At 39.5% G+C, this 72,089-nt stretch overlaps 1 protein-coding gene across 1 annotated transcript; it reads left to right on the top strand.

Annotated features, from left to right (window-relative positions):
- Positions 1–39,714: 39,714 nt before the first annotated feature.
- LOC311615846 (claudin-34-like) lies at positions 39,715–48,792 on the top strand (the record flags this gene model as incomplete). The annotated part of the gene is made up of 4 exons (XM_084871283.1): positions 39,715–39,795; positions 42,391–42,410; positions 43,584–43,808; positions 48,126–48,792. The coding sequence occupies 4 exons, from the start codon at positions 39,715–39,717 to the stop codon at positions 48,790–48,792; spliced, it is 993 nt and encodes a 330-aa protein (XP_084727409.1).
- Between the last annotated feature and the right edge of the window lie 23,297 nt (positions 48,793–72,089).

The following is a 72,089-nucleotide window of genomic DNA, read 5'->3' as shown; positions in this document are numbered from 1 at the left end:
TTTCCTTCTGGCCTGATGGGTTTCTGTTGAGAAATCAGTTGCTAGTCTGATGCGTGTTCCTTTATATGTAACTTTCTGTCTCTCTCTGGTTGCTTTTAAGATTCTTATTTTGTCGTTGGTGTTTGTCAATTTAATTATAATGTGCCTTGGCATCGGTCTTTTGGGATTCATTTTGCTTGGGACTCTGTGAGCATTTTGGATTTGTGTGGTTTTTTTCTTCTCTATCTCAAGAAAGTTTTCTGTCATTATTTCTTGGAATATGTTTTCCATGTCTTCCTCAGTTTCCTTGCCTTCTGGAACACCTATTATTCAAATATTGTTTTGTTTTGTATTGTCCCAAAGCTTCGGTAGGCTCTCCTCCTGCTTTTTCTTTTCCTTTTCTTTTTTTCTATAAGCTGCTCTAATTTGGTATTTTTCTCCATCCTGTCTTCTATAATAGCTCACTGATGTGGTCTGCTTTTTCTAGTCTGCTTTTGATGTTTTCTATTGAGTTCTTCATAGTAACAATGCCATTTTTCATTTCTTCTTGGTTCATCTTCATTTCCTCTGGGTTCTTCTTCATTTCCTCTTGGTTCTTACTCATAATGTCAAATTTGTCTTCCATTCATTTTAGCCATCTTATGATGATTACTCTGGAATCTTGCTCTAGTAGGTTGCTTGCCTCTAACTCATTTACTTCCTTTTCTGGTCCCTACTTTTCTTTCATATGTGGGCTGTTTCTTTGTCTCCCCATGGTCTCTTTTCAGGATGTCTGGTTATGTAGATATCTCTTCTGTGTTGATTTAAAGGCACAAAACACAACCAGGTACAGCACACAAAACACTGAACAGAAATGTATTTGCGATATTAATAATCTCCTATAGAGGTGACTACTAAGGAAAGGCAAATTAGGGGATATGAGAGAAAGAAGAAGAGTAAAAAGAGAAGAGGGAGGGAGCAAATGAAAAAGATAGGATATATATATGTGTGTGTGTGTGTGTGTGTGTGTGTGTGTGTGTGAAAAATGAAATTGGGAAATAGGGAGAAGGAAAAAAGGGGAGAGATACAAGAAAAAAACTAAGAGAGAAAAGGGAAACAAACTATATATGGGGAGAGGATTTCAATAGAACAAACACTAACCCCAGCAAATGCTGGCAACAGTACCTGGAGAATAATACAATCTACAACACCCATTAATATCCAGCAAAAGAAGGGAAAACAGAAGTAAAAACAAACAAAAACAAAGCAAATAAAAAAATACCAAGCAATAGCAACAACAAGAGAATAAGCAAAATACTCTCACTAAAAACATAAAAATACAATATAATCAACATACACACAAATAGCATCAAAAGGACAGAGAGAAAAACAATTTTTTTTGCTAGTTAATACATCTCAGAGAGGGGTGTGTATGCACTTGGCACAGGGGATTGGAAATTAGATATATAAGTAGGGTAGAAATTTTAGCAGAGGCGAGACAGAAATAGTAGAGAAAATCTAAAGCAGGAAAGGGTTAAGTTAAACAGGATAGCAAAAAGGGGAAGGTTAGGAAGAGAGTGATGGTGTAAAGGTCATGTTGAGATAGGGTTAAACAATGCTAAAGTAGAAATGAAAATAGAATGAACAACCCTAATTCCAATGAAAAATAAAGAGAAAATAAAATGGCACTTAAAAAAAAGTTAAAATAATAGTAGTAATAATGCTGACTGAACCTAAAAATGTAATAATTAAAAAGTTAAAATCGAGAGAGGAAAAAAGGAAAAAAAAATTGTTTCTTAAGTAAAAGATGCAAAAAATGAAAAAAAAAATGAAAAAATAAAAAAAATTAGCAAAAAAAGTGTGCAGTTGTGAAGGCCATTCACTTCTGTTATTCTGTTTGGCATGCCTGTTTCTCAGTCCAGACAGTATTGCAGTTCCCTGCATTCCACTGCACCTCAGTGTTGTAACTAGTCCTTAACTTTAACATGGCGATTTCTTAATTTCTTCGTTTTTGATTAAATAAGATTAGTAATAAACACAGTCAGTTTGTACTCCAGCCCCTAGATGGCAGTGTTACTGAATTGATGTCCCTGTCTTTTTGGGTGCTCTAGCCTTCTTTTTCTATGGCACTCAATACTGTTTTTGCCGAGGAGCTGAATCCTGGATGATTACTCTCTGCTCTGCTTCTCAGCTTCCAGAAAAGCAGTTTCCCCCTCTGTCTCTTAAGGCCAGCCAATCTGGGTGGTCTCCCCTTTGTAATCAGAAGCAAAGCATTGCAGGGGAATCAGCCTTGGTGTGCGATGGGCCAGTCTGAGGGCACTTACAAACAGACTGCAAGAACTTACAAGCAGACTGCATACCTTTCCAACTCCTATGTTCTCCCTCCGTGTCTGATCAGAATGGGTTGCCCCCTAGAGAACCCCACTATTAGCAAACTTGGGGACTCCCATCCACTCTCTTGAATCACGCCACACCCAACAGCAGGGGGCTTTTGTGGGCTCAGATTTCCGCAGTCCCAGTGCACTTTTGTCTCTGCCACCACAGTGGCAGCATCTTCTGCAGCTGCTGCCTCCACTACTGGTACACAGACACCCCATGTTATCCCCAGCAAAATCCAACCTTTCTGTGGAACCTGAGTGTCCGCACCAGTCGGGGCCCCACACATGCTCAGTGGTCTCCACAGTTGTGGTTTTTTCAGGTCTCGGATAAGATCCCCAGCTGTAGCTCTGATGTGGTTGTTAGAGGCAGTGCATACAAGTGTTTATTTTGCTGCCATCTTCCCCAGAATCTGGCCCACCATCATCTGTGTTTAAATAACATTATCCTCTTTGAGTATGATCAACATTTATTAAATGGTCCAGCTGGTTATTGTATATAAAATCTCATGGTCATGGCAACTGGTTAGACCATAATGATAAAATTGGGTCTTTACATTTCTTCAGTATAGTGTACAGAGTTATTGGAAAATCAGTTTGAAGAACCCACAGAGAACTCAAGCAGCATTTCATATATGTGCCAAAGAAAATAATTTGAGTGCAGAAAGTTGAATGCAAAAAATAGTTTTTAAAGCTATAAGAAAAATAGTGTCAACCCATCTCCACATAAGTGTCAATAAAAGTTTTTAAACATGTAAAGTCAAAATTAACAATTCAAATGTAAAAACATTCAAAACATAAGACATCAGAAAAAAGTATTATCCAAACCAAAGTTACCATAGAATTCTTAGAGTTCACTTATAAAATGATCCATTGATCAAGATACTATGCTCTATTTTAAGACTATTTAAGGAACACTTGTTGAATAATGAATAATTAAAAATCACTGTGTCCATTTCTAAATGGAAATGTTCCAATTTCTTATGTTCCAATTTGGTAGATTTTCCTGGGAAAGAAGAATATGAACATCTTCATATATGGCAAAATATAAAGTAGCAAATGCTTCTCAGTATCACCTTAATGGGAAAAATGGGGACACTCACCTTCATCTTGGACAAATCCTGCAATAACACTTTAGGACATTTCTCCTGAAATGTCACACCTAATTATCACAAATGGACACTAAATCTTTGAATTTTGGATAACTGCTTAACATGAAACAATGGTTTTCTGCTCCGTAGATACTGATTTGAATATACTTTCCATTCATAGTCAGTAACATGAATTACAATAAAAGGCAAACTCCCTTTTAAGAACAGCTCATAAACATCATTAATGATGGTTCATTTTCCTCCTACACAACAAGAAAGAGAAATACAACTGGTGAAGTGGTCGTTCTTAGCCTTTTCCTGAGTCAGAGACACCTGTGTGAATCTATGTAATATTCTAGACATTTCTCTTATTTCAGTTCCAAATAGAATGTTCTCTACAGCAAACATAGGTATAAGATAATCATTCTACCTAATAAAATAATATGCAAACTAACCATCACTATGCTACACCTCCAGCCATGCCAACCAGCCAATCAGAGCAAGTATGCAAATCAACCCACAGAGAGCAGGAGGGAAGCTTGGATTTCCCAGGCAACTGAGGAAGATAAGCTTTCTCCCTGCCCTAGCCAGCCTAGGCCTCCACTCAAGGCTACAAAGTTTCAGTTATAGAAGGTAAACAAATCCAAACAGAAATGGCTTCCAACCACTGAGCAGCATGAGGCTTGGCTCCACTACTGGTTACAGTTTCAATTGCAGAAGGTAAATAAATTTCAGATACCAGGGCCTCTGCTTGGGTCACCAGGGAGCATGGCTGGCCACCCCACAACCCAAGGGAGCCCTGTCCCTGATCTGGGACACCCTTCAGGGCAACCCAGTTGCCCCCACCTGAGCACCAGACCTCTATCCTATCTAATAAAAGAGTAATATTCAGATTGACCATCACTCCAACACACAATAGCTGCCCCCAGGTGGTCAAAGATCCTGCTCCCATGTGAACACAAGATGGCCAGCATGGGAAGGAAGTTTTCGGGGGGGGGGGGGATAAAGGGGGGGAACCTAAGCCTGCAAGGGAAGGCAGTTGAAAGGAACAAGTCTGCAAGGGAGGTTAGTTGGAGGTAATCAATCCTTCAGGGGAGGGAAGTTAGGGGTGAACAGGTCTGCAGAGGTGGGAAGTTGGGGCCAAACAGGCTCCATCAAAGTGGTTAGGGAGTGATCAGGCTGTCAGGCAGAGTGGTTAGCGACAATCAGAAAGGCAGGCAAGTCAGCAGTTGGGAGCCAGCAGTCCTGGATTGTGAGAGGGATGTCCCAGATTGGAGAGGGTGCAGGCTGGGCTGAGGGACACCACCACCCCTTCCCCTCCCATGCACAAATTTCATGCACTACACTTCTATTATTAAAATAATAATACATATTATTATTTTACACAGCACAGGGCGGCACATTCCTATAGTAAAAACAAGTATATCAAGTCCAATTATATATAATGAAGTATTTGTTCTTAAGGTTTATGTAGTTAGACTGACTTTTATTTTGTTGGATAATTTCAAGCTGTCCTGGTATCCTTTTACTAAGACTAAAGAAGTGTACTTTGAGAATAAATTCTTATTAGTTCAATGTGTATTCAAACCTACATAAACCTCTTGTTCCCAAAGTGTAACATTCTAACATAGAGCAATAAAATTGAGGTCTTCAGAGAATTATTGAAGTGAATAGAGGCAAACAGTAAGAATGCTAAAATAAGCTGAATTTAGCTACAGGTTTAAGTTTTAGACCTTAAAGGTCATTTTCACATTCATTTTATAAGTGCTATAATTCTTTAGCAATTACAAATCATATTGATCATCAGCATCCATACTCAATGTAATGAATGCTAGCATTTATTTTGCCTTGAAAAGATATGAATAAAATTTGAGGTGTATTTCTTTATTCAATGTTACTATTTTCACACAAATAATGATTTCATAATTATATTTTAAAAAGAATTTTGAATTACTGACAGTTTCTCTATTTTTTCTTTTTTATAGAATTTACTAGAGGCCTGGTGCACACCTGGCCTACTGCATCGGGCTGAAACTGGCTCTCTGATATCCACCAAAGGTTCCCAGAACAGTAGGGGCATAGACCAACCCACCAGTGCAAGATCAGGTCTGCTGTGGGAAGCAGGATGTTGGCCAGCCAGGGAGGGACTGCAGGAGGACTCCAGGACATGCCCTGCCCATCTTTCTCAGTCCCAAATAGTCAGATCCCAGAATCAAGCTAAACTACCAGATTGAGCATCTGCCTCCTGGTGGTCAATGCATATCATAGAGACTGGTCTATGGGTCCACTGTTTCCTGGTGGGTCAGTGCATATCATAAAGAGCAATTAAGCAGACTTAGTATATGATTAGCGTATAACACTTTGATAGTTTAAATGGCTAACTGGACAACCAGACACAAGCTATATAGGATGGGAGCTACATTGCTTAAAACAATTATAGGCTTCAGGTATATAACTCTATCATACTTCATCTGCATATTGCATTATGTGTTCACCTGACCTAGTCAAGTCTCCTTCCATTCCTATATTATGAAACATTATCTATGTGTTCTCCTCCTGTGGAACTTCCTTTTGTCTCTCTACTTCCTCTGCTTCCAGCTCTCAGACTTCTTACATCACTTTTTTAATTGATAAAAGTCCACTCCAACTTTGAAAAGATGGTTTCTTGGCATAGTCTACTTTAATTGTTTTTCCATGCACAGAATAAAATGTGTACACAAATATTATCAATACTACATAATATTTAAACTGACCAAATGAACAATTGCTTGAAACCTGCCACTAAATTACTGCCACTAAAATCAAGATCTACCTCAAATTCTTCTCCCAAACAAAGCATTTTCTTAAAAATTTTAAGAATTCCTTTTTGGGATAAGTTTATGAAGACTTTCTTTACTAACAACCTATTAAGGCATCTAACACTGATTTTATTAACCATTTATGTTGGTTAACAAAAGTCCTCCAAAAGCCTCTCATAATAACGATGAAAATATCTCATATTCCAGGAGAAAACATATAAACTTCTTTCTAGTTTTATAATAGACCTCTTTATTGGTTTTCTGGAGAGAGAGGAAAGGGGAGGGATAGAGAGAAGAAAACATCAATGATACAGAAACCGTCTGATCCAGTGGATCCTGAAATGTTCCATACTGGTGATCCAGCCAGCTCCCCTGGCGTGTGTCCTCACTGGCAATGGAAGAGGAGACATCTTGGTCCATGGCTCACTGCTCAACCATTGTGAAACACTGACTGGGCAACATGGATGACTTTTTAGAATGTGTATGTTACTTCATTTATATATTGCCAACTCTTATTTTATTTTTTGGTGCACCCAGCTCACCTAAACTTTTATTTTTAAAACAAATAATTCAACCATTAATTCAAAATGATTAGGCATTTTATTCCAGTCTTTCTTACTTTTACTATATTTTTAGTTAAAAATTTAGTTAAATAAAAATTCCCAGCATGAATATAATTTGTATTTACATAGTTCTGATCTGTTTGTCCATTCTATTTTTCAATAGGATGCTTGCACTATTTTTGGTATTTTTATCTTACTACTGTGTTTTAGGTCAAATGTGTTTCTAAGAAAGAAAGCCATCTTTAAGGTGAGAGCAGCTGTGATTAGACCAGTCTCACCACCACCAATATTGGCCTCAGGCTTCACCCAGGTACTTAGAGCCACTGTGGCCAAATACCTGCTATATGGCTACAGACTCTTCAACAGTGGGATTCCAGGCACCTACTGGCTGCTGCCTCCTGTGAAGCTTGGTGTGCATGATGGTCCCACAATCCCATTGACACATATCCATGGCTACAAGCCACAAAATTCTGGACCTGGCTCAGTGACAGCAAAAATGGGAATACAGCTGAAACCTGTTTGGCTCAGTGGATAGAGCATCGGCCTGAGGACTGAAACTTTCTAAGTTAAATTTCAGTCAAGGTCATGTACCGTGCTTCCTGGCACATCCCCAGTAGGGGGTGTGCAGGAGGTGACTGGTCAATGTTTCTCTCTCATTGATGTTTCTAGCTTTATATCCCTCACCCTTCCTCTCTTTAAAAAAATCAATATATGTGCATGTGTGTGTGTGTGTGTGTATGTGTGTGTGTGTGTATATATATATATATATATATATATATATATATATATATATATATATTTTTTTTTTAAGGAATAAAAAGAAACAGCCCACAATGTAAATAAAAGAGGATTTGCCAGAGAGGAAATAAATGAAACTGAGACGTGCAGTATGCCATAAAAATAATTCAGAATAAGTGTCATTTGGGATGATTTAGAAATCCACAACTTATGTAAGAATCAAGGGGAGGTAAAAAATTATAAATGCTACAATGAAAGAAAAGCATGATGGAAGGTTTCAACCTTCCTAGAAGAACAAAGGACCAAATTGGTGAGTTAGAAGACAGGACAGACAAACACATCCTGAACAACACAATCTAAATGGCAATTTGAGAAAAAATTCAAAATCAAGAGATGATCCTAAGGAAGATTTGAGACATCATGAAAGGAAGTAATTTAACTTACATATAATAGGGGTATCAGATGGACTAGAAGAGTCACACAGACTAGGAAACCTGTTAGAAGAAACAACCATTAACCTTAACACTTGTTTGGCTCAGTGGATAGCGCATGATCCTGCAGACTGAAGGGTCCCAAGTTTGAATATGGTCCAGGGAATCTACCTTGGTTGCATACACATTCTGCAGCAGGCAGCTGATCACTGTTTCTCTCTCATCAAAATTTATCCCTCTCCCTCTCTCTGTAAAAAAACAATATTATGCCGAGACCAAGTTGGCTCGGTGGATAGAGCATCAGCCTGCAGATTGAAAGGTCCCAGTTTTGATTCCAGTCAAGAGCATGTAACTTGGTTGCAGACACATCTCCAGTAGGGGGTGTGCAAGAGGCAGCTGATCAGTGACTCTCTCTCATCAATGTTACTTACTCTCTATCCCTCTCTCTTCCTCTCTGTAAAGAATCAATAAAATATATATATATTTTAAATCAATATTATATTTTTTAAAAAGAAAAAGAAATAATGACACAAAAATTCTGTAATCTGGAAAAGAAAACATTCATACAAGCAAAGAGGGTCCCAAATAAGATAAATCCACAAACACCTATATCAAGAAATGCTGTCTTTATAATGGCAAAGGTTTACTACATAGAGAGAATCTTAATGCTGAAGAGAATTAACTATAAAGTATCACTCAGGAGATTATCAAATGTTTTCTCAACAGAAACATCTCAGGCTAGAAAGGAATGGGAGGAAGTATATAAAGTGGTGCAAAATAAGGGACTGAATCCAAGATTACTGTGTGTAGCAAGTTTATCATTTAAAATAGAAGTCGATTTCAGGAATTTCACAGACAAAATGAATGAAAAAAAGTGGAAAAGGCTAAGAGAATTTATCACTAAGAAGACAATAATGGAAGGGATGCTAAGGGACCTGTCATAAAAGCAGATGGCAAAGAAGGCACAGAGAACAAAAATGGCTACAATCAAGTACCTTCCAATAATAATATTAAGCATAAATGGACTAAATGCTCCATTAAGAAGACATAAAGTTACCTAACTTTACACAGTGGCTGAAATGATAAAAAAAAAAAAAAAAAAAAAAAAAAATGACCCATATATATGTTGTCTAGAAGAAACCCAAAACAATACTAGGAACTCAAACATATTTTTAATAAAATAAAAATGAAAAAAAAAATAAAATAGGGTAGCAATACTTATATCATACAAAATAAACCTTAAAGTTAAGGCCATGAAAATGATAAGAAAAGCCACTTCATATTACTAAAAGCATCAAGAATACAAGGTAATATAACTCTGGTAAACATGTATGCATCCAGTGCTGGAGCGCCAAATATAATACATTTTAAAAAATAAGAAAAACAAAAAATCACTTCTGGAAGATATCAAGGGAGAGATCAACAGCAACAAAATCATAATAGGGAATTTTAATGTCCCATTGATATCACAGGATAAATCCTCTAGACAAAAAAAATCAGCAATCCTCAACAACTCACTAGCTCAGATAGACTTAATAGACACCTTCATAACATTTCACTCTAAAGCTACAGAATATACATTCTACTTTAGTGGACATGGGACATTTTCAAAGATAGACAACTTGAGACACCAATAAAGACTCTTATATTCAACAAAATGGAATTCATATCAAGAATTTTTTTTCAGATCACAGTGGCATATTCGATATAAGCTACAATAAATATTACAAAAATTCAAATACTTGCAGGCTAAACATTATTAAACAACATTATTAAACAAAGAGATCAAAGAAGAGATTGAAAACACCCTAGAATCAAATAACAATCAAAACACAACAATCCAAAACCAATGCAATGCACTGAAAGCAGTTTTGAGAGGGAAGGTCATAGCTTACCTCAAAAAACAAGAATAACTGGTACTAAGTTACCTAACTTTACAACTTAAAGGATTAGAAAGAGAACAACAAGAAATAACAGAGTGAGCAGAAGGAAGGAAATAGAAAATATCACATCATAATAAATCACATGGCAACAAAACAAACAAACAAACAAACAAACAGTAAAGAAAAGAAAAGGCATCACTGCTAATTATGAGTACAACCAAGAGATGGTTCTTTGAAAAAATAAACAAGATTGATGAACTGTTATTGTGGCTCACCAAGAAGCAAAGAGAGAGGATCTAAATAAACAAAATAAGAAATGAAAGAAGCAAAATAACAAAAGACCCTACAGAATTAAAAAAGGGTTATAAAAACAGTATGAACAACTCTATTCCAACAAGCTGGTCAACCTAGAACAAATGGATATATTCCTAGAAAAATACAACCTTCCAAAACTCAATCTGGAAGAATAAAAGAAATCTGAATAGGCCACTAAATATGGAAGATATTAAAACAGTCATTGAAAACCTTCCAGAAAAAAAAGCAAGCAAGCAAGCAAGCCCAAGGGAGTTTTACCAAACATACAAAGAAAAACTGAAACCTATCCTCCTCAGACTATTTTTAAAAATTCAAGAGGAAGGAACACTTGAAAGCTCTTTCTATGAAGCCAGCATTACCACAATCCCAAAAGCAGATAAAGACACTGAAAGAAAGAGAATTACAAGCCAATATCTCTCTGGTGAACATAGATGCTAAAATCCTCAACAAAATTCTAGCAAATTTAAACCAGCTTTACATTAGATAATATACCAAAACCAATTGGATTTATTCCAGGAATGCAAGGATGGTACAAGATCCCCAAGTCAATAAAAGTGATGCATCACATAAACAATTTAAGATATAAAAAATCACAGAATCACATTAATTGATGCAGAAAAATCATCTGACAAAACCCAACACGCATTTTTTTGGTAAAAATTCTGAGAAAACTGGAATAGAGGTATCACATCTCAACATAATAAAAGCCTTATGTGACAAACCTACAGCCAATACCATACTCAATGGGCAAAAATAGAAACCATCTCCCCTAAGAACAGGAACAAAGCATGAATGTCCATACTCACCACTTTTGCTTGAAATAGTTACTTTAAGTATTAGCCACAGCAACCAGAAAAAAAGAAGTAACTAGTGGTATTCCAACTGGAAAAGAAGTAAAACTGTTATTATTCAAGAATGTCATGATATTGTACACGTGTAGAAATTCCTAAAGACTCCATAAAAAAACTAATAGCCTTAATAAATGAATTTGGCAAAATTGCAAAATGCAAAATTAACACCCAGAATTCTATGAATTTTGATATACCAACAATGAACTCACAGAAAGAGAAACTAAACAAACAAACAACAAACATACAACAATCTCATTTACCATTGCAACAAAGAAATTAAGATACCTAGAAATAAATGTAACTCAGGAGGTAAAAGACTTGGATAACTATAGGATATTGAAAAAAGAGAGAGGAAGACCACCAAATGGAAGATTATATGATGTTCATGTGTTGGTAGGATCAACATCACTAAAATTGCCATGCTATCCACAGTAATCTAAGATTGACAGCAATGCCCATTAAAACACTAATGGCATATTTTAGAATCATAGAACAAAGTCTCCAAAAATTCATCCTAATATATAAATAACCAAGGACTGCCACAACCAAAAAAAAATGGACAGACCACTGAACGGCAGACTATATGGACAACCAGGCCAGCAGAAGTGTTAATGAGGGACGACCAAATGACTGAACAGCAGGCTGTGTGGGGCAACGAGAGCAATTGTGGGGGATGGGGAAGGGCAGTTGGGGGTAACTATCCAGCAGATGGGGCAGTGAGGGGTGACTAGATTAGTAGACAAGGGCACTTGGGGGATAACCAGATGGCTGGGGAGTCAGAAAGAGGTGGCCAGGCCAGTGGGGGTGGAAAGGGGTCAGTTAGGGGCAACAAGTCCAGTAGGGTACACAATTAGGGGCAATCAGCTTGGCAGGCAGAGGCTGTTAGGAGTGATCAGGCTTGGAGGAGGGGCAGTTAAGGACAAATCAGGCAGGCAGGCAGATGATGAGTGAGGAATCTGTGGTCCCAGATTATGAGAGGGTTATCTGATTGCCTGGTTTAGGCTCAATCCCCCGTGGATCCCAGGATTGGAGAGGGTGCAGCCTGGGCTGAGGAGATACTCCCCTCTGTGCATGCCTTTCATGCACCAGATCTCTAGTATGAATTTTAAAAAGTCCCAGAATACCCACATAATGAGAAAGAAGAACAAAGCTGGCAGATCAAAATACCAGCTATCAAGATATATTACAAGCCATTGTTCTGAAGCTGGCTGGTACTTGGGCAGTAACAGATGTATACACCAATGGAACAGAACTGAGAACCCAGAAATATACCCAGGCCATCAATTAATATTTGACAAAAAGACAAGAACATAAAGTTGAGTCAAGACAATCTCTTCAATAAACGGTGTTGGAGAAATTGGATACATGCAAAATAATGAAACTAAACCACCATCTTAAACCATACAGGAAGATAAATTTTAAAAAAAGGACTTAAACATAGATGGAAACCATAAAAATCTAAAAGCAGCAAAATATCAGACAACTCACAAAAGTTCTTTACTGATGCAACTGCTAGGGCAATGGAAACTTAGGAGGAAATAAACACATGGACTACATCAACATAAACAAAAAACAAATAATAAATGTTCTCTGCAGAGAAAAAGAAGCCATCAACAACACCAACAAAACACAAACAAAAAACAGGAAAGCTCAAGCTTTTTCCAATGTTATATCCCATATGGGCCTAATCTCCAAAATTTATAGGGAACTCACCCTTCTAAATAAAAGGATGCTAAACAATCCAATAAAAAATGGGCATAGCCAAAACTGGTTTGTCTCAGTGGATGGAGCGTTAGCCTATGGACTGAAAGATCCCAGGTTCGATTCTGGTCAAGGGCATGTTCCTCAGTTGCAGGCACATCCCCATTGGAGGGTGTGCAAGATGCAGCTGATCGATTATTCTCTCTAACTCTCTATCCCTCTCTCTTCCTTTCTGTAAAAAATCAACAAAATGTATTTTTTAAATGGGCATAGAACTTGAATAGACCCTTTTCAAAAGTAGACATTTAGAAGTTCAAGAGACATATTAGAACATGCTCAAAGTCACTAATCTCCAAAGACATGCAAATCAAAATTTCAATGAGATACCATCCCACAGCTGTCAGAATGGTTATCATCAACAAATCATCAAACAAGTGCTGGAGAAAATTTAACCCTCTTACATTGTTGGTGAGAATGCAGACTGGTGCAACCACTGTGGAAAACAGTATGGAGTTTCCTCAGAAAATTATGAAGGGAACTCCCATCTCACCAAGTATTCACCCTATTAAAGATAAATACCAAGCAATGAGAAACACTAGTGAGAAAGGACTTATGCACCCCTAGTTTATTGCACCACTAGTTTATAGCAGAAATTTATAATAACAAAGATTTGGAAAGAGCTTAAGTATCCATCAGCAGATAAATGGATTAAAAACTGTGAGGGTACACTTACGTAATAGAATACTACACTGCTATAAATAGGAAAGAACTCTTGCCTTTCCTAAAAGCATATGAGGTCATTGAGGAAATTATGCTAATTAGAATAAGCTAGACACAGAGAGAAAAATATCACCTTACCTCACTCATTTTTGGAATATAATGAATAACATAAAATGATCAATAAAAATAGATCCAGAGACACCAAAGTGTGATACTGACTGTCATACCACAAAGGGAAGGCTGGGGGTTTGGCATAGGTAAGAGATCAACCAAAAGAATTGTATTAATGCAAATGAGCATAACCAATGGACACAGACACTAGGGAAGTGAGGGCATATGATGGGGGGTCTGGGTAGCCAGGGAGTACACAATTGGGTGGGGTGTGAGACACATAATAGGTGTAATACTTGAAACAATAAATAATTAAAAAAATAGTTTCTAGATATATACCTTTTAAATATAGTACTTTAATTACCATACACTAGAGGCACAGTGCACGAATTTGTGCATGAGTGGGGTTTGGCCAGCCTAGCCCCAGTTGAGGCAGGTTGGGGCCAAGCCTGTAGGAAAGAGGAGACTCTGGGAGGTTGGCCAGCTGGTCCTGATATGAACCTGATCAGGATTGGGCAGGCCAAAGGGAGGGTCTGCAGAAAGTTGTTTGGCTAGCCCTGTCCCCTTTTGGGTAGGGGTTTGATCAGGGATGTGGCCAGCCAGGGTGAAGGGCCATGGGGGAGTTGGCCATCAACTCTGCTCCCTGATTGGGCCAGTTCACTGGCCACAGTGGGCATCATAGCAATTGGTCGTTCTGGTCATCACAATTCCCCAATCTTCCAATAACTTCATGATAGTTGATTTTTTTTAGCCAAATAAACATAACTTGTGTAAACATAACTCAGCCATAGTAATTGCTCCACATAAACCTCTTTGGATGTTTGGCACTGTTTTTGTAAACAAATCTGAAGTCATGTATTTCACCAAGATGTCTGGCGATGATGAGCCCTGACAGAAACTAAACAGCCACAAGACATCACTTGAGGTTTCTGAGTCCAAAACATTTCCACATATGTATGCACCACTTCCTCCTTAGTATTGTTTGAGATTCAGCAAACATCCCTTTTATTTGATCGCATTAATTTTATATTAAAAAAACACTACCTCTTGATCATACTCCTTCTAAAAATAATTATCTCCCATATTTTCCTCTTATCTTTTTTTGTGCAAGATTTTACTTATTTACTTTTCCTTATATATTTCTTATTTGTACTATAGAAAATAAGTGCACAATAAATGAGGATTTTTGTCTTATTCAGAATCATTATGCAGCACAGTGTGTAGGCTGCAAATATCACTATAAAGAAGACATCCTATATAGTAAAAGCCTAATATGGTAAGTGTCTGATCATCTGGTTATATGTTCAACCAATCGAAGAATAATATGCTAATGGTATGCTAAAGATACTCAACAACTCATTATGATGTGCACTACCACCAGGGGGCAGACCTCTGTCAGGTGGGTTAGCTTGCTGCAGAGGTTCATCTGGACCAGGACTGAGCAAGATGGGCTAGAAACCCTCTGATCCCACTCTAACTGGCCAACCTCTTAAATCCCTCCCCGGCCTAAACCAGCAGTTGGACTACCATGAGGGGTCCCAGATTTGATAGTGTGCAGGCTGGGATGAGAGAAACCTCCCCCCAATGCATGAATTTCATGCATGGGGCCACTAGTCTATCTAATAATAATAATAAAAAATATGCAAATTGGCAGGGTGCCATCATGTAACAACAGATCAGCAGGCTATCTGTGCAGCAGTGGCTAGAATGAAGGAAGAGATTTGTAGCGTCTTGGACAGGGCAGGGGAGGAAGAGTCTGGAGAAGGGTGGCCTGTACACTTCATATGGCATGGGTTGTGAGCACACTCAGAAGGACAAGTGGCAAAGGAAACCTCTGCACCAGGAGAAAAGTCAAGTGAGGGAAAGCCAAGCAGCAAAGGGAGTTGAGTGAGGGAAAGCCCAGCAGACAAGGCAGGTGAGGGAAAGTCTGAGCTTCATGCTAAAGAGCTCTTGGCCCGGCCACACCCCACCATGTACCACAGGTAAGGGGTTCTGAGAAGGGAAACTCCTTCCTGCAGCTCCTCAATATACCAGGTTTCCTCCAACACCCCTTTGGTCAGAGCCAGGAATTGGTGGAAGCCTCTGGGTGTCCAGGCAACCAATAGGGCATTTTCTCTAGAATTTGGACCAAGTTATCCAGGGCTAGAAGGAGACCTTCACCCTCCTCTGCAGCTAGAGCCCTGGAAGATGCAGTCTGCCCATCACCGGATGAGTGCACCATATGTACGGGGAAGCTCATGGCTGATAGCCACTGCCACTTGCACAGGGCCAACCCAGGCCACCAAAGGCCACTGCTGCTTGCCCCAGACCAGCCTGGGACTCTGGCAAGTTGTTGATGGCTGCTGCCATTGTAAGGGCTCTAGGCTCAGGTGATGAGGACCAGGTGAGCCTCAGGCAAGCCACAGTAGCTGAGATGGTTGAGCATCAGGCAGCCTTGTGGTCTGCTATGAGAACAGCAGAAGCATGGTAAGGGTGTTGCCTTCATTGATAAATGGTAATCTCTTCCAGAGGGAGGTCAGAGACAGCAGCAGTGAGGAGGTGATGGAGGCAATGCTGACCCCTGATCAGCTGGTCACCTCCCACAGAGGGAGGCCAGACTGTGGCATAGGCCCACTGCCATCAGTAGGGCATCTCTTGAGGACTTTAGGACTGTGAGAAAGGGCTGGCAAGGATGAAGGATCCAACTACTGTGCTCAAATTCCATGTACCAGACCTCTAATATATATATATAAGTGAATGTCCAATTGTCCAACTGGTCGCTAGTATATGCAAGGGGAAAGACTCTCAATGCAGGAGCTGCTGAGTTGTGGTGACTTGGGAGCTGAAGTTTTCTGGTGATGCACCCTGAAACTAGAGAGGAGGAAGCCTGATTCTGGGGTGCATTACCTGAGAACCACCCTCTCGCAATATAGGACCTCTATGGGAATGTAGGAGCCAAATAGGCCTAATCCCCACAGGCCAGGCTTAGGGACCCCATGTGCTGTAGGAAACCCCACTCACTCTGCACATGACCTTTGAGCCATGGTGCCACCTCAGGTTGGCTCCAAGCAAGTCTGGCCCATTTTGCCCAGGCCAATCCCATGGCCACCTTCTAATTAATTCCCTTTCAATGGGCAGGAATCCATGCACCTGAACACTAGTTTAGGAATTATATCTACACAAAGTACATTTTTTTTGTGTGCTTAGGACCTAGGAAAAATATCAACTATTCTTCATAAATCAAATAAATGAACTTCTGAACTCAACAAAAATCATGAGCCAAATCCAACTATTGGCTGCCAACCTCCTTCAAAGTACTATAAACCAAGCTCTCCAAATAAAGGACAGGGACATAAGTGAGTTATGGAGTAAGAGTCACTAAATGATCAATAACAATATATGGTATAATGAGTATATACAGAAATTAACTTAAATATAAGATTTAAAAATTGTAGCAAAAGCACAAACTCCGCACTTACAGAGTCTGTGCATTTGCTACAATTTTTAAATCTTTGCATTAATTGCATCTACTTTGTGTAGATATCAGGTGTATGGATAACCAAGGGGGATGTAGAAATCTGCATATGTTTCCTTGTTCTGGGGAAGACTGACTTAATAAATCAAAAAAAAAAGGCTAAAATAATTGTAGGTTGTATTGGAAATATCTGTAAATATAACAGAACCAAAGAAAATATGTACCTAAAAAAAGTCATAATGGAGTGACTTTAAGAGATACTTGTGCAACAAGTATGAAGAACTTCGAAAGCAATAGGACACACTTACATTGGCTAGACTTTAAGATCAAAGAAGAATATTATTTCCTTCACTAGTACATTAAAGACTCAATAAAAGAAACTCTCATTCCCTACTTAAAATAAATGTAAATGTTCCTTTGTACAAAATCTTAAATATCGCAGAGTTCTTCACCTATTTTGAAATTTTGACACAATGTTGCATTCAAATTCATGCATGTTTTTATATACCTTATACCTACTATTCTATAGATGTCTCACCTGAGAAAGGTTAAACATGATTTTCTGGAAAAACATCGCCATCTGTTGGATGTAAAAGTTACACACATTATACTAAATATTTTAGGATTCCATTTCAATATTTCAGATTTAGGATTCATTTATGATTTCCAAATTTCCAATTTTATGATTCCATTTCAAAGTTGATAATGATTGAAGATTTGTGCTTAGAAATCATGAACAAAGTTCTCAATAAATTGGGAATGCCATCATCAAATAGATCTGCTGCTACATTCGATGAAGAATTGCATTGTGAACAAAATTAAAAAACACGTGTGATCGATCTTTCGTATTATGTACAATCAAATATTTCTAAACAAAAATATTCCTTGAGCAAAATGGCATTTACGATCAAATAATAAAAACTGTCAATAAGGGGGTTGAAGAAATCTTCTTAGATGCACCAGGAGGAACTGGTAAAACCTTCCTAAATTGATTCTGGCAGCAATTTGATCCCAATATGACATAGCCGTAGGTCTTGTGTCATCTGGAATTGCTGTGATACTGCTTACCTGGTGAAAGAACTGCTCATTCTGTTTTGAAATTGCCATTGAACAAGAAATTCACTGAAACTCACATGTGCAACATTTCCAAAGCATCCAGCATGGCAAAAGTATTGCAGAAATGTAAACTTGTTTGGGATGAATGCACAATGGCACACAAAAAATCTCTCAAGGTTCTTGATCAATCATTGCAAGATTTGCATGGAAACATCAGACCATTTAGGAACGCATTAATATTGTTTGCAGGAGATTTCAGGCAAATATTACCTGTAATTTTTTTATCGACACCAGCGGACGAAATAAATACTTGCCTGAAATACTCTACTTGCTGGCAACACATAAAGATGTTAAAATTAACAACAAATATGCATGTCAGCGGCAAAACAATTGATCAGCTGAGATATTATCACATCAATTGCTGGAAATCGGGAAAGAAAGGTGCCCATTGATCTGACCTCAGGACGAATTTCATTGCCTCATGACTTCTGCAATTTAGTGACTTTAAAAGAAGAATTGGTTGAAAAAGTATATTGAAAAAGTATATTTCCCAATATTCAAACCAATTGTAAGAATCCTGATTGACTGAGTGAATGAGCTATTCTTACGGCCAAGAACAAAGATGTCTACAAACTTAACAATATTATTCAATCTAACATTCAAAACAAGGTAGCCATGTGCAATTCCATTGACACTGTTGTGGAAGGAGAGGAAGTGGTTACTTATCCAACATAATTTTTGAATTCACTTGATCTGCCAGGGATGCCACCGCACGTACTGCAATTGAAAATTGGCGTGCCAATTATCATGTTGCGAAATATCAACCAGCTAATGAACTACAAAAATTAATGAGCAACATCATAGAAGCAACAATCCGGACAGGACTTTTCACAGGTGAAAATGCCCTCATTCGTCGCATTCCAATGGGTATGCCATTTCAATTTAAGATATGGCATTTCCCAATTCAATTGGTGTTTGCAATTACCATCACCAAAGCTCCGGGTCAATCTTTAGAATTGTGGGGTTAGATCTAGACACAGATTGCTTCTCAAATGGACAATTATATATTCTAGAGTCTGAAACCCAGACAATCTGTATATGTGCACAGACAATGGAACAACAAAAAATACTGTATACCAACAAGCATTGTGAAATTAAACATATTAGAAAAGTGTGCTTTCTTTTTTCTTTCTTTCCCATTTAACCAGACTAAGTGCCATGGCAACGCATGCAGGAACAATGTGTGTGTGTGTGTGTGTGTGTGTGTGTGTGTGTGTGTGTGTGTGTGTTTTAAACAATGGTCAGTCTGGTTGCATTCTTTAAAATAACTGAGAAAATTTAGGTGCAGGAAAGAAGGTTAATTAGTTATAATACATATGACTCATTCTATTTACTTGCTCACCTCTTTCCTGTCTTTAAGAACTGAATACCTAGCCCAGATGCTATGACTCAGTGAAGGTTAAGCATCCATTTGTGAGTCCGTAAGTTACCTTTCCATTTCTGGTTAAGGGACAAGCCCTAGTTGCTGAATCACTATCTAGTGGGGGACAAGCAGAAGGCAGCAAATCAATGGTTCTCTCTCATCATTGATGTTTCCATCTCTCCCTCTCCTTTGCTCTCTGAAATCAATACAAATATATTTAAAAAATGAATACCCACTTGGGCATTACTACACATAGCAACTTTTTAAGACCTTTTCTGCAAAGTAATGGGAAGTCATCTGTTCCAACTTGCTTTGCGAACTTCTTTTAAGCTAAGAAAATGTTTGCATTAATTGCATTAGCTATTTACCAACAGTGGCCAGATTTATGTTGTAATTGTCTTTCTGAGGTGGGCAGGCTGTTCTAAATTAGAAAGGTCTTTAAAGGCTTAAAGCCCAATTACATATGTATTCATATACTAACGTAAAAAAGTTTAATGTAGTATTTTGCTTTGCCAAAAGGACATCTCAACATCTTTCCAAACCCACACCCCAGCACTTGTGTGGAAAAAAAAGTGATGGCTAAATAATCATAGCTCATATGGCATTATGAATGTTGAAAATGAGAAGAAAGAAACCTGGAAATACTATTACTTGAACCACAGTGCTAAATTTTATTAAAATGCTTTAACATTCATTTCTTTGGCAGAATCTATAGTAGCATCTTTAGGATTCTCAAATGCAAAGAAAGCAAAGCCTCTGGACTTGTTCATTGCTTTCTCCTTTATCAAAAGTACTGGAATTTAAAATGTTAAATGTCACATGTCACAAAAAACGTAACCTATTAGAGATTTTCAGTCTCTAACATTTTGTGAATTCTCACAGAGCCTCTTAATTTGATGTAATGGACACAGTATAGTACAAATATTCTGAAACTTTTTGTAAAAAGAACACACACAACATTTTGCATCCTCATTACCTTCCCAAATGCCACAGTTAAGCTATCTTATGACATTCCATGCACTAACCCCACAATAAACTCACATTGTCTTACTTTTCCTTCTTATTACCTGGGATTGTGAGGGGCTAAGATTGATTCCTGGGCAAGTGGAACAGAGAACATGAGACAAGAAAATCAAGCCGGGCCAGTGTGTACAGCTTGCAGAAAGACCTTAGTCTTCCCACATCAGGGCTCTATAGCTAAGTGAGCCTGGAACTGCTCAGGCATGAGTGGAGAAGAGGGATGAGAAGAAGGGGTAGTTTTGTCTTCCCTACTAAACAAACCAACTTTCGGTCTTGGGAAAGGGGGGAAAGAGGAGTTTATCTCAGTCGCTAAGCAAAGAAGTCAACAGTCTTGAGAATTGCCAAGATAAAAATTGTCAGACATTTTCATCAACTATGAGACAGCCTCAATCTTAAAAGGAGACCTTGAAATGCAGTCTGTGCCCAAGATACTGGGCAGAGGAACCTTGAAACCTATACAATGAAGGATTTATAAAAACCCACTGGGAAAGCCAGAGTAGCTAAGAGCACTCCTGTGCTTTACGAAAGGTGAAATTCCACAGACTGGCCTGCATTGCCTTTTTAATACATATATTTTATTGATTTTTTACAAAGAGGAAGGCAGACAAATAGAGATCTAGAAACGTCAATGAGACAGAAACATTGACCAGCTGCATCTTGCATGCCCCCCACCGGGGATGTGCCCACAACCAATGTACATACCCACAACCAGAATAGAACCTGTGACCTTCCAGTCCGCAGACCAATGCTCCACAGAGACAAACCGGTTTCAGCTGCATTGCCTTTTTAATAAATTTGTGAGCTTTGCTCCTTTAAAAGGTTCCTTGTGGTACTACAATGCTGCTGCCTATCAGTCTGCTGAACTTCTTCTCATGTGCATGCCAAAAGCTGAGGGGGAGGAGGGAAGAGCTCTCCCTTCCACTCAGGGTGCTGTTCAGGAACAACCTCTGGGGCTTTTGGGGTGTCCTAAAGCAAAATGTTTAACTCAGTGTTAGAAGTGCTTTCATAATGCAATAGGGAGAAGGAAGTTTTCCTAATACTTTCAAGAAGAAAAATAGTGCTAAGGTATGTGGCCAATGTTACTATTTGCTAGTTTAGTCTGAGCAGGTAGGCATTTTGGTTCTAAGACATAACTTCTCTTAAGGTACTAAATTTCCCAAATATCCTTTCTAGAGTTTTTTCATTGCTCCATATATCCAGGCCTCTTACAAAAAGCTTCCTAGTTCTGCGCCTCACCTGCCTCAATTTGTGGGTAAGGCAGACACTGCTTCCTGGAACGTGCCAGGCCTTTGCCCATACCCACATGAGAGTGTGCCTGTCAGTGTAGTATCCCCTACCAGCCACTGCATCCTGGCAGAAACCCTTTCTGGCACATAAGACATCCACTTCCCTATTTTCTGCCGAGTCTGAGCACAAACACAGGGCCCACAGAGTCTGCTACCCTGAGAGCCAGGATACAGCCACCTGCTTCATTGAACCTGCTGCCTGGGTGAGGGCAGGTGCTGTGTGGAACATGGACAAGGGAGGGGCTCTCTATGCCCTAATACTCCTGTTGGGGTTACTGTCACAGTGTCTGTGTGCTCTCTGAGCTCATCCCCTGTAATCCTCCTCATGTTCTTCATCCCTGAGCGCTGCACATTTCCCTTTTTCCAGACACTGAAGCTTAGAGATGGGCATTCACTAGCCCAAGGTTACACAGCATTTGGACTACGGTGTGGGAACTGAGCTCCATCCCAAGGGCAGAGTCTGTGGTTGCTGTACCCCCAGATGTCCCACCTCACAGAGGAACAGTACTCATGGTCAACATGAGAGTGTGCCTGTCAGTGTAGTATCCCCTACCAGCCACTGCATCCTGGCAGAAACCCTTTCTGGCACATAAGACATCCACTTCCCTATTTTCTGCCGAGTCTGAGCACAAACACAGGGCCCATAGAATGAAAATCTCAGCCACCTGCATGTGGTGGTGAGAGGAGGCCATTGGGCACAAGCCTCTAAGACATCCCCGTGTATGGTGTCTTCCCTGTCCATGGGACCAGCTGGCCAGTGTCAGTTCCCATTGCTAAATACTTTGACCCTCAGTCTGGGGCACAGTGAGGCCTGGCAGGGTGAATAGGAAAGGTCACCATCATGTCTGCGGGAGGGATGAGCAAGGAGCAGAGGGACAGGAGATGGGTAGGGGAGAGCTGGGGGCCTCTGGCCCGTTGCAGAAGCAGTGAGCAGATCTCCCTTTGATAAGGCCAACAGCACCACTCTGAAAACTGGGTCTCGGTACCATAAGGACCCACTCAGGCCTCTAGCTGGCTCAGCAGACTCTGTCAAGCCCCCTGCGAGCTCTAACCCTGCGCTGTGGCCTGCAGTGTCTCAATCTCTTTTTCCCTTACACATTGGTGAACTGGGAGATTCAATCACATTTTTGAACCTGGAGAAAATTTTTTCAATATTGGTTTTATCATACTTATGCACAATATTGTATCTTTTGTGTTTTGTTCTTGCTGATCCACACTGAGGACTTTTATCCATTGTTGTCATTTTTCAACAGAGAGTTGAGAGCAGGCAAAGGTAGGTGGGAGGGAGGGAGATGGAGACCAAAAGAAACATCTATTGATTAACAATAACCCAGGGGCATGGTGTCCTTGACCTGGAATCAAACCCCTTATCCTCGAAAGCCACAGCTGATGATCGAAACACTTAGGCACACCGGCCAGGGATGTATTTAAACTTTTTTTTTTTTTTAATCTGAAGGGACATTTGACAGTGTGAAGCATAGGAATAACACAAAGGTCAGAATTTCAGCCCATTTCCAGGCAAAGTACATTCATATTTACTCATAATCAATTACTTAAATTAAAACATTACCCTTCTGCTGTATTTTAAATATCTATAATCCCCCTTGACTTCCTCAGCATCACTGGTATATTTTCAGTACCACCTGATAAAAGCATAGGTTTCAAAAATAGGTTTTTCTAGGGTCATCTCCTACTGACATAAAATCATTCACAAAGGGGTTCAGGAATTGTTATTTGGTCACTGACTTTACAGAAGTCTCAGGCTGAAAACTGCCATCATGAAGGCCCCTTCTGACTTAGGGTAGACCATTAGCTGTGATGATTGTTGGAGCAGCAGATGTGGTGGCACTGCAATATTTCAAGAGCCAAAGGGACACCTCTATAAGGGGTCCAGAGCATGGTGTTGGTGGAGATCATAAGATTCACCATCTATATAAGAGAGAATGAATTGCACAGAATAGTTGCTCAACTTATTAGGCTCCTCTGAGAGCATTAGGAGGGAAGTCCCTGTGACAGACTAAGTAGACACCGAAATTAAAAATGATGCTAAGCTATGGATGTAATTTTATTTGTAAAGAAACTGCCTTCTGTTATTTAAGAATGACCAAAAGCTAATGGTGGGATTGGGGAAGAAACAAGAATTGTAGGTCCCTTTATGAAGTTTCTGCACAGGCTGCAAAGTTTGAATTATTCAAGGTTCTTTTATAATTGTTGATTTAAATCACAGTATACTTAAATGTTTAAATTGAACATTTGCAGTGTTAAAATAATCAGAATAATGCTTTCGACAAAATGGAATTCCTTATCTGATTTTACTCAAAACATAGAAGCCATGTGTGTGAATGGCAAATTGAATTCTTGCTCCTCAATTGCACATAGTGTCTTTGACCAAAATTGCATAAAGGCTTTGAACTGAACTTCACTCAAAGTGAAACAGTGTGTTCTTCTTTAGGGCATGCTACCCTGTTTTCAAGTTAGAGAGGGTAAACCAGGAATTCTCTCTGGAAAACCTAAGTGAAAAAAAGGATTGAGGAACATCCCACAAGGCTGCAAAACAATTATTCACATCACTGTGAGAACTGGGATCAGGAAGGATTCCTGCAGCTCTGTGGAAGACACTTTGCAGCCTAACCTACTGAAAAGGAGCAGGCCTCTCCTGCTGGCCAGGGAGGAAGTGGAGACCTTAGGGAAATAGCTGATGGTGGTCAGAAGCAAGGAGCAAAGTGGCATGGTGGCACAGCAGCCTAGGCTCTGCCGCTGGTTAGTCAAATGTGGCTCTTTGGCCACTTTAGTGAGGCTCTTCCACAAAATACCATAGCCTATGTGAATCTATTTTGAAGAAGTATCATTAGAAGAAGTTTAAGTTTTAAAAATATGTCTCTCAAAAGAAACATCAATCATTGTACTATTGATATTTGGCTCTGTTGACTTATAAGTTTGCCGACCACTGGTCTAGGCCTGTGCATGAGGAAGACTCACAGACATCTGTGGAAAGGGGTGTAGGGAGAACATGCCATGCCAGCCCCTGTTGAGGGGCAGGTGGCAAGGCCTAAGGGTGGGGTGCGCGGCCTGGAGGGAGAGTTTAGAGGAGAGGCTCAAGCAATCTGCTTTCATTCTGAGTGGCAGTGGGCATGCACCCTTCTTCCTCCTGCGTAACCCTCCCCTACCTGAACCACAATTACACTGCCCTTGTGGTGCAGGTAGTTCCTGTCTCACACCCATGCCCTGAGGACCCAGTGTCACAGGCTGTATCCCTCCCAGCCTCCAGGTGTCCCTGGGAGAGAAAAATAGGGGCCCAGCTCCTGGCAGCACACCTGGTGAGAGCCCAGGCTGCCCCTCCTCCCCAATCACATCCACTCATCTGAAGCCATTGTACTATAGTACTTCAGGGGGTTGAGCCACAGGTTCTTGCTGATGATTTGGTAGGGCAAACAGGGCTGGGCCAGGAGAGGTCAGGGACATGATTACACACTCAAGCAGCAAGGCCACACATGAAGCCAGGAGCTGGCCCGCTGATGTCCGACCTCAGCAATCCTGCCAGATCCTGCCAAGCTGTGGTCAGAGAACCAGTTGAAGAGGGTGAGGGTGCTGTCCCAGTGCCTGTGGCTGTGGGCTTCCCTTTCACAACGCTGGTACCACTGAATGGGAGTGGCATGGGACGCCCTGTAACCTGCAAGAGAAGGGTATGTGACACAGGGGGCACCGCCTCCCAACTTCTGCCCACCACCAGGTATGGCCCATGCAGGGAGCCTCCTCTTACCTGTGATTCTGATGAGATACTCCTTCACAATCACATTGTTGAGAAAGTAGGGGGGGTGTGGAAGTACAGGCTGATGGTGCAGCGATCTTCAGGATGCCTGACTTCCCTCACCTGCAGAAGGAAAGTGGGTCCAGAAAGTAAAGTCGCAGCCCAGGGCACCCACCTTTAGCTGTTTTCAGGGACAGGCCATTCACTCTCCTGTCCTCCCTCCACTCCTAGGAGTTGGCAGCCTGACCTTCAAGTCGATCTTGTGGCGAAGCATGTTTTCATCTTGCACGCTGATCATGGTGGACAACACCGGGTGGTTGACAAACTGCTTTGTGTCAAGGAGCCTGCACGCTGGACACTGGGCATGAGAGCTGGAAACTGCAGCTTGGCCTGGCCTCTCCTTCCCCTAAGGCCACTCCCTCTCCATAAAAGGCAGAACGGGCCACAGTGCCACTGTTTCCTGACAGACCCGATGCCCAGCAGATGGTTGCAAGCTGAGGGCTTGACGGGGTACACATCACTCATAGCTGCTTTTGACTGAGGAGCTGGACATACAGAAGGCCTTAAGGGAAACATTGGTTAGTCCCAGAAGTACCCGTGCAACATAGCCCCATCTGTGGGCAACAGGCCCCGGTCTATGCGTGCATCTGTGATAGAGCTCTGGCCCTGGACCTGCATTTATTGGTTCTGCGGTGCCCATAAAAGAGCGAGGTTGTCACCATGATCCTGAGTCAGACTGGGGCACACTACTCTAAGCTTGTCTCCAATGTGTCTCTTTTCCATCCAAACCATCCCCGCTGGCACCTTTCTCCTGCACTGTCCCATGCACTTTGGGGTTCCGTGCCTTTACCCTCAAAGATACAGCAAAAGAACAAAGTAGGTGGGAATCAATACCAGATATCAAGCTGTATCACAAAGCCACTGTTCTCAAAACAGCCTGGTAATGGCACCAGATCAGACTGATAGACCAATGGAATCAAATATAGAAATCAACCCAGACCACTATGCTCAATTAGTATTTGACAAAGGAGGTATGAACATACAATGGAGTCAAGACAGTCTCTTAAATAAATGTTGTTCAGATACTTGGATATGTGTGTGTATATATATATATATATATATATATATATATATATATATATGCAAAAAAATTAAACTAGACCACCAACTGACACCATACACAAAATTAATTCAAAATGGATAAAGGACTTAACCATGAGAAGGGAAAACAGAAAAAAATACTAGAGGAATCCATAGACAGACATATGCCATAACAATACTTTTACAGATTCATCTCCTAGGACAATGGAAGCTAAAGAGAAAATAAACAAATGGGACTACATCAAAATAAAAAGCTTTTGCACAACACAAGAAACTATCAACAAGCCCAGAAGAAAGCCCACTGCACTGGAGAACATATTTGCCAATGTTCTCATGGATAAAGGTTTAACCTCCAACATCTACAGGGAACTTATAAAACTTCACAGAAGAAAGATAAACAACACAATTTAAAAAATGGGCAATGGACCTAAATAGACACTTTTTCAAAAGAAGACAGAAGAAAGGCCAGGAGACAAATTAAAACTTGGTCAAAGTTACCAGTCATCTGAGAGATGCAAATCAAAACAACAATATGGACCATCTCACACCTGTCAGAATGGATATCATCAACAAAGGACAAGTGCTGTCAAATTTGCAGAGAAAAAGGAAGCCTCGTGCCCTGCTGGTGGGAATGCCAGCTGATGCAGACACTGAGAACAGTATGTAACATCCTTAAAAAAATAAAAAAATGGAACTCCCATTTGACCCAGTGATTCAACTTCTAGGGATATATCTCAATAAACTATAAACACCAATTAGAAAGGAAACATACACCCCTATGTTCATAGCAGAACCATAGCTAAAATTTGCGAAAAGCCAAACTGCGCTTCAGCAGATGAGTGGATTAAAAAACCGTGGTCCATCCACACAATGCTATGGAGCAGTGAAAAATGAGTTCTTACCATTAGCGACAGCATGGATGGAACTGGCGAGCATTATGCTAAGTGAAATGAGCCAGAGAAATATAAATATCACATGATCTCACTCGTGGAATATAATGAACAATATAAACTGATAAACAAAAACAGATGCAGAGACTGAGAAACATTGATCAGAATGTCAAACCTCAGAAGCAAGGGTGGGGTAAGTGTGAGAGATCAACCAAAGGATTTGAATGCATGCATATAAGCCTAACCAATGCACACAGACACCGAGGGTACGGGTATGGGGAGGGTTGGCAAACATATAAGGATTAGGACTCATATATAATACCTTACTCAGTAAAGAATTTTTAAATAAATATATATATAATATTTTTTTAGAAAGAAAGAAAGAAAGAAAGAAAGAAAGAAAGAAAGAAAGAAAGGAAGAAAGAAAAGGAAACAGCTGTGGCCTAGAACCCAGGGATGCGCTGGATATTGAGGCTTCTCAGTTCCAAAAGGGCTTAAGCCTCTGCCCCATCCTGCGCCTGAGCCCAGAGAAGACCCCGCTGGCTTGCTCATTTATGGGCTCCATCTGCAACTGAAGGTCCTGGAGCACCCCCAACTATATGCCCACAAGCTGGGCCATGTGGATATATTGTATAACTGCACAAGGCACTTGCCCCAGGGTCCTGGCTGGGCCTGCTCCTGCTACACTGGCTTCTCTTCTTGTGACTTTGCCTCTGCCTCTGACTGTGGTTCTGCATCCCCCACAGCTCCATTACCTCCATGGTGCCCTCCCTCTCCCCATCCTGGACAAACTGCTCCCCTGCAATTAATTGCTCCTCCATGCACCCCTGATCCTGGCAGTAGGACCTTTCTAGGACCCCAGGCCCCTGTTCCTCCAGCCTCACCTCTTCACTCACCATCTCCTCCTGCCTCCCCAACTGCAGATCTGCGAAAACTTCCTCCCCTGGCCACATGCCCTGCCCTGGCACCACCTGCAGAAGGCCCTCCTGCCACAGGACTAACTGCACCTGTGCCTGCAACTCCTCCCCTGTCTTCCCCTTGATCTTCACTCTGGGTTCCCTGCTGCACCTCACCAACCTCGCCTGCACAAACTGCTCTGCAGCCACACATTCCTCCTCCCTCCCACGCTCAACATCTAGCCAAACCTCCTCACCTGCCTCCAACCTCAGCTCCAGGGTCACAGAGTCTAGCACCTGCATGTCATTCTCCTGCTCCTGCCCCAAGGCTGCCCTCCGAACCTCCTCTGCCTTTATGTCCTGGTTATCACCACCTTCCTGCTCAGAGGTGAAGCTAAAAGCCTCCTGGGCCATCCCTCTTGCCCTGACCTAAGTGGTGCAAAGGCCCTAGGGTGCGCTCTGTGGCCCCAGCCACCCTTCAGCTGAAGGCCCCCTAGCGGAACTAAGAGGAATCCCCGCGGCACCTCGGAACCTCTCTGTCTCCCAACACAGCCTTCCTCTGGGTGCTCCCTGCCTCTGATTCCAGTCCAGTGAAGGAGCAGGCGTGTGCAGAGCCTGCTGAGTCGAGTCAGGACATTTGCTCACCGTGCATGCATCCGGGCTCTGGCTATCTGGAGTGGACTGATACTATGCTCATGCGCAGGCGCTGGGGATGTGAGCACGTGGTACCAAAGGCCCCTGTCCAGGTCCTGCCTGCTGTCTCTGGGGAGCTCCTGAAAAGTCTCCTCCAATCACAGACAGGATAGTGGGCGTCACCCTGAACAGCGCCGCCCCTCACTCACAGTCTGGGAGTATGAGCCTGGCCCCTGGAGCCAGAGGTCCTGAGGAAGCCCACCTACTGTCCTTGCCTCTGCCTCTGAGGCTTCCTGGGCATCCCTTAGACCTGTGCACCTCCTCCTGTCCAATCACAACTCTCCAGGGCAGAACTCGCTTGCTGAGTGCCATCCAGGGCCTTTTCCCTTATGCCCCCCTCTCGCTTCCTCACCTGTCCCCTGCTAAAGGAAACACAGGCATGTGCCTTGTGCTGTTATATATCCACATGGCCCAGCTTGTGGGCATATAGTTGTTCATAGTGTTTTCTTAAAATCCTTTGTATTTATGTGGTGCCAGTGGTTACTCCTCCCTTTCCTTTCTGACTTCATTTATATGGGTCCTCTCACTTTGTGTCTCGATCAGTCTGGCTAGTTATTTATTGGTGTTGTTTATCCTTTCAAATAATTAGCTCTTGCTGTCATTGATTTTTTTGTATTTTTTTTCAGTCTCTATGTTATTCATTTCTGCTCTAATCTTTACTATTTCCTTCCTTTTACCTATTCTGGGCTTTTGTGTTATTCTCTTTCCGATTCTTAAGTTGACTGGGTGAATATTATATTTGCAGATATTTCTTGTTGTGTGAGTGTGTGTGTGTGTGTGTGTGTGTGTGTGATTTTTGGTGTTTTGGGATTTATTTTATTTCATTTTTTTTTTTAGATTTGCCTGTATTGCTATGAACTTCCATCTCAGGACTGCTTTTGCTGTTTCCCAGAAATATTGTGTTGTTGCTTGTTCATTTTCATTTCTTTCCAGGATGATTTTGATTTTTCCTTGATCTTATCGGTAAGCAATTCATTGCTTAATAGGATGCTGTTTAGATTCCAGGTGCTTAAATGTTTCTGTGTGTTTTTACTTTAGTTGATTTCTTATTTCATTCCACTGTGATCTATTTTTTAAATTTTATCTTATTTTATTTTTTAATTAAATTATTATATGTGTACATATTTTAACATTGCCCCCCCTCCCATACATACCCTCCTTCCACAGAGTTTTGTGTCCATTGGTTGTACTTATATGCATGTATACAAGTCCATTGGTTGATCTCTTATCTCCCCCAGATCTCCCTACTCTCCCCGCTGTAATTTTACAGTGTGCTTGTTGCTTTACTGTCTTTATATCTGACTTTTGGTCTGTCAGTTTATAATGATCTAACAAGATGCTTGAAATAATTTTAATCTTCTTGAACTTGTAGGGACTTGTTATGGGACCTAACATGGTCTATTTTTGGGAATGATTCAGATGAACTTGAGAAAAATGTATATTCTGCTGTATTGGGGTGGAATGTTCTATCATGTCAATTAAATCCATCTGATACAGTATATCCTTTAGAGTGTCTGTTTCCTTGATTATTTTCCATATGGAAGACATATCTAGTCAAGTCAGAGGAGAGTTAAAAGTCCCTGTGACTGTCCTGTTGTTGATGTCTCTGTTAAAGTGCTCTAGAAATTTAATTTGTTTCATATATATATACAATATATATGACCTGGGGCATGAAATTTTCGGGGCATGAAATCTATGCACATTAACAGGGAATTAATTAGAGGAAATATTTTAATATTGCTACTTGCCTTTCTCAATAGTAGAAATGTCAGAGATGAAAAAATTAGTAAGGTCTTTATGAATACAATATATAAACTTAATAAATAAACAACAAAACATGATATAACAACAACTAAACATGTATAAAAGCTACAAAAACGTGATGTAAAAACAACACTGGTACAAACAATGACTAATAAATTGATTAAACTCATTCTAACATCTCCCTGTGTGCCACATTAAGAATGAAAACACTTTCAGATTGCTTGACTAATGTCCCTTGAGATAAAGTATTTACAATTTTGACTTTAACATTGCACCCTCTTCAAACTTGAGACAAGGCAATATGTGTTAAAATAAATTCAGTTAGGAATATTCCTAATCTGTCTAGAGTTTGTCCTTGTGATTTATTAATAATCATGGCATACACTGGCATCATGGGAAACTGTCTTCAAATTAATTTAAATAGGAGGCCAGTGACAGATGGGGACAAATCGATTCTTGGAGTCAGAACAAACACCCCTTCTGCAGATCCCATTAATAATTCAGCTTGGATAATGTTCAGTCACAATCTTTTGATAATAAATCTAGTGCTATTTAAAGAACCCATTTACTATTAAGATTTCTCTGGAGCATTATGTTTGTACCCACTTTCTCTTTTTATTTTTGACATGGATTTCCTTAAGGAGTAATATTATTGGGAAATTTGCTGGGAACATTTTCCTTTTCAGAATCCTCTGTTGAGTCAATGGAATCATCACTCAAATATGTGTGAAAATCTCCATCAAGTATCTCCAAAATTTCTTTATTTAATTTTTGAACATGCTCATTTTCTGGAAAAAGAGTCAAATATTTAGATGTATATTTTAATGTTATCTATAGATACAGTATTTCCAATGTTAGCTTCAATAATTTCAAAGCAGAGTTCAATAATATCCATTCCTAAATGAAAACTGCTATCCAGTTTCTCATTTCTAACTTTTATTAGACACTCACTATAATCAGAATCCTCTGATCTCATATTTGTTTTAAGATACAACTTTCTTAAACATCCCCAAACACTACAATACTTTAAAGCTGTCTGTACTATAGCAGATTGTATTACATTGCAGCACAATTCTGAGACATTGTTGAAAATATCCTTCGAGAAGGAGAACGTTCCCACCAAATGCAACATTCAAATTCATAATTTTCTTAGTAATCCATCTATAACATTTATAGTATGGCTGGGTGTCATGGAGCATTCATCCATAGTAAGAAGTTGGGCCTTTTTAATCGTTTTAGCAACTTCACTCTTTATATCAAGTCTAGAAATTAAAGTTTCATTGAACAGAATGGGTAATTTATATTGGGAATGAAAGGTTCTTCCACAAAGATGTAAATTTGCAGCAATTCCTGTAGACAGTGTGGATAAAACAGGACCACCATGGCCTCTAATATAATGTATTAAAACTTTATAGAGATATTTTTTTTCCACTATCACCTGGGCCATACTAGAGAAAGCCTTTGGGGTGTACCATTTGATCTTTGATGGCTGAAGTTATAGTCTGAACTGCTTCCAACTATTCATTATTCAGAGAATTAGTTGCCCTAGGATTCATCACTTGTATTTGTACATATTCCTTAATAAAGAATCGTCTGGGAGTTTAAAATGTGAACATTTCATTCCATGCAATGTGAATGCCTCTTGAATTTTGTTAAGGGCATGCATTTCACAGTTCACAAAGGCACCTTCTCTTCAGTGTAATTTTCAACAAAAATCTTCAATAACATGAAATTTATTCTCCGCCATATTTTGTCTACATCTGAAGGACATCCAAACAAAGAGATATATGCAAAAACCTGCCATAGATGTTTGGGCATATTAAGGATGATGGCACTGTCAATCGTATGTTTCCAGATATTGTCCTCAATAATATTTCTCCAGGTTATCAACTTCACGAAATGCATTATAAATTACACCTTCTACAGTTTGCATATCAGCAAAACTTATGGCACCTTTGATATGCAGAAGCAAAAGTCTAAGGTAATATTGATCTGCTCCTCTGGCTCCTCAAGTCTGTGGGCGCTAAGGCCAGCCCAGCTCTCAGGCCTGCTCCAGGGTGTGGGAGACACAGAAGGGGCAGAAATGTGGCCACTGGACGGTGGTCAGTGTCCGCTTGGGAAAGGACAGAGCATATGGCCTGTCACCTACATTGTCCTCTGGTTCAGCCTGTGAGAAAGCGGTGGTCAGGTTTGGAGACAGGAGGTGATGCCCCCTGCTTCCCTGTTTCTGGATCCATTTTTGTTCATCAGTGCGTGTTGTTTATTATAACCCACAACTGAGTGAGATCATGTGATATTTATCTTTCTCTGATCGACTGACTTTGCTCAGCATAAAGCTCCTCAGCCCCATCCATGCTGTTGAAATGGTAAGAGGCCCTTCCTTTTCATGGAAGCATAATTCTCCAGTTGCAGATGCAGCACAGGTTTTTAATCTGCTCATCTGCTGATGGGCAGTCTGGCTGTTTCCAAATCTTTGCTATGGTGAATTGTGCTGCTGTGAATATAGTGATGCGTATATCCTTTCTGATTGGGGTGTCTAGTTTTTTGAGATATATTTCCACAAGTGCTTATTACTGGGTCAAATGGAAGTTCCATTCTTAATTTTTTGAGTACTCTTTATACTGTTCTCACCATAGCTGCACCAGTCTGCATTCCCACCAGCAGTGAAGAAGAGTTCCTTTTTCTCCCCATCCTTACCAGCACCTGACCTTTATTGATACGTTGAAAATTATCATTCTGACAGGTGTGAGATGGTAACTCAGTCCCATTTTTATATTTGCATCTTTCAGATGATTATGACTTTGAGCATGATTTTTATGACTGTTGAACTTCCTATGTCTTCTTTCAAAAAGTATCTATTTAGATGTTACCCATTTTTTGATTGGGTTGTTTATCTTCCTTTTGTTAGTTGTACGAGTTCCCTATAGATATTGGAGATTAAACCCATCTTAGAGATAAGATTCTCAAATATCCTCTCCCATGTGGTGGGCTTCTTGTTGTTTTGGTAAAGGTTTCTTTTGCTGAGCAGAAACATTTTATTTTGATGTAGATCCATTTCTTTTCTTCACTCTAGTTCCTTTGTCCCAGGAGACTGATCAATGAAGACATTGCTTTGGCATATGTCTGAGATTTCTCTGCCTGTAGATTCCTCTAATACTTTCATGGTTTCCTATCTTATGTGTAAGTCCTGTATTCATTTTGTGTTTATTTTTCTATATAGTGTAAATTGGTAGCCTAGTTTCATTTTTTTTTTTTTGCATGTATGTGACCAAATTTCCCAGCACCATTTACTGAAGTGACTGTGTTGACTCCATTTTTTGCTCTTGCCTCCTTTGTTAAATATTAATTGAGCATAGTGGTTTAGGTGTAATTCTGGGTTCTCAATTTTATTCCATGGGACTATATGTCTGTTCTTGTGCCAGTACCAGGACATTTTGGAATGGTGGCATTGTAATACAGCTTAAGTATGTGGTATTGAGATTCCTCCCACTGTGTTGTTCTTTCTCAGGATTGCAGCTGCTATTCGGGATCTTTTCATTTATTCTGGATGAGTTTTTGTAGAGTTTGTTCTATGTCTGTGAAATATGCTGTTGGTATTTTAATGGGGAGTGCATTGAATCTCTAGATTGCTTTGGGTAGTATACACATTTTAATGATGCTGCTTCTACCAATCCATGAACACAGCATATTCTTCCATCTGTTTATGTCTTCCTCTATCTCTTTTTTCAGCATCTTGTAATTTTCTGAGTAGAGATCTTTTATCTCTTCAGTTGCACTTATTCCTAGGTATCTTGATTCTTTTGGTGCGATGATAACTGGGATTGTTTTGTAAATCTCTCTTCTGAAAGGTTACAATGGATATATAAAAATGTCCTAGATTTATTTTCCTTGATTTTTTATCCTGCTATATGGGAGAATTAACTCTAATTTTTATGGAGTTTTTAGGGTTTTCTATGTACAGTATCATGTCATTATAAATAATGACAACTTTACTTTTTTATTTTTTTTCATGTTGGGTGCCATTTATTTCTTCTTGTCTTAAGAATTTTTTAAAATATATTTTTAATGATTTTTTTTTTTACAGAGAGGAAGGGAGAGAGATAGAGAGCTAGAAATGTCAATGAGAGAGAAACACCGACCAGCTACCTCTTGCACACCCCCCACCGGGGATGTGCCCGCAACCAATGTACATGCTCCTGACCGGAATCCAACCTAGGACCTTTCAGTCTGCAGACCGACACTCTACCACTGAGCCAAACCGGTTTCGGCTCTTCTTATCTGTCTAGCACTACTTATACCATGTTGAACTGGAGTGGTGAAAGCGGACATCCAAGTCTTATTTCTGTTTTTAAGAGAAATGGTTATAATTTTTGCCTATTGAGTATGATGTTGACGGTAGGTATGTCATATAAGGCTTTTATTATGAACCTGCTATTCCCACTTTGGTGAGTGTTTTTATTAGGAAAGGTTGTTGAACTTTGTTAGATGCATTTTCTGCATCAATTGACATGGTTATTTAATTTTTATCTGTTTGTTTATGTGATGTATCATGTTTATTGATTTGTGGATGTTGTATCAGCCTTGTATCCCAGAAATAAATCTCACTTGTTCTTGGTATATGATCTTTCTGATGTCATGCTGGATCCAGTTTGCCTGGATATTTTTTTGTGGAAGTTTTTTGATTACTTTTTCAAGTTCATCAGTATTTATTGGTCTATTAAAGTTCTTTTCCTAATTTATTCTTCCTAATTAAGTTTTGTAAACTTGTATTTTTTAGGAATGTGTCCATTCTTTCTAGGTTGTCCAATTTTTTGGACTAGTGTTTTTCCAAAGAATTTTTTTAATACAATCTATTATATATTTGTGGGTATAGTTGTTACCTCACCTATTTTATTTCTGATTAGGTTCTCTCTCTTTGATTCTTGGGGAGCCTGACAAAAGTTGCATCAATCTTTTTCAATCCTCTCAAAAAGCCAGCTCTTTTTTTCATTCATCTTTTGTATTGTTTGTGTTTGTATGTTTGTTTGGCTCTCTGTTGTTTATTTCTGCTATGATCTTTATTATATTCTGGGTACTGTGGGCTTTTCTTGTTGCTCTCTTTCTGATTTTTATGTTGCAAGGTTAGATAATTTATTACCACTTAGGATTATTTCATGGATGATTTTTTGTTTAGAGGAATAATCTAGGGTGTGATGGGGTACTAAAGGCCTCTGATATGAATGTATTGCTAGAGATCTTTGCCTTGACATCTTCCAGAGGTTGTTTTAAGTATTTGGGTGTTCCTGTATGGGTTCAAATATGTTTACCAGAATTATATCTTCCTGTAGAATTGCTCCCTTTAGTATTATGAACTATCATTCTTATTTCTTACTATGGCCTTTACTTTGAGGTCTATTTTGTCAGATAAAAGTGTTACAATCCGAGCTTTTTCTATTTCCATTTGCTGGAAATTTTTCCCATCCCTTCACTATCAGTCTGTGTGAGTCCTTTGTTCTGAGGTGGAGATCTTGCAGACACCAACAATATGGTTCAGGGTTTTTCATTTGTTTCTTTGTATCTTTGTTTGTTTTTAGTCCACTCAGCTACCTTATGTCTTTTGATTGGAGCATTTAATACATTTACATTTATTTATTTTTAAATATATTTTATTGATTTTTTTTAACAGAGAGAAAAGGAGAAGGATAGAGAGTAATAAACATTGTTGAGAGAGAAACATAGATCAGCTGCCTCCTGCACACCTCCTAATGTGTATTTGCTCACAACCAAGGTACATGCCCTTGACTGGAATCAAACTTTCTGTCCACAGGCCAAAGCTCATCTACTGAGCAAAACTGGTTAGGGCAATGCATTTACATTTAATATTATTATTGGTAAGTAGTTTTTGTCATCATTTTTATTTTTAATGCTTGTGTTTCTTCATGCATTTCTGTTTTTTCTTTTTACAGCACCTTCAGCATTTCTTGCATTGCTGGCTTGGTGGGTAATAAATTCTGTTAACCCCTTTTTTTCTGTGAAGCTCTTGTCTCCACCTTCAATTTTGAATGGAAGCCTTTCTGTGTTTCAGTCACTTGCTTTGCATCACTTTGTACATTTCCTTCCAATACCTTCTGGCCTGGTGTGGTTTTGGCAAGAAATAACTTGATATTATAACGAGATATCTCTTGTATGTAACTTTCTGTCTCTACTTGTGCCATTGTTTGGATAAGGGCTTGCCCAGCTGGGGCTCAATTTAAGATTCATACTTTGTCCTTGATGTTTGCCAATTTAATTATTATGTGTCTTGATGTTGGTGTTTTTAGGTTCATGGTATTTGGGATTTTGTGTGAAACACACATGGTATTTGGAATGGCATAGTTTGTAGTTTTTGTTGTTTTGGTTTTTTTTCCAATGTCAAAAAGTTTTATATCATTTATTCAAACACGTTTTTTACTCTGTGCTTAGCTTCCTCTCCTTCTAATATCCTTGTTGTGCGAATGTTGTTTTATTTTATGTTGTCCTAAAGCTGCCTTAGGCTGAACTCAGGCTTTTTAAGTTTTCTGTCAATGTGCCACTCTGTTTGTGTGTGTTTTATTTCCTAACTCATCTTCTAATTTGCTGATGTGGTCCTCAGCCTCTTCTAGTCTACTATATAAGCCTTACATTGTGTTCTTTATTGCAACTCTGTCATTCTTTATTTCCTTTTGGTTCCTTTTCATATAGGTCATATTTTCATTCAGCTCTTTATAATTCTCATTGAGTTGAATATCTGCCATTTGAGCATCCTTATAACAATTACTCTGGATTTTTTATCTGACATTTTACTTGCCTCCATTGCATGTAACTTCTTTTCTGTTGATTCCGCTTTTTCTTTTCTTCGGAGATTGCTCTTTTGTCTCTCCATATTTTGCTGTAGCATTGTTATAGTTTCTGTGTCCTAGGTCCAAATGCATTGCTAACCCAATTTTTTTTTTGGGTGGTCCTATGATGTGATCTCTCATGTCACCTGGATTTTTTAATCTAATGGATCTCCCTACTTCAACTATTTGTGTTCTCTTGAGGTAGTTTTGTCTTGGATATAGTTTCCTATTCATGGGTGAAGTCTCCTCAGGGGTCAGCAGTATGACTTACCCACATCTTCATTATGAAAGCTATGTTGGCTGTAATTTTGATTCCCAATTTTGTGTAAATGGAGTTCAAAGGTTTCACAGGTACATGCTCACTGTTGATTCCCAGAATCCACAGCTTGGGAGGAAGGATTCTCAGGGCCTGAGACTCAGTATTGTGACTTTAGTCATGTGGTGTTATACTGGATTAGCATCACTCTGCAACTCACTACAAGGGGACCAGAGCCTAACAGTGGGTAGTGTGGGCAGGTCTCTCCTAGTCTATGTTTGGGACACTTGTTACATTAATTTTTCTCTCTGAATAATGAAGGAGTTCAAGATCAAGCAACAGGCTGACCAGAGGTAGTTGGCCAGGAGCAGGATGTGTGGATCCTACTGAGGAAGCTGTGCACCATTGGTTGGAGAGATATATGCCCCATTGCAGACACAGAGGGGCCAGGACTATTCTGCAAGGGGTGTGTGCTTGTGGGACACAAACTCTGCATTGGAGTGATTGTGATGTTTCACCGGCTTCATGGAGGGACAATTCTCAGATTTTGCTTTGGGAATGTGTTCTTTTTATTGGATATGGATGTCCATCAGCTGCTTAAAGAGTTGTACAGGAACTATCTGCTGGGACAGTGGCTCCAGGGTACCTTGTGCTGTAAAGTCACCACCACAAGCACTAGATACCTGTGGCCATGGTTTTACCTTGTAGTGGCTCAAAGAATCACTCAGGGTTGCTGGCAGGCTCAGGGGGCTTGCGTGCTCAATCAGTGCAATGCAGTGACTGGAGGTCAGCAGCTGAGGATGAGGAAGTCCAAGTTTCTGCTGCCAGAGCCTTAAGCCCTTGGTTGGGTACAAGTGTACCTCATGGCAGTATATAGAGGCACCAGGGAGTTATGTGCTGGGGTGGTGACCTCAGGGGTCTGTGTGTTGAAACGACGCAACTGCAGTGTCTATGAGTAGACAGCCAGGAAGGGGGAAATCCAAATTTCTACTCCTGGTGCTGCACAACCTTGTTTGGATAAGAGCACGCCCAACCAGGTCTCAGGAGGCACCTCTTATAGTGGCAGTGGGCTCCATAGGACTGCTTGCTGTAAAGGCTCAACTGTGGTGGTGGAGTCAGCAGACTGGATGGTGTGTGACCCAATTGTTGCTGCCTTGTGCCCATGGTTGAAATAGCGTGTGCCCAGCTGGGGCTTACAGAGGTACCCAGGAGCCATCTGTTGGGGTGGTGGGACTCAGAAGAACTGCACACTGGAAAGGCACAATTGTAGTGTCCAGAGTTCTGCAGCTGTAGAATGGGGAGCCTCAGTGTTTGCTGATGCATCTGTGGTTGGATAAGCGCATGCCCAGTGGCAGCTCACAGGAACTCAGGTGTGTTTGCCAACCAGGCACAGTGATGCTCTCTGAAGGGCTCTGGCAATGAAACACGCTAAGGTATCTGTGGACAGGTGTCTAAGAAGTGGAAATTCAAAATTTCTACAGCCATGGTCCTGTGCCCTTGTTTGGGTAAGAGCTTGCCAAGGGTGGGATGGGGCAGGGCTCGCATAGCAGCACCCAAGAGCCACTCATGTGATTTGGGATCTGTAAAAGTGTGACAGTGGTGTCTGTGGTCTGCCAAAGAGGAAGCGGGAAGTCATTCTTATTGCTGCAGAAACCATGAAATTCTCTAGGAGGAGGTCTTTAGGTCTGCAAGTGGGGCAGCTGGGTTTTGACTGGAATGGCTGCTGGGCTGCAGGCAGTGTTTAAAGCCCATCTGGATGGTGGTGTTAGGAGTTCCTAGAAGTGGCCACAATCCCCTTCAAGATGGCATGGGCTCCGTGTCTAAGACCTACATCTGGGTAAGTGTCCCCAATGGGGGCAGGTGCTCCCTGTCCAGGAGAGCCTGTACTGCTAGCTCCTACTACCCCTATTGCATTTACCTGTCCCTCACTCACTCACTCATTCACACACACACACACACACATACACACACACAGACACACACCACACACATCCAGGTATTGTCCTTTCAGCCTAACTCAATGCTCTCCCTCACCTGTATCCGGCCAGTCGCCATCTTCTCAAGTAATTTTGGTATCTTTTCTTTTCATTGACTTGAAATAGTGAGAGAAGTTGGGGGCTGAGGGAGAATGAAGAGAAAAATACTGTTGACTCCGGTACGAGCTCCCACCATGTGACCTTCTATGAGCAGGACAATGCCCAACCAGCCAAGGCGTGTGTCCAGTTTTTAGTTTCCTCCTCAGTGTTCTCAAAGATTTGAACAAGACCCCAGGCTTCTGGTATATATGCATGAACATGATGTTTCCTTGTTTGGCGAGAATTTGGTTCTTCTGTGATTTACTCATTTTTCAGCTCATTTGATTTTTGTTTGTTTGTTTGACTACCCAATAGAGTGAGAGTTCATGCCTCAGAAATGCTCTGACGGAGACCATGAAATTCTCAATTTCAAAAGATCCAATTTGTGACTCAGTGCACCATGGGACATTCTATAATATGGCATATCTTGACCAAATATGCCATATACTAGTACACTTTCAAATCTAAGCAGTGTGCAGAAGGTGTATCTCTGCACACTGCTTAATCCTGAGAGAGGACACTCTTCCCTCACAATCTGAGTGAGAGTTTTGGGCCTAGAAGGAACTTTTTGAAGCCAAATAGCATGTGATCTTTTCTGGGGTTGAGCAAACATTAATTATCCAAACATTCTTTGGCAGTTATGTTTAGGGCCAGAAACCTGGAACTTGTCTGGGCCTAATCTGCTGCCTGTGGAAGATCAGGGTGTAAAATAGGAGGCCTGAGCTAAAGAGAATGCCCTCTGGGAGCAGCTCCTTGATAAGGATACTCAGGGCTTTTGGTCCAGGTTTATTTTTCTCCGTGCCTCCTAGATTCAAAAGAGTCCATGATTCTAGCCTCTCAATGCCTTTTATAACTGGGTAAGTCATTTCCCAGGTTCCACTAAACACCTCTCCTCTGGCCTCTGCATAGCCCATACTTTTACAGGTAATTTTCTCAAGCCAGTTTGCTGAGCTCATCTGGTTCTTCTGGAGGGAATGGATTTTACCTCCACAGAGGGAGGGTGATTGAACCTCCTACCTGTATGAGCTTGGGTTTAAAGGATCCACCCATTTCCTTCTTAACCACCAGCCTTTTCAGTTCTCTAGTTTACCCAGTCAGAGCCTGTGAGTTTCCCTAGTGTGCACTTTGTTTTGGCTCATTTTATTGGTCCCATTGCAAACTTGCACCCCTCCCTTCTCCTGATCAATCCCTAGATGTGATTTTGGCCCTTCCTCCTTTGGGGAAGGCTTGATCCTCAAAATCTGGAACAGCAACTGTCCCTCTGTTACTTTTTGAATAGTCATGGGTTTGCAGTTGAGGTAACATCACATGTGAGGGACTGTTTGGTACTCAATGCTTTTGCATTGTATTCCTTTTTCTCTTGAGAGGATACTCTGTCTAACTAATGAAATATTAACAGGAATATTAGAGAATTTTTGTGGTACCAACAACCCATTAAGTCTACTTCCAGGTTGGTTACATTTTCTTTTTCTTTCATGAAAGGACTTTGGATTCAGTTGGAGGTGTGCAGAGTGCAAAACCCAATCAGGTAAACTGCCTGGAGAACCAGTACTAAGGTTCAGCTTTCAGTTGGAAGTTGCCATTTCAGCTAGGATGTCAACAGGAAGGTGTGGCCAGATGGGGTATAATGGTTTCTGAGGAGGCTGAGGGACCAGAGGCAAGAGCAAGAGAGACACTGCCCAGGTCGGAGCAGAGGGCTCCCTCTAGCATACCTACTCTGATGAGTTAGGAGCCTAAGTTGGTCCCCAAGGAGCTTAAGGTCACAGATAATTATCATTTATTTCCTTAAAAAGAAGCAGACTTTGCCTTTGCCACTAGATTTTTGGCTTGCCTTAATCTAAAACCTTTTGATTTCTGTTTGGAGGTGTGCTATTCATAAAGGTGTGTGAAAGTAGAATATCTCTAAGGAACATATTGTAGGCCAAATAGGAAATATCCCTTTTGTTTTTTTTAGTGGTCAGGCTGTGTGTCTGACAACCAGTATTAGGGGAAGTCATTTATTATTGCCAACTGATGTTTATAAAGAGGGAGGAAGAGAGAGAGAAATATTTATGAGAGAAATATCTATCAGCTAGCACCTGTCCACTTCCTGGTGCTAGGGAATGGAGCCTGCAAGCTACCTTTGGGTGCAAGGGGGGTTCTCAGCCAACTGAGCAACACTGACCAGGGCTCGCAGTTTTTTTTTGGGAGAAGGCTTAGTTGTGACATGTGAGCCCTCTGTTGTCATGGATAAAGTGGTCATTCTAATATTCATAGAAGGGACACACAATAAATGTACACCTCAAATTAATGGTTATTTTTCTCATCTCTAGCTCCCCCATGCTATGAAAACTTTTCTTCTGCTTTTACTCTTTTAGAATATATCAGAAGACAGAAGGTATGCGTGCTGTGGGTGTTCCTTAATCTTCCCCATCCATTTAATTTATTGTAGCTTAGCAAGAGATGTGATGGACCAGGAGCTGCTGCCTACTCCAGGGGCTTTCAGTCCTTCAGCAATAATAAGAAAGGTTTCCCTAAAAAAGGGTGGGGCCATCTCTCTGGTTTCCCAGTACTCATTGCACAGCAGAATTACAGGTAGGCAGTGAGTACATGTGGGAGGGGTGCAGTGGTCATCTCACCACTCCTTGGTGCCTGATGAGGTATATATCCTGCACCAGCCTAGGAGAGGCAGGGCTGAGTGGCCTTGTGGCCCCTAAGCAGAAGATGGGAATGGGGTAAGTTGGGACGCTCCAGTTGTTGCCAGAGCAGTGCCTTTGGCCCTCAGCTGGTTCCTCTGAAGGGAGAGGGAATGGGGTTGCTCATGCTTCACCTGACATGATGCCTTGCTCCTTACCATTTCCCAGGATCTTTTCCAGAGCCACTTCATCAGGATGAACAGTGAGGCTCCACTCAGACTCCTGGACCTGGCATGCCAGAGCCTGCTGAGGGATGACGCCTTGGCCATTGCTGCAGTGGAGTGGCTGGCTATGGAGCTCTTCCCACCTCTGTTCACAGCAGCCTTGGCTGGGAGGCACAGCAAATCCTGAAGGCTCTGGTGCAGGCTTGGCCCTTCCCCTGCCTCCCTCTGGGGCCCTTATTGAACCATCAGCAGCGTTACCATGATATCTTGCAGGCTGTGTTGGATGGGCTAGATGCCCTGCTTGCCCAGGAGACTCGACCCAGGTGAAGGGGATTCAGTGGCCTTGTTGGGCCCCATTGGTCTGAGCAGTTACAGCTTTGATATAGGAGTGTACAGGGCCACAGGGAGAACTCAGGGAGGCCTTGGAGCCACTGCTGGGGTCATTCTGGGAACAGGCTTCAGATATATAGGGCTGATGAAGATGAGAGGGTGACAGGAAGCACATGATACCCCCTTCCTGGTGGCACTGAAAGGTACCAGAAATGGGGACCACGAAGGATCCAGTAGTTCTAGGAGCATCTGATATCTGGGGTAAGGAGTAAAAGTCACATTGGGTATCTGGCCCAGCTGCTAAGATTCCGAGACTCATGGCCATGGTCTTATTCCCTGATATCTTAATTTACCCCTGTCTACCTCCTATTTTCTCCACAGAAGGTGGAAAATGCACATGCTGAATTTACAGAAGGGAGCTCATCAGGAGTTCTGGATCGTGTGGGCCGGTATCAGAGCTGATGTGTACTCACAGCTGGATCCTGAGACCCCACAGCCCATGAGGAGAAGGGGGAAACTGGACAGCTTAAGGACTGGGCCAAAGCCACCCTTGGCCCCCATGGAGGTGTTAGTAGACCTTTGCCTCAAGAGATGTGTCCTTGATGAGTACCTCATATACCTTATTAAGAAAGTCAGCGAGAGGAGAGGTTTGAAGACAGCTGAGTGTTTTCTGACTCAGGAGTCACTTTGCCTGTTCACTTCCTTGTTTTCCATGTTTGCCACCCTTTTGGCCCTTTCTCCTCCCTGCCTACCACCATCCCCAGATGATGTGTCCCATATCAGAAACTCTTCCAAGGAGACAGGAATGTCCAACTGGAAGCAGAGTAAGGTGACAGCCAGGGCCCAAGTTAGTTTTGCCCCAAGGTCCTGGTCCAAGGACCGATCAGGGAGACCACCCCGTGTCCTGGCACTGGCTCCCTAGCATGACACTTGTTCTCCATCACAGTGCTTCTTCTTCCAGTTTTTCTATTTAACACCCGGATGGATAACAGTGACTATTTGTCCTAAGAACTCAAAAAGGACATTTCTACAGTAGAAAGATTTCAACTCTTGAAGATCTGTTCCTGGACTCTGGCCCTTTAAGGAGACTATTGTCACAGGCCTGCAGGCCAGGCCTGGGAGCCATGGAAACATAAGAATGTTTGGTTTCCTCATCTCTGTTTGAGCCTGGCAGTTGCTTCCATTTGTACCTCTGAGACGTCCTCCTCCTGCCTTCTGTACTAGTTGGGTAACCATTGGGATTTATTTTTTTACTCTAGTTAAGAGAGCCCTGAGATTTCTTAGGGTGGGGGAGTGTCACTCTATGTAACTCATTCATTTGCTCAGTGAACAGGTTAAACTTTCATCGGCAATTCTGCTGACAGGTTAATGTAGGACACGTTTATTTGCCTATCCTTTATGTAAGACTTGTCTTGTTTAAAAACATGTTTTTATTGATTGTAGAGAGAGAGGAAGGGATATCTAGAGGGAGATAGAAGCATCAATGATGAGAAACACTGATTGGCTGCCTACTGCACTGCTTCTACTGATAAAAGAGTATACAACTGACCAGAAATTAAACCTTATCAACAACTGAGACACACCAACCAGGCCCAACATGCCATTTAAAGTGTTCCTTCCACATAATTTGTTGAGGGTTGTGTGGCCTGAAAGAAGGAACTTTATAAACAAGGCATCTTCCATGAACATCTGGCCATGAGAAGGAATTTCTGGTATCAGGCTAGGAGATCTCTCCTCCTGTCCCTTCCACTGAGTGCCCCTTGAAAGTTCTCCAAGTACTGGCTTCCATGTCCACTCCTGTTCACCCTTTGTTCATTTCTATTCTTGTAATGCTTTTAAATGCTACCATTTGTTTTCAACTTGAAATATGCCTGGTAATCTCAACAGATCCTATCTCATTTTATCTTCCCAGTGTATTTCACAATGGGCAAAAATAAGATCCTGCTACATACTTATACTTTTTTTGTCCTCATTTTGTTTATTTTTAATTTTGTATTATGAATTTTAAATGATTTTTAGAGAGAGAATAAGGGAAAGAGAGAATAGAAAGGTATGTCAGCTGCCTACTGCATGCCCCCTAAATGGGACCAAACTGGCACCTCAGATATGTGCTGTGGCTGAAAAATCAAACCAGCAACTTTTAGTGCACAGGACAATGTCCACCGAGTGAAGCCACATCAAGCAGGGATCTTATTTTCATTTTAAATGCAACCCACCATGACCTTTTCCCATGATACCGAGTTCTCTTCTCTAAAGTCTGCTTGGTACTACAGGAAACGAATTTATTACACAAAATTTTGCAACATATTTGTGTACCAGAGTTAATCCTCCATTGTTTCCTAAGTTTTTTTTTTTTGATGTTTTTATTTACGGTTTTTATTTCAAAAAACTATGCCCATTTCAAATAACTGAAATTTTCGAACAGCCACAGATTATTTTAAAAAATAAGATTGGTCAGTTTGCCTTCTGTGGCTGAGCATCGACTATGAACCAGAGGGTCATAGTTCAATTCCTAGTCAGAGCACATGCCTGGGTTGGGGGCTTGATTCTCATAGGGGATGTTCAGAAGGCATTGGATCCATAATTCTCTCTCTTCACTGATGCATCTCTCTCCCTCCCTCTCTCTCTCTTTCTCTCTCTCCTCTTCTGCCATTCACTTTGAAGTCATAGCCTGAGATCAAGGAGCATAGGAAGCCATTTACACAGGAATGCTCTGGCCACAAAAACTGTCTTCAAAACCAGGCACAAGGGAATCACCATGTTTGGGGATTCCTGCTGAGGTGGGAAACTAAAGACAAGCAAGAAACCAGGGATATTATCTCTTTTAAGCTGAGCGGTGGCGACAGGTGAATTACCCTTGACAGCCACCCATCCACCCACCCACCCACTTTCCTTTGTCTTTCTTCCAAGACTCTTCCCTCTGTTCCATACTTCCATGTCATTGCACTGGTCTTTGACAGGTCATTGAGCTGTACACTTAGATTTGGTGCATTTTTCTATATGAATGTGATTCTGCACAACATTAATAACTTTCAGGCTCACTGGCCCTCTGATTCCATTGTCTATACAAGTTTGTAACAGGCTGCTTCCCTTTGGTCACATTACATTTTATTTTTTATTTTATTTTTTAATTTCTCCTCAAGGTTCAAAGTATTGCAGATGTCCTCTTTCCCTGTTCCATTAACACCCCCCACCCTGCACCAACCCCAGGCATTCACTGAACGATTGCTTATATCCATAGATTATACATATACATTCTATGATTGATCTCATCACATCCCCCCTCTCCTCTATACACACACACACACACACACACACACACACACACACTGACACACACACTCACACACACACATACACACACACACTTTCCCTCAGAGATTTGGATTTCACTCCAATGCCTCCAGGTGTCTGGATTCATTTTGTTCATTAGTTGTTGTTTTTTAATCTTTATTATTGAAAGATTACATGTGTCCCCTTTGCAACCATCCACCCACTCCAGCACATCCTGTCCAAAACCCAGGGCTTCAGCACCCTTTTGTCTGTGTTCATGAATCCTGCATATGCATACAAGGTCCTGTGTTAATTACTACCCACCCACCCACCCACCCACTTTCCTTTGTCTTTCTTCCAAGACTCTGCCCCCTGTTCCATACTTCCATGTCTCTGGATCCACTCCATTCCTCAGTTTATTTTATTTATTAGATTCCACATAAGAGTGAGATCATGGGATCCTTGTCTTTCTCTGACTGACTTCTTCTCCTTAGTATGATACTTTTCAGGTCCCTCCTTGCTATCTCAAAGGTCAGAGATCCTCCTATTTGATACAAGCCTACTATTCCATTGTGTAATGAAAAACTGCTAAATGTTGGAGAAGGTGTGGAGAAATTGCAACCTGAATATAAAAAAACTCCCAAAACATAATTCCTACATTCACTGCAAAGAAGCAGCCACTAGGAGAGGCAGCTTAGTACTTTGTTCAAAGTTAAACACACATACAGTGACAGCATGACCCATGCACTAGTCTCTCTCCTACCTATCTACACTCCAGAAATAAGAACATACACCCATGTAGAGTTTTAGACACAAATGTTCACAGCAATGGAATTTGTAAGAGACAAAACTTAAAATGGATCTAACTGTACCCAAACTGATGAAGGGATAAACAAACTGTGGAGCATCCATACAATGGAAGATGACTTTGCCATTGAAAGGAATGATCTGCTCACAGGAGCTACAATACAGATGAACCTTGACACCATTATGCGAGTTGACATGGGCCAGACACCAAACATCACACCAGGTGCGACTTGGCTGCACTTGTAATTTGGTATGGAGAGCCATTTTACAGTTGTAATATACATTATTTCACCAAACTCTACTGTTGGGTTTGACATGGTTTACCATTGTTCAATGTTACACAGCGCTACTTTGATGCCCATCTCTATCATAAAATATCTGTCCCTAATCTTCATTGGGTCTTTCCACAAATGCCCATAAATGGAACTGCCTGTTTGAAAGTTTGAACATATTTTGGCTGATTTTTGAGACAGGGATGGGGAAGAGAGAGAGGAGAGGAAGAAAGAAGGGAGGAAGGAAGATTGACTTGCTATTCCAGTGACTGATGCATTCATTGGTTGCTTATTGTATGTGCACTGACCAGGGATCAAACTAGCCATTATGGCTTATTCGGAAGATGCTCTAACCACTTAGGTACTCTGCAATGTGAAAGTCTACATATTTGAAAGCTATCAGTAAAAATTTCCCAAGGACCCTTCCTCAGCAGAGCATGGGGGTCAAGTGTCTCCATTCTGGAATTTGGAATTTCCCTCTCCAATATAGCCCTGCTGATCCCCAGGGCGGGGGGGGGGGGGTTCCAGTACTGTTTGACCCTTCCTAATGATGCTCTATATTGGTTTGCAGTTCCCCGGGATACATGGCCATGGCCTCCCTGGTCCACAGTGCCAACTGCCAAGTAGCGGGCTTCATTGTCACCACCATAGGATGGATCTTCTCCATGACTTGCATGGGCCTGGCCGAGTGGCGCGTTTGGTACATGGAGAGCAGCTCTGCAACCTCCCCAGGGCTGGCCTGTGTAGGGATGTGGAAGTTCTGCACTTACCAGTCCAACAACCTCCAGAGCAGAGCCATAGCGTGTCACCGCTACACGTACAGTGACACCTACCTGCCTCTCAATATCCGCATCACTCAGCACCTGCTGCTGGCTGCCAACCTCCTGGCTCTCCTGGGGAAAGTGCTTACCATCATGGGTCTGCAGAGAGTGTGTGTGGCTCATCTTCAGAAGGAAAGCACCTGCAATCTCTTCTTAGCTTCCGGAGCCCTGAGCATCATAGCTGGGGTATTTATCTTCATTGTTCTGATCTGGAACTACCACGCTGTGATGAATGAAGACGGCATACGCTTCCCACCATCCTTCCACATGCCCTTCAGGCCAGACCGGCAGGAGATTGGCAGCACAGTCCCCGTGGCAGTTCTGGCTGCCATCCTGATACTGCTGAGTGGGCTGTTTACCCTGTCTTACCAGCTTCTCCCCCGACAGCCAAGTGTACCTGAGGCCTCAGAAGTGTGAAATTCCCAGTTGCATAGCTTTGCAAATCCACAAAGGGAAGTTAATGTGGAGGTGCAGTATTATCAGGATGCTCTAGGAAATAGTTCCAAGGGCTCACAAAGCCATCTTGAGCAGAAAGTGGGCATTTGCTGTATGTCCAAACTGGGCTCATTGATTGGTAAATGAACTTCATTAAATTTTTTTTTTCCCAAACCAACCACTCTCCAGCCATCTTTATTATTATTGGGTAAAGGAGCATCTTGTTGCAGAAAGATTTCTGCACAGGGGTGGCCCTTTCAGTACAACTTGCGCCCTCTCCAATCCTGGAGTTTCTGTCTTTGAAATCATATGAGGGAATTGGCTGAGACCCACAACCCTGTTTGATTCGTTTCTCACAACTAAGTAGAGGTTTATGGGGTTTTTTGTTTTTTTTGTTTTGTTTTGTTTTTTGTTTTTTTTCTATTGGTGGAGATTTCCCCAAAATAAAAGGGTACATTTCCTTTAACATTACCTCACCACTGTGACTTTACTTAAGTCTCTCACCTTTCCTTTCCTGGATTCCCTTAATCACAACAGTAACTTGTTCTAAGCTCACTTTGCTCTAGTGTTTTGGAGACCCCACAATGTGTCTGCCATCATACTATGAATCCCAGAATCCCTTGTGCTCCCATGTTCTTGGTTTCCTCTTCTGATCCTTGGGATGCAGAAACCAAAAGACTGTCAAAGCCAGCCACCACCAGGCAGGGCTGACAGGACCAGGAAATCCAGTGAAGTCCCCTGGACACAGGAAGCTTGGCATCTTAACCCACCCTTGGCTGCTCTGGGCCTGTGTGTATAGGCCCAGAGCTCTCGTGGAAGTGGAATGCACACAGCATCCCAGCAAAGTTGCAGTGGGCATGCCGAGCTGCTCTCCTTGGTGGTTATGCATATGCCCTCTGCCCACAGGCCCAACATCTTTGTCAGATTAATTTGCATACTCATCTTTGATTGCTGTGGGCATGGAGGAGGTATGCTCAATTTACATGTTTTCTATTATCATTGTAATTGATGTTATGCACCTCTGTGTGAAAATGAGAATTGCTGGGATTCTCACAGCTTCCCCTCAACCTCCCACTAGAAGCAGGAAACCTGACCGCCTATTTCATGGCACTAACATCTCTCCACCAGGATATGAAATTTGCACTTATGTGCAAAAGCAGAATAGTGGAAGGAATTCCCTTTCATTACCAGACACAGCAATTATGATTCTGCCATATTTATTTTTTCTCTTTCTTCTCTTCTTTTTATCTATTTCTCATTCTCAGAAGTCTCTGAAGCAAACCCCAGACATCACAATTCTTCACCCTGATACACTTCAAAACTGGTCTTTAAAAATTGGAAAGTACCTTGCATTCCCTAAACAATAGTATGCCTTTAAAGTTAACAACTTTTTGTTGTTCTTATCAAATGCTTCTTAGAATTTTGAAAGCTTGAAAAAATAATTTTACAGCTCTAGCTGGTTCTTTTCAATAGATAGAGTGTCAGCCTGTAGACTGAAAGTTCCTGGGTTCAATTCTGGTCAAGGGCACCAACCCAGGTTGTTGGCTCAATGCCCATTGAAGGCATGCAGAAGACAGTCTACCAATGATTTTCTTTCATCAATGATGTTTCTATCTCTCTCTCCTTCTCCAATCCTCTCTGAATTAAAGTTGTAGTTTTTAAAATAAGTGTACAATTTTATTTATTTTATTGCATAAGTCTTACCCACTCACTCTGCTCCTTAAGGCTCAATTTTAAGCACTCCCCCTTCCACAACTTTGCTATTTTCCTAAAAAAAAAATTGATTTGCTGAATATAAGGAACTAGTTTTCCCATTTTTGAAATTGCTCCCTATCCCTTAAAGTTTAATTAGATACCCAGTTAGCATAGGTTTATTTTTTACAAATCTAAGTAACTGCTCACAGAACCACAGCCAATAGGTATATCCTATTTCTCTGCTTCATGGGTGGTTCAACTCACTGCCTGAGTATGTTCTAAGCCCCCCTCATCCCCTACTGACATGCTCATCTCATTACATTCCAAAATCATGTTTATTGGGATGTCAGGAGAGACAACAACTTCAGTTCTCTCACAGACTGATGTCTTCTTTCAGCTAATATTAACTAGATGAAGTGCCTCTAAAATGTGCAGTCAAGAATTTGGAGACATAACATACACCTGACCCACACCCTCTTTTCCATTGCTTAGAGCTCCACAGAAATTTCAAGGGACTCAACTTAAACTCAACCATTAATTGGGGAGGTCTTTAGTAGGTTTAAATTGAGATGAACTCACTTCAATGTGAGAGCTACAGGACTGACATGAAATGGTTTTCTTCTCAAACAGTACTTAAGTCTCTGAGAACAGAGTGTCTGACAAAATTTCCCCCTTGGTTTTAGTGTATCAGCTATTTAAACATGAGTTCCAAAGGCATTGCCTGCGGACCCTGGAATATTCAATGGATCCTTTGGGTGTGGGCAAGGGATTTTTCCCTCTTCCCTCTGATAGAGCAAGTGTAAAGAGGTAGAAGCATGTCAAAACCGGTTTGGCTCAGTGGATAGAGCATCGGCCTTCAGACTGAAAGGTCCCAGGTTGGATTCGGGTCAAGGGCATGTATCTTGGTTGTGGGCACATCCCCAGTAGGAGGTGTGCAAGAAGGCGGCTGGTTGATATTTCTCTCTCATCGACCTTTCTAGCTCTCTATCTCTCTCCCTTCCTCTCTGAAAAAAAAATCAATAAAATATATTTTAAAAAAAATAAGTAGAAGCATTCTTTAGGAAATGCCCCTGCTCTGCCTGCTATGATTTGCACAATGTCCTTAGAACTGGGTGGAACTCACTCCTCTGCATTGAGAGAGCCTGGTCCCCATCCCAGGGGTTTGCAAGTAGCCCATGGAACATTCAGGACTGGCCTTTGACCAAGTCTTACCCATTCTCCTTGCAGCTGTGCAATGGCTGGTAAATGGTTTCTAGGCAAACACCATCTCCACACGCCCCCCCCCCCCATGAAATCTGTCAATGGAGTACGTATCATTAACAGAATGACAGGACTTATAAGTTTTAAACTGGACTTGTGTTATTCAAGTGAATCATATCTCTGGATATTTGAAAAAGAAAGCTCTTGGGAGACATGTTTCTGAATTCTATATATTGCCCAAACATATTACCATTTCATTGTACTGATAAATGATTTACAACTTGGTGCTTTGCATGATTCTCAGTGATTTCTTAGTCTGGGGTAAAGGGTGCTTTCTGCTCTTTACAGGGCGTTTTCCCTCATTGTAAAAATCCTTTCTTACTCTTTCCTCACAGTGAGACACCTTTCCGCAACTATTTTGTGTAAGTTACTGCTGCATCTTAGTGAACACAGAGTGGTTTCTTTCTATATATAGTATGCACACTATTTATTTCATGGATATCTGTATATTTTACTAACATTTTTTCTACATTCTTTCCTCTCCTAGAAGTGTAGATACTTTATTTTTCTACAGTTTTTGTGACTGTTATACTATGCTTCCTGCTGTATTTAAAGATTTCCACACATTGTCCAAACATCTTTCTTCACCATTTCCTCACATTGATGAGTTAAAATTCTTTTCCAACTATTTCCTACAGTTTACTGCTGCTTTGTATTATTCTCAGTGGTATTTTAGACCTCAGTACAGTGTGCCTTCTGCTCTTAGCACTGGATTTTCCCACAGTAACTGGACCAACTTCTTTCTTCCCTCTGTGCTCACATTGAGAAATGATTTACACTTGTTTTCCAAAGCTTTGCATGGTTTACTGTTGCTTTTTTGTGAGTACTTTGAGGTTTCTAACTCTGCTTTCTGCTCTCTTTCCTGGATATCACCAAACTGTACAAACACATTACCATTTTCTTTCCACATGCAGTGATATGATTTTTACTTATTGTCCAATAAACTTGTATAATCAACTGCTGGTTTTCAGTCAGTTACTAATGGTTTTTAATGCTGTGCTGTAGTGGGCTTCTGCTCTTCAGCACAAACTTCCCCACATTGTCAAACACCTTTGTACAGTCTTTCCTCATGTTCAGAAGTGGTTTGCTCCTGCTTTCTATCTGTGTTGTAGAGATTATAGCTGCTGTTCAGTGATTTCAAAGTGCTTTCAAGAGTGTCCTCTAAAGTGTGTATTGCTCCTCAGCATTGATTTCTCCTTCTGCTCAAACACGGTTCTTCACTCTTTTCTCACAGTCCGTTGTGTTCCAATAGTTTTGTCATTTATTGCTGCTTTTCAGTGAATTCTCACTGATTTTCAACTCTGTGTCATGGTGCACACACTGCTAGTGTTTTTGTTTTTGTTGTTGTTGTTGTTGCTTTTTTTGTTTTTTTAATTCAATCAACTTGTACAAACACCTTTTAGACACTTTCCTCACATTCATAAGTGACTTTCACTTGTCTTCTCTCTATTAGGAGTACGTCACTGCTGATTTTTAGAGAACATTTAGGGCTTCTAACATGTGCTCTAGTGTGGTTACAGCTTTTACTTGGTTCTCCTACATTGTACAAATACCTTTTTTCATGCTTTTGTAACAGTGAGGAAGGTGTACATTTGTCGTCCAAAGATTTTGTATTGTTTACTGTTGTGTTTCTTTCAATACAGAGTGGTTTCTATCACAGTTATAGTATACTTTTTGTTCCATCTCTGGGACATCCCACATTTTCCAAACTCCTTTATACCTTTTTTCCTCACACAGAGAATTTAGTTTTGTTTTGTAACCATTGGTATCAAGAATGTAAACTTGTTTTCAAAGTATTTCCTACAGTTTTCTGCAGCTTTTGGTAATTCTGGGTGATTTCTTATAGAGATTACAGCTGTTGTTCACTGATTCCAAACACTTTCAAAAGTGTGCTCTAATGTGTGTGTTGAATTTCAGCACTGATTTCTCCTTATGCTCCAAAACTGTTCTAGAGTCTTTTCTCATTTTCAAAAGAGATTTTCACTTGTTTTCTAACTATTTTTCATTTACTGCTGCTTTTGGGTGAATTCTCTTATGTTTCTATTACTGTGCTGTATTGTGCGTATTCCTCTTTTCCATTATTTCACCTACTTTTATATTCAACTTTCTGGACTCTTTTCTCTCATTCAAAGTGACTTTCAGCTGTCTTTTCTCTATTTGATGCACATCAGTGCTGATTTTCATCGAATTCCTAGCAATTCAAACATTGTGCTCTAGTGTGGTTACAGCTGTCTTTAAATGATTTGTTCGCATTGTACAAAAATCTTTTTTCATTCTTTGCTCACAGTGTGAAATGATGTACATGTATTTCCAACAATTTTGTATCACTTACTGATGAGTCTAAGTGAACCCACAGTGGTTTTCTAGCACAGTTTGATAATCCTTACTGCTCTATTTCATGTACATCACCACATTTCACAATCACCTTTTAATATTTTTCTCTCACAGAGATATGAGTGTTACTTGTTTTGAAACCATTTGCATAAGTTACTTTTCCTTTTCAGTGAATCACATCAGGTTTTTAACGCTGTGCTATGTATAGTATGCTTCCGGCTCTACTTAAGGGATTGTCACACATTTTAGAAACTCCTTTCTTCACCATTTTCTTACATTGAGAAATGATTTACACTTCTTTTCCAAGCATTTCCTATAGTTTACTGCTGCTTTTCTGTAATTTTCCAGTGATTTCTTAGATTGGGTATATTGTGCTTTTGCTTCTTACCTGGAATTTTCCCCAATTGTTCCAACTTCATTCTTCCCTATGTGCTCTCAGTGGAAATGATTTATTCTTCTTTTAGAATCCTTCTCTATAGTTGACTGTTGCTTTTCAATGGGTACCCAGAGGTTTCTAACACTGCTGCATGTTGCATCTGCTCTCTTTTATGGATACCATGTTTTCCGAAAATAAGACATCCTCCGAAAATAAGATCTACTTTCAGGTTTGCTTCTGAGTGAAATATAAGACATCCCCCTGAAAATAAACCCCCCTTAGGCTAAACATGAGATATTTGGTCCACTGATTCTGAAACAAAAGGAGTCACAAGAAATTCACCAGGCAATTCAGGAATTGGATTGTTATGATGATGTTCTAGAAGATGATGATATGATTGTCATTGAATAAATGGGTGAATTCTTGATACTATAGGATTCACAGTTTGTCTGGTTTGTGTTGACAACTACTGTACTACCATACCTTATACAGGTAATACATTTCCTTTATTTTCACTTAACAGTAAATGTGTACCATATTCTATTTCTTCATGGAAAAATAAGACATCCCCTGAAAATAAGACCTAGTGCATTTTTGGGAGCAAAAAATAATATGAGACACTGTCTTATTTTTGGGGAAACAGGTATCAATTCATTTTACAAATACCTTTCTACTTTCTATCCTCACAGAGCGATACTTGTCTTAATTGTTTTGTATAATGTACTCATGTTTTTCATTCAGTTACTAAAGGTTTGTACCACTGTGCTATGGTGTGCTTATGCTCTTTATCACTGAAATACCCACATTGTCAATCATTTTGTACAGTCTTTCCTCATGTTCTTAAGTGATTACCACCTGTTTCCCATCTGTATTGTAGAGATTACAGCTGCCATTCACTGATTTCAAATGCTTTCAGAAGTGTACTCTAGCCTAAATCGGTTTGGCCCAGTGGATAGAACATAGGCCTATGGATTGGGAGGTCCCATGTTCAATTCTGGTCCAGGTTATGTACCTTGGTTGCAGGCACATCCCCAGTAGGGGGTATGCAAGAGGCAGTTGATCAATGATTCTCTCTCATCAGTGTTTCTAACTCCCTATCCCTTTTCTTGCTCTCTGTAAAAAAATCAATAAAATATATTTTAATAAAAAATGTGCTCTAATTTACGTATTGCACTTTAGCACATATCTCCTGGTGCTCAAACACCATTCTACATTCTTTCCTAAAATTCCAAAGTCATTTTCACTTGTTTTTTTTAAACTATATTGTCATTTACTTCTGCTTTTCATTGAATTATCATTGGTTTCTAATATTGTACTATATTGTGCATATTTCTCTCTCTTATTGATTCAATTGCATTGTACAAACTCATTTCTAAACTCTTTCCTCACATTACTAAGTGACTTTCCCTTGGTCTATTCGGTTACATCAGTGCTGATTTTCAGTGAAATCCTTGGGCTTCACTGGGCTCTATTTGTGGTTAGAGCTGTCTTTATGTGATTTTCTTGTATTGTACAGAAACTTATCTTCCCTTTTTCCTCACAGTGAGAGATGATGTAGACTTGTTTTCCACAGATTTACTATCGATTACTAAATCATTTGCATTTCGGTTAATACAGAGTGGTTTCTAACAGAGTTATAGTATGCTAACTGCTCTATTTCATGGATATTCCCACATTTTACTAACTTCTTTCTACATTCTTCACTCACATAGAGGTGAGTTTTACCTGTTTTCTAACCAGTTGGGATCAGTTACTGCTGCTTTCCAAAGAATTACTGGTGGTTTTTAAAACCTGTTAACCGCGCGGGACGTATAAGTATGTCCAACGTAAACAATATCCGTTATGGGTAGGACATTTGAATACGTCCTTGAAATATATGTTGCGCCCTGAAAAGGGCGGGATGTATATTTCCAAACAACAAAGGTATTAGTCATCCATACATGTCTCGACATGAATTTAAGACACGGAGGGAATCAGTATAATTTCGCTATTGAGAGTGGAGGACGTGTTCTGGGTGAGCAGTGACAGGTAGGTACTTACACTTACCTACCTATTTTTGTATTATATATTATTTACTTATATTTTTTTATATTCTCCTAAACCTTTATATAATAAAAAATACATAAAATTGATCCAATCATCAATAATTTTTCAGAAAAGTTTAAAATTTTTTATGTATATGAACGAGAAATATGTGTAGATGAATCTCTTTTATTATGGAAAGGGAATTTATCTTGGAAACAACATATATCTACAAAAAGAACTAGATTTGGAATGAAGTTGTTTATTTTGAGTGTATCTGGATAAGTACAAAATATAATTTTATACACAGGCTAGGACACAAATTATGGTTCGAACTACCCACAAGAAAAACAATCAACAAGAATTGTTTTGGAGTTAACACATTACTTACTGAATAAAGGGTATAGGATTTACTTAGATGATTTCTATACGTCAATTGATTTGGCTGAACTCTTGTGTCAAAACAATACAGACATTGTTGGAACAATGAGGATAAACAGAGTCGGAATCCCCAGTGTAATAAAAACAAAAAAATTACAGAAAAATGAACATATGTAAGAACCAAAGACAAACTTATGGTTTTAAAATGGAAGGATAAAAAAGACGTATTAATGCTCAGTTCTATTCATAATGACGAAAAGACAATGATTGAAAAGAGAGGAAGAAAGCAAGAAAAACCGAATGTAGTCCTGGATTATAAGAAGAATATGAGTGCTGTAGATTTGGGAGATAGAGTTATGGTGGCCTACAGGGCTGCCTGAAATAGGGTAAAAAATTTTTATAAAAAAATTTTCCTATGATTAATTGATATGTGCTGCTTCAATGCATATATTATATACAAAAAAGATAAAGGTCATTTGTTCAATTACAGTTTTTGATAGAGTGTGTAGAGAAATTGTTAGATAGCAACATAGTAAAAACTCACCCAAAGACATCAACAAGCAGCTCTACATCTAAACCATCACGCTTAGTTGAAAGGCATTTTCCAGAACAAATGAAAAGCGATATAGGAAAACTAAATCCAGGAAATGCCGAGTTTGCTACAAAAAAGGTGTTAGGAAAGAATCTACATACAGGTGTCAGGTATTGTAAGGTAGCACTATGTATCAACAATGGTTTTATAATATATCACATGGAAGTTGAGTTTTGAATTTTAACATCTATATTTCAATTTTTTAAACTCAATATTTCTATTTTTTTGTGTGCTTTTGTTGATTGTTCTGTAATTGTTAATTTTTTTATATTTTTTATTGTGTATAGAAATGAATATATATATATTCTATGTAATCTTTATAATTGTTTGTAAAATTTATAATTTTTAATTAAATGTTTCCATTTTTTTGTTGGTATTCTTTTCTATTTGTTTGTAATTTTGTAATTTCCTTTGTGCTTTATATATAAATAAATGAAAAAAATATATTTCATTTATTTTAATTAAGTATAAATAAAAAAATAATAATATAAAATTACGTCCACTGGGCGTGCCGTACTGACACGTCCTAGTGAAAGAGTATGTGCCCCTTGTACCTTGCATAACTAAAAAGAGAACTCCCCGATTAACAGGTTAACACTGTGCTGTAGTGTGCTTCCTGCTCTATTTGAAGGGATTTTCAATTATTGTACAAAAACCTTTCTTCAACATTTCCTCTCATTGAGAAATGCTTTATACTTCTTTTCCTTGTATTTCCAACAGTTTATTGCAACTTTTAGTAATTTCTCAGTTATATCTTAGATTGACGTAGACTGTGGTTTCTGCTCTTTACATGGGATTTTCTCACATTGTACCAACTTCTTTCTTTCCTCTTTGCTCACATTGAGAAATGATGTACTTTTTTTCATTTTTTAATTAAGGTATTATATGTGTACATATCTTAATATTGCCCCTCCCAAATCACTCCCTTACATGTCCTCACCCCACAGTGTTTTGCATCCATTGGTAATGCTTATATTCATGCATATAAGTGGTTGATCTCTTATCTCCCCCCACCTGTCCCTAACCTTCCCACTGTAATCTGACAGTCTATTTGATATTTTTACTGCCTCTGTATCTATCTTTTTGTTCATTAGTTTATAATGTTTTTTATTATCCACAAATGAGTGAGATCATGTGGTATTTTTATTTCATTGACTGGCTTATTTCATTTAGCATAACATTCTCCAGTACCATCTAGGTTGCTGCTAATGGTAAGAATTCCTTATTTTTTGTGTCCGCATAGTATTCCATTGTGTAGATGTACCATAGTTTTCTGCTGACTGGCACCTCTTTCCAAATCTTAGCTATTGTAATTCTTAGCTCTTTCCAAGCCTTAGCTATTGTAAATTGTGCTTCTATGAACACAGGGGTGCATATAACTTTTCAGATTGATGTTCATCTTTCTTAGGATATATTCCTAGGAGTGGGATTACTGGATCAAATGGGATTTACATTTTTAGTTTTTTGAGGAAACTCCATACAGTTCTCAACAGTGGCTGCATTCCACCAACAGTGCACAAGGTTCCTTTTTCTCTGAATCCTTGCCAACATTTGTATTTTGTTAATTTGTTGATGATAGCCATTCTGACAAGTGTTAGATGCACTGTGTTGTACTTTTGATTTGCATCTTGAGTAGTGACTTTGAGCATGTTTTCATGTGTCTCTTGGCCTGATTCTATCATCATCATATTTAGGTCTGTTGCCCATTTTTTTTAATCATTTATCTTCCTTTTATTAAGTTGTATAAGTTGCCTGCAGATGTTGGAGATTATAACTTTATCAGTGATAACATTTGCAAATATGTTTTCCCATCTAGTGTACTTTCTTTTTGTTTTATTTATGGTTTCTTTTGCTGTGCAAAAGCTTTTTATTTTGGTATAGTCCCATTTGTTTATTTTCTCTTTAGCTTCCATTGCCTAGGAGTAGTATAAATGAAGAGGTAATTTCAGCATATGTCTGAGATTTTGATGCCTATAGATTTCTCTAGTATTTTTATAGTTTCCTGTCTTATGTTTAAGTCCTTTATCAATTAAGAGTTTATTTTTGTGTATGGCCTAAGTTGGTGATCCAGTTTCATTTTTTTTTGGATGTATCTGCCCAATTATCCCAACACCATTTATTGAAGAGACTGTTTTAACTCCATTGTATGTTCATGCCACTTTTGTCAAATATTAATTGAGCATAGTGGTTTGGGTCAATATCTCAATTCTCTATTCTATTCCATTGATCAATAAGTCTGTTCTTGTGCCAGTACCAGGCTGTTTTGAGAACAATGGCTTTATAATACAGTTTGAAATTTGGTATTAAGATTCCTCCTACTTTATTCTTTTTTCTCAGGATTGTTGTGGCTACTCAGGGTATTTTTTTTATTTCATTTAAATTTGGGGAGAGTTCTTTCTCGGTCTGTCAAAAATGCATTTAGTATTTTAATGGGGAGTGCAACTTATAGATTGCTTTGGGTAGTAGGGAAACTTAGTACAATGTGAGAATATCCCATGTAAAGAGCAGAAAACTACCAATCCATGAACATGGTTTGATCTTCCATCTGTTTACAGCTCTCTGTATCTCTTTTTTTCCAGTGTCCTGTAGTGTTCAACTTATAGGCCTTTTACCTCCTTAGGTAAGTTTATTCCTAGGTATCTTAATTTTTTGTTGTTGCTGTTGTGATGGTAAATGAGATTGTTTTTTTAGTCTTCCTTTCTGTAAGTTTGCTATTGGTCAATAGAAATGCCATATATATTTTTGGCGTTAATTTTGTATCCTTCTACATTGCCTGATTCATTTATTAAGTCATTTTTGATGGAGTCTTTTGGGAATTTTATGTACAATATCATGTCATCTGAAAATAGACATGCTTTACTTCTTTTCCAATTTGGATGCCCTTTATTTCTTCTTCTTGTCTAATTGCAGTGGTTAATACTTCCAGTACTTTCAAACAGGAGTGGTGAGAGTGGGCATCCATGTCTTGTTCCTGTTCTTAGGGAAAATAGTTTTAGGGTTTGCCCATTGGGTATGATGTTAGCTGTGAGTTTATACTATATATCTTTTATTATGTTGAGGTATGATCCTCCTTTCCCCATCTTATTGAGAGAGTTTATATAAAAAGGTTGTTGAATTTTATCAAATGCTTTTTCTGAATCAATTGATAAAATTATATGATTTTTATCTCTCAATTTATGTGATGTGAAGCCTGTGTGCTTTTTTTTTTTTTCTGAGTTGGGTTCCTTATAAACTGCAGATATATGAGTCTGCTCTGATCTTTATTATTTTCTTCAGATTACACTGGGTTTTTCTTATTGCTCTTTTTCTCTTTGAGTTGTAGGGTTAGATTATTACCATTGTTTCTTGTTTTTTTTTGCAGTAAACTTATAGAGCTATGAACTTCCCTCTCAAGACTGCTTTAGCTATGTCACATAAATTTCGGATATTTGTGTTTTCATTGTTGTTTGTTGTCATGATGTTTTTTTGTTTCTTTTTTGATCTCTCTGATAACCCATCATTATTTAATTGCATGCTGTTAAGTCTCCATGTTTTTTGATTTTTTATTGTTTTTATTGTAGTTGATTTTCAATTTTATACCACTGTGGTCTGAGAAGATGCTTGACATGATTTATATTTTCTTAAATTTGAACAGTCTTTTCCTGAGACCCAATATCTGGTCTATCTTTCAAAATGATCCATGTGTTCTTGAGAAGAATGTATATTTTGTGGCTTTGGGGCAAAATGTTCTGAAGATGTCAGTTAATTCCATCTGGTCTAGTGAGTAATTTGGATTGGTGTTTCTTTGCTGATTTTTTTGTTTAAAGAATTTGTCCAATGGTGATAGGGGATATTAAAGTCTCCTACTATGATTGTATTGCTGTAAATCTCTTTCTTGATATCCTCCAGGAGTCTTTTTATGTATCTGGCTGCTTCTGTATTGATTGCATATTTGTTTACTAGGGTTATTTCTTCTTGTTGGACTGCTCCCTGTAGTATTATGAAGTGGCCTTGCTTATCTATTTTTAAGTCCTTCACTTTGAGATCTAATTTGTGAGATATAAGTATTCCTACCCTAGCTTTTTTTATTTTTTATTTTCATTCACCTGAAAAAGCTTTTCATATCACTTCATCCTCAGTCTGTGTGCTTCTCTTTTCTGAGGTGGGTTTCTTTTAGACTGCAGATATATGAGTCATGCTTTCTTATCCAATCCGTTACTCTTTGCCTTTTGATTGGGGCATTTAATCCATTTACATTTAAAATTATTATTGATAGGTACTTGATTGTCACCACTTTTATTCCATTTTAAAATTATTGCATTTTTTACAGAGAAGAAGAGAGAGAAATAGAGTTAGAAACATCAATGAGAGTGAATTATCAATCAGCTGCCTTTAGCACAATGCCTACTTGGGATGTGCTGGCAAACAAGGTACATACCCTTGATTGAAATCAAACCTGGGACTTTTCAATCTGCAGGCCAACACTATCCACTGAGTTAAACCAGAATCATTGATTTTTATTCTTCATTCCTGTGTTCCTTCTTCAATTCAGATCTCTTCTCTTCTCTTCCCGTCTCTTCTCTTCCCGTCTCTTCTCTTCTCGTCTCTTCTCTTCTCTTCTCTTCTCTTCTCTTCTCTTCTCTTCTCTTCTCTTCTCTTCTCTTCTCCCCTCCCCTCCCCTCCCCTCCCCTCCCCTCCCCTCCCCTCCCCTCCCCTCCCCTCCCCTCCCCTCCCCTCCCCTCCCCTCCCCTCCCCTTCTCTTCTCTTCTCTTCTCTTCTCTTCTCTTCTCTTCTCTTCTCTTCTCTTCTCTTCTCTTCTCTTCTCTTCTCTTCTCTTCTCTTCTCTCTTCTTACCTTTCTTTTTCTTCTCTTCCCCTTCCCTTTCATCTTCCCTTTTTTCTTTTTTCTTCTTTTCTTTTCTCTTCTTTTCTTCAGTAGACCCTTTAGCAATCTCATATTACTTATTTGGTGGAAATAAACTTCCTTAGTCCTGTTTTGTCTGTGAAGCTCCTAATGTCACCTTCAATTTTGATTGATAGCCTAGCTGAGAACAGTGTTTTTAAATATGACCTTTCTTTGCATCTTTGTGTATGTCATTCCATTCCCTTCTGCCCTGCCATATTTCTGTTGAGAAATCAGTTACTATTTTGTTGGGGGTCCTTTGTAAGTAACTTTATGTTTCTCTCTGGCTAATCTTAGAATTCTTACTTTGTCATTGGTGTTAGACAATTTAATTATAATGTGCCTTTGTGTTGTTATTTTGGGGTTCATTTTGCTTCAGACTCTGTGAGATTCTTGGACTGTATAGGGATTTTCTCCCCTATATCAAACAAGTTTTTTGTGATTATTTCTGCAGACAGGTTTTCTGTTCCTTGCTGAATTTCCTCTCTTTCTGTAACTTTTATTATGTGGCTGTTGTTTTGTGTCTTGCTGTCCCAAAGTTCCCTTAGGCTCTCCACCTGCTTTTTAATTTTTCTTTCTTTTTTTTTTTTTTTTTTTTTGTAGAAGTTTCTCTACTTGGGTATTTTTCCTACCTTGTCTTCTTGCTCACTGATGCAGTCCTCTGCTTCTTCTAGTCTACTCTTGATGCTTTCTATTAAGTTCTTTACAGCAGAGATGTCATTTTTCATTTCTTCTTCATTGTTCTTCATTTCCTCTTGGTTGTTACACATATTATCAAATTTGTCTTCCATTCTTTTCAGTCACTTTATGACCATTTCTCTGAATTCTTTCTCTGACAGGTTGCTTGACTCCATTGTTTACTTCTCTTTCTGATGAGCCTGATTTTCGTTCATATGTGGGCTGTTTCTTTGGCTCCCCATGTTTTCACTTCTCTGGGTGTCTGGTTATACATTCTGTCTCTCTCCATTGATTGAAAGGCACAAAATACAACACAACTGTGTATAATGTACATGGCACTGAACAAAATGTTAATTAAAATTCATGATATTAATGACCCCAAATAAAGGTGACCACCAGGGAAAGGCAAATTAGTGGATAAAAGAGAAAGAAGAAGAGAGGCGGAAGCAAAAATGAAATTGGGTAAAGGATAGAAAGTAACTGAGAAAACAAGGAGAATAAGAAAGAAGAGGGAAACAGATTATACATATGGGGAGAAAACTTGAATAAAACAGCCCACTAATCCCAACAAAAGCCAGCAACAAGTACATGGGGATGAATGTAAACTACAAAGACTAACACTATGTGAGGCAAGGGAAAACAAGAGCAAAAGAACCCCAAACAAACAAACAAATGGAATAAGCCAAAGAATTTCACAAACAAACATAAAAATAAATATAATCCACAATCAAGCAAACAACAATAAAGAGAGAAAAGTTAGTGTGTAGTGAAGAAAGAAAGAGAAGAGAGAGGTATATATTGACTTGGAGCAGGAAATTGGAATGTAAGTTGGGTGAAATTTTAACAGGGGTAAAAAGAAGTGGTAGGGAAAATCTAAAGCAGGAATAGGGTAAGAGAAACAGGACAATGAAAGGGATAAAGTGAGGAAAAGGGTGTTGGCAGAAAGATAAAGTTGAGATAGAGTAAAATGATGATAAAGATGAAAATAGTATGTATAATAGAACACTAATCCTAAAGTAAAATAAAGAGAAAATAAAATGACACTTTAAAAAAAAAAGGTAAAATAGTAGTAGCAATAATACTGATATAAAATAAAAATGTAATACAATAATTAGAAAGTTAAAATCAAGTGAGGAGAAAAGAAAAACATGGTATCTTAAGTAAAAGAAGAAAAAATAAAAATAAAAATGTGCAGTAGTGAAGGTCATTCACTTCCTCTACTTTTCTGTCTGGCTCGCCTGCATCCTAGTCGGACAGTATTGAGGTTCCCTGAGTTCCACTGCTCCTCGATGTTGTCATCCAGTTCTGAGTTTTATGCAGGCAGTAAATCTCTATTTCTTGTATTCCTTTCTTTGTGTTTACACAGGAGTCTAATTGTAATTCAACCTCTGGGTGGCAGTGTTTTGGGATTGACTCCAGGTCCATAGGGTCTCTTTAGCTGGTGTTTAGAATTTGTTTTCCCTGTGGCACTTAATACTTGTTTGTGGGTATGGGTTGCCCAAGAGCTGGTTTTCTAATGGTTATTCCCAGCTTTGATCCCCAGGTTCCAGAAAAACAGATTTCCCCTGCAGTCTCTTTGGGTGCTCCCAATTGGGTGAACCTATGTAATGTGTTTAGTAATCTGAAGAAAGGATTTAAAGAGGAAAAAAAAAGAGCCAGAGTAAGTGTGCAAACTCCAGGGCTGTATGCAAGTCTGTGCAGTCTTTTCTCCCCCCTTGGGTCTAAGCAGCTGTCACACTTTCAAAATACTTAGGCTGTCCTTTTGTGTCCAGATCTAAATGGGTTGTATTTAGAGTTCCTTCTGGTAGTAGCTCTGAGGACCCACTTCTACCTTCAGGGATCTCGCCAGCTCCAAGGGCTATGAATTTTTTCTAGGCACAGACTTTCCCAGCTTTCCCAGCTGCCACTGTGCATGAGTTTCTTTCTCCTGTCAGGACCATGAACCTCATCTTATCCCAGGCGAAATCTGACCTTCTGTGAGGGAGTGTAGAGTTCCTCTGAATTCCCATGCTTGCGCCATTTGGGGATCCATATTCTCAGGTTCACAGCTGTTAGGTGGGTGCCATAGTTGTAGATTCTACGGGCTTTTCACTCTTTCCCATAATATCCATTTTCCCCTTGAAGATGGCATGGTCTCTGCATCTTAGCCAGTCACTCTGGGTGGAATCCAGCAGCAGAAGGGTATGTTTGTTCAGGAAAGCCCTGTCCAGTAGTCACCCACAGTCTCCTGTAATATAATTGTCCCTCAACTCACCAACAAACACTCCCATGGGACCACACACTCGCTTGGTTTTCTCACTCACACACTCTCTTGCAGTCTGCAGTCCTGTCTGAAGCCATCTTCTGGCCAGCGGGGCTAAGCATTGTCCTGTGAATGACAAAGATAACCTGTTTGAATCCTGGTCAGGGAACATGTCCAGATAGCATATCAGGACCCCAGGGAACCATTAATATTTCTGGTTCACATGAATGTATGCTTCTCTGTCTCTCTCCATTCAAATCTCTCTAAAGAATCAATTTAAAAACACACCATATTTAGCCAGGACTGGTTTGGCTCAATGGATAGAGCATCGGCTTGGGGACTGAAGGGTCCCAGGTTCGATTCCGTTCAAGGGCATGTACCTTGGTTGCGGGCATATCCCCAGTAGGGGGTGTGCAAGAGGCAGCTGATCGATGACTCTCTCTCATCGATGTTTCTAACTCTCTATCTCTCTCCCTTCCTTTCTGTATAAAATCAATAAAGTATATTAAAAAATAAATAAAAATAAATAAAAAATAAAAACACACCATATTTAGACAAAATAAAACAAAACTCATTTCTCCCTGTTGTCTCAATAGGGTGTCTGGCACTTAATATTTTATTTGTTTTGGAGAACGCAACTGAGAAATCCAGCAAAATTCTTTATTAGAATCTGGACTTTTCCAACAAAATATTCTAAATGGCATAGTATCAGGGCAATGAGGCTTAGCAAGTGCATGTTTAGATAGAGACATCATCTGTGAAGATGGGCACACAAGGACCATGGGTAGGTGGTAACTGCTGGTGCACAGGGATCCTGCACATAGAGGCTGTATGGATGGGGGTCTCCAGGTCATCAGAAAGCAAGCAGGCAGAGTGAGGCAAATAGTCGGTTGCTTACTATTGAATGTATCCCAGATTCCACCAATCTGCACTGCAGTCAGGCAGGTTGAATTAGGGCAGCTGCGAGAGACAGATGTCAGAGGGAAAACTCTGAATAAAAAAGAGCCAAAGCCTGGCCTGCTTGGCTCAGGGGTTGTGTTTTGACCTGTAAACCAGGAGGATAGGGTTCATGCTCATGTTTGAGCTCCAAGCCCAGTAGATGCCTTGAAAAAGGCAGATAATTAATGATTCTCTCTCACTATTGATGTTTCTCTTTCCATTCTCTGTGAAAACAATAATACACACACACACACACACACACACACACACACACACACACCACTTAGGGTTTGATACCCATAATATTCATTGAAGAAATACATGCCCTAACTGGTTTGGCTCAGTGGATAAAGCATCAGCCTGCATACAAAAAGAAATACAAGGAGCCCTTTGTCATAGTCAAACTTTTATGTTGTTCCTTCTTCTTTTTTAAAAATATATTTTATTGATTTTTTTTGCCCCTTCTTCCCTCCCTCCCATACCCTTCCTCCCCAGAGTTTTATGTCCATTGGTTGTACTTACATGCATGTATACAAGTCCTTCAGTTGATCTATTGTCTCCCCCAGATCTTCCTCCCCTCCCCTCTGTAATTTGACAGTCTGCTTGTTGCTTTACTGTCTCTATACCTGTCTTTTGGTTCATCAGTTTATAATGTTCTTTATTATCCATAAATGAGTGAGGTCATGTGGGGTTTCTCTTTCATTGGTTGGCTTATTTCACTCAGCATGATGTTCTCCAATTCCATCCAGGTTGCTGCAAATGATGAGAATTCCTTCTTTTTATGGCAGCATAGTATTCCATTGTTTAGATATACCATAGTTTTTTGATCCATTATTTGATGACGGGCACCTAGGCTCTTTCCAAATTACAGCTATTGTAGATTGTGCTGCTATGAAAATAGGGGTGCATATATCCTTTTCAGATTGGTGTTTCTAGTTTCTTGAGATATAATCTTAGGAGTGGTATTACTGGGTCAAATGGGAGTTCCATTTTCAGATTTTTGAGGAAACTCCATACTGTTCTCCAAAGTGGTTGCACCAGTCTGCATTCCCACCAGCAGTGCATGAGGGTTCCTTTTTCTCTGCAACCTCGCCAACACTTGTCGTTTGTTGATTTGTTGATGTGGGCCATTCTGACAGGTGTGAGATTGTACTGCATTGTTGTTTTGATTTGCATCTCTCTGATAATGTGACATTGAGCATGTTTTCATGTGCCTCTTGGCCTTCCTTCTGTCTTCTTTTGAAAATAATCTATTTAGGTTCATTGCCTAAATAGATTATTTTTAATTAGATCATTCATTGTCCTTTTATTTAGTTGTATAAGCTGTCTGTAGATGTTGGAGATTAAACCTTTATCAGTGATTCATTTGCAAATATGTTCTCCCACACAGTGGGCTTTCTTGTTTTGTTGATGGTTTCCTTTGCTGTAAAAAAGCTTTTCATTTTGATGTAGTCCCATTTATTTATTTCCTCTTTAGCTTCCATTGCCCTAGGGGCAGAATCAGTGGAGAAGTTCTTTTGGCATATGTTTGAGAGTTTGCTACCTGTGGGTGCCTCTAGTATTTTTATGGTTTCCCGTCTTATGTTTAAGTCCTGTATCCATTTTGAGTTTATTTTTGTGTATGGTGTAAGTTGGCGATCTAGTTTCATTCCTTTGCATGTATCTGTCCAATTTTCCCAACACCATTTATTGAAGAGACTGTCTTGACTCCATTGTATATTCATGCCTCCTTTGTCAAATATTAATTGAGCATAGTGATTTGGGTTGATATCTGGGTTCTTGATTCTATTCCATTGATCTATGTCTGTTCTTGTGCCAGTACCAGGCTGTTTTGAGGACAGTGGCTTTGTAAAACAGCTTGAAATCTGGTATAGAGATCCCTCCTACCTTACTCTTCTTTCTCAGAATTGCTCTGGCTATTTGGGGTCTTTTATTGTTCCAAATGTACTTTTGGAGAGTTCTTTCTAGGTCAGTTAAATATAGCATTGGTATTTTAATGGGGAGTGCATTGAACCTATAAATTGCTTTAAAAAGTATGTCATTTTGATGATGTTTATTCTACCAATCCATGAGCATGGTATGTTCTTCCATCTGTTTACATCTTCCTCTATCTCTTTTTTCAGTGTCATGTAGTTTTCTGCATATAGGTCCTTTACCTCCTTAGTTAAGTTTATTCCTAGGTATCTTAATTTTTTAGGTGCTATGGCAAATGGAATTGCTTTTTTAATCTCTGTTTCTGTAAATTCACTGGTGGTGTATAGAAATGCCATCGATTTCTTGGCATTAATTTTGTATCCTGCTACATTGTCAAATTCATTTATTAAGTCCATTAGTTTTTTAATGGAGTCTTTTGGATTTTTTTATGTACAATATCATGTCATCTGCAAATAAGGATAACTTTACTTCTTCTTTTCCAATTTGGATGCCTTTTATTTCCTCATCTTGTCTAATTGCAATGGCTAGTACTTCCAGTACTATGACAACCAGGAGTGGAGAGAGTGGGCATCCCTGTCTTGTTCTTGTTCTTAGAGGGAATGGTTTTAATTTTTGCTCATTGAGTGTGATGTTAGCTGTGAGTTTATCATATATATATATATATATAGCATTTATTATGTTGAGGTATGATCCTTGTACTCCCATCTTGTTGAGAGTTTTTATCAGGAAAGGGTGTTGCATTTTATTAAATGCTTTTTCTGCATCAATTGATATGACTATATGATTTTTATCTTTCAATTTGTTTATGTGATGTATCACGTTTATTGATTTGCAGATATTGTACCATGCTTGCATTCCTGGAATAAATCCTACGTGGCCATGGTGTATGATCTTTCTGATGTTCTGCTGGAACAGATTTGCTAGAATTTTGTAGAGGATTTTGGCATCTATGTTCATGAGAGATATTGGCCTGTAATTATCTTTCATTGAGTTGTCTTTATTCGGTTTTGTTATTAGGGTGATGCTGCCTTCATAGAAGGAATTTGGAAGTATCCCTTCCTCTTGAATTTTTTGGAATAGTCTGAGGAGGATAGGTTTTAGTTCTTCCTTGAATGTTTGGTAAAACTCTCCAGTGAATCCATCTGGCCCTGGGCTTTTGTTTGCTGGAAGCTTTTTGATGACTGTTTCAATTTCTTCCCAAGTCACTGGTCTATTGAGATTTTTAAATTCTTCCTGATTGAGATTTAGAAGGTTGTATTTTTCTAGGAATATGTCCATTTCCTCCAGGTTGTTCAGTTTGTTGGAATAGAGTTGTTCATAGTATTTTGTAACAATCCTTTGTATTTCGGTAGGGTCTGTTGTTATTTCACCTCTTTAGTTTCTGATTTTGTTAATTGAGTCCTCTCTCTTTGTTTCTTGATTAGCCTGTCTAGAAGTTCATTCATCTTGTTTATCCTTTCAAAAAACCAGCTCTTGGTTTTGTTGATATTATGTATTCTTTATTTGGTCTCTATGTCTTTTATCTCCACTCTGATTTTTATTATTTCCTTCCTTCTGCTTACACTGGGCTTTTCTTGTTGCTCTTTTTCTAACACTTTGCGTTATAGAGTTAGATAATTTGTTACCATTTTTTCTTGTTTTTTGCAATAGGCTTGTAGGGATATGAACTTCCTCTTAAAACTGCTTTTGCAGTGTCCCATAGATTTTGGATAGTTGTATTTTTATTGTCATTTGTTTCCAGGATGTTTTTAATTTATTCCTTGATTTCTTTGGCAACCCAGTCCTTGTTTAATAACATGCTGTTTAGTCTCCATGTGTTTGATTTCTTTGGATTATTTTTATTGTAGTTAATTTCCAATTTTATGCCACTTTGATCCAAGAAGATGCTTAATATGATTTTCTATCTTCTTGAACTTGAAGAGACTTTCCCTATGTCCCAACATGTGGTCTATCTTTGAAAATAACTCATGTGAAGTTGAGAAGAATGTATATTCTGTGGCTTTGGGGTGAAATGTTCTGAAGATGTTGATTAATTCCATCTGCTCTAGTGAGTCATTTAGGATTGATATTTCTTTGCTGATTTTTTGTTTAGATGATTTGTCCAAAGGTGAAAGTGGTGTATTAAAATCTACCTTTATGATTGTATTGCTATTAATCTCTCCCTTAATGTCCTCCAGCAGTCTTTTATTATGTATTTGGGTGCTCCAATATTTGGTGCATATATATTTACCAGTGTTATTTCTTCTTGTTGGGTTGCTCCCTTTAGTATTATGAAGTGGCCTTCATTATTCCATATCTCCTTCACTTTTAGGTCTAATTTGTCAGATATAAGTTTTGCTACCCCAGCTTTTTTTTTTCATTTCCATTCTCTTTGAAAACCTTTTTCTATCCCTTTACCCTCAGTCTGTGTGCATCTTTTTTTTTTTCTTTTTTTTTCTGAAGTGGGTTTCTTGTAGACAATGATACATGAGTATTGTTTTCTTATTCAATCTGTTACCCTATGTCTTTTGATTGGAACATTTAATAAATTTACATTTAAAGTTATTATTGATAGGTACTTATTTGATGTCATTTTTAGTCCATTATTCTTCACTATTATCCTAATATTATTTTGTTTTGTATTGTCCCAAAGTTCCCTTAGACTCTCCTCCTGCTTTTTAATTTTTTTTTTCCAGTAGGTGCTCTAATTGGGTATTTTTTCCATCTTGTCTTCTATCTCACTAATGAGGTCCTCTGCTTCTTCTAGTATACTCTTGATGCTTCCTATTGAGTTCTTTACAGTAGTGATGTCAGTTTTCATTTCTTGTTGGTTCTTCTTTATTTCTTGTTGGTTTTTACTCATATTGTCAAATTTGTGTTCTATTCTTTTTAGCCATCTTATGATCATTACTCTGAATTCTTGCTCTGGTAGGTTGCTTGCCTCTAACTCATTTACTTCATTTTCTGGTGATGCCTGCTTTTCTTTCATATGTGGGCTGTTTCTTGTCTCTCCATGATCTCTCTTTTTAGGATGTCTGTTTGTGCAGTTCTCTCCCTACTGCTTTGATTTAAACACACAAAATATAACACAATCAGGTACAATACACAAGGCACTGAATAGAAATGTGTTGCTATATTAATAACCTCCAATAAAGGTGCCTAAAACCCAGCTAACAAAAACATACAATCAAACAAAAAGAATAGCCAAAGCAAACTTATAAAAAAAAAAAAAGCATACAATTTCAATATAGTTAACATTCAACATACAACTACATAGAGATAGAGAGAAAGACTTTTTTTTTTTGGACAGCGACAAGGGAGGTGTGAATGGGCTTGGAGCAGGGGTTGGAAATTAGATATACACAAGTAGGGTGAAATTTTAGGAGGGTGTAAACAGAAAGAATGGGGAAAATCTAGAGCAGGAAAGGGTTAGGCACCAAAGAAAAAGGTTAGGAAGAGAGTGATGGCATAAAGGTAGGGATGAGTTAGAATAAAGCATTGGAAAAGGAAAGATAAATATAGACTGTAGAATGATAATCCCAAAATAAAAAATAAAAATAAACAAAAGAAAATAATGTAAATAAGGGTAAAATTGTAGTAGTTTTAATGTTAATTGCATATATAATACAATGTAATAATTAAAAGGGTAAAATCAAGTGAGGAAAAAGAAAAAAAATAGTTTCTTGAGGAAACACTGCAAATAATGAAAAGAAAAATGAAAAAAGTTAAAAATTTAAATAAAATTTGCAGTAATGAAGGTCATTCACTTCCTCTATTGTTGTAATCCAGTACTGATTTTTAAGCAGTTCTTGCTTTGATTTTATTACACTAGGGTCAATTTGTGAATTAGCCTCTGGGTGGCAGTGTTCCTAGGTTGACTTCCCAGGCTCTAAAGCCTCTCTAGCTTATTTATTTATTTATTTATTTATTTATTTATTTATTTATTTTTAAATATATTTTATTGA

The sequence above is a fragment of the Pipistrellus hanaki genome (assembly GCF_964339955.1).
Source record: "Pipistrellus hanaki genome assembly, chromosome: Y".
Lineage (NCBI taxonomy): Eukaryota > Metazoa > Chordata > Mammalia > Chiroptera > Vespertilionidae > Pipistrellus > Pipistrellus hanaki.
The sequence above is the reverse complement of the archived record's forward strand: the minus strand, read 5'-3'. Positions and strand labels throughout refer to the sequence as shown.